Here is a 52,617-nt window from a genome sequence, read left to right on the forward strand (position 1 = left end):
TAAGTCACTGACCAGGGCCCCACAGCCAAGAGGCACTGACCTGGAACCCGGCTTTCAAACATTGCACCATTCTGGTAGGTCAAGGTCAAGTGGCAAAAGATCTTAACACTCAAGCCTAAGAGGCGAGATTTTGTCAGCTATGGGGGAGCCATTAAGTGTTCTGGAACATATGTGGGTCATCATCATATGTTCTTGGGGGGAAATATTTAGAGTATATTAGAGGCAAGAGAGGAGAGGCACCAGACCAATCAAAAGCCACTACCATAAGCCAGATCTGGGCAGGACAGGGGGAGGAGAGAAGGAGAGAATGTATCCATAAGACATTTTAGAGGCAGGATAGACTTTGTCACCAAGGGATAGAATCAAGATGGCTAAAAATCTGGGTCTGGGTGCCGAAGAGAGCAATAATATTAATAGAAAAGGGGTTTGGGAGAGGAAGTGGAGAGGAAATGAATTCATATTTGACCCTGCTGTCTCTTTTACCCCACCCCTCTCAACACGGGTGACAGCCAGCACTCTGGATTAAGAGCCCAGCAGTGCCCTAGTACTTGCCAAGTATCAGTTAACGCATTCGAACACCATGAGGATGCTTGAAGGTTCACTATTGACCCCATTTCACAGACGAGGAAACTGAGGTGTGGTCCGCTCATGTTGCTTGCCCACGTTGCACTCGGTACACAGTGGGTGGCCCAGCAGTGTGGCTGACCCGTTTCCCCTGGTACAAGGCCCCGTGCTCTCACTGGCAGCTCTCGCTCACGCCTGGGAGCCCTGACACGGGGAGATAGGCGCTATCACTTGGTGACAGAGCCTATCAGCCACCCTGCTCCGGGCTGGCAGGGCCTGGTATGCCTTTGTTCTATAGGAGATGGCTGACCTCACCTCCGTCCTTAAAGGGGCATTACACGCCAAGGCAAGTTGACCTGCTAAGCCAGTTACTTCCAACGATACCAAAATAAGCACTTCTATGGCACTTTCCTGGGCCAGGCATTTTTCCTAAATATTAACAGGTTACTAAGATAACTTTTAATTTACTGACATTAACCTGGTATGAGTTCACTTGGTCTGCTGAAGAATGGTGCTAAAACAGCTTCACAGAGAAGGGTTTCCATCTCACCCTACCAGGGAGGATTAACGACTTAGACTTGAATTCGGGGAACTGAAGAGAAGGACACAGGTCCTCAGCGTATGGCTGGTGCAGTGGTCGGCAAACTCATGAGTCAACAGAGCCAAATATCAACAGTACAACGATTGAAATTTCTTTTGGGGGCCAAATTTTTTAAACTTAAACTATATAGGTAGGTATCTTGCTATTAAATTAATTAGGGTACTCCTAAGCTGGCCTTTGCTAAACACTCAAGGGGCCAAAGAGCCACATGTGGCTCGAGAGCCGCAGTTTGCCGACCACTGGGCTGGTGACTCTCCCCAAACGTAACCCATCTGTGCAAACAGCCCCTGGGTCAAGTTACTTTCTCAGCGCCCCGGATGGCCCCCAATGACTGCGTGTTTTTCTCAAATGCCGACGTAACTGGTATTCTGTATGCAGGACGTAGGTACCAACAGCAGATTCCTTTTGCCAGTCCATCCACATCCCTTTATGAGACTGAAAGGTTAGTGTTTACTTTAGCAGCGATCTGCAACGCGGGGAATCAAAGGCTTACAGGAATGCAAACGTCCCTTACCTGCCTCCTCTCCTTCCATGACGCTGAAAGCACAGGGGACGCAGGCCAAGGCGCTGGGCCCCATTTCAAATGGAGGCTCCGACCCTGCGACGCTCCCGGCAGGCTCCAGGCTCCAGGCTCCAGGCTCCAACCAGCCGGTGGAAAGAGGATATAGTTCCTGGCCAAGGATTCCCTCCGCCTGGTTAGGCCACGTTTTCCAGGCCTGAGAACAGGATAGCAACTTCCTGGTCCCGTGTGTGTGTGTGTGTGTGTGTGTGTGTGTGTGTGTGTGTAGGGGTGAGTGCACCCTGAGAGCCAAGCACCCCAAAACAGTCACGGTGGCTGGCATTGATCCCGTGCTCACGATGCGTTCATCCTACTCCATCCTCCTGACACCCCGATGAGGTGAGGGCCACGACGGTCCCCGGGTTACAGATGAGGAGCCTGAGACGCGGAGAGAACAGGCCTGCACGGGGAGGCCACGCACCCGGCCTGGGCTCGCACCCTGGCGTCTCCGATGCCCAGACTCTGAGCAGCCACGCCGGGTGCTTCGGAGGAGAAGCAGCAGAAGGAAGTGTGCCTCCTCCTCCGCGGGGCGGACCGCAGGCCCCTCTGCGGGGCGGACCGCAGGCCCCTCCGCGGGGCGGACCGCAGGCCCCTCCACGGGGCGGACCGCAGGCCCCTCAGGGGACGGGGGTCGGTGGGCCGCAGCCCCCCGCTGTCTGCTCGCCTCCAGCGTGACCACAGGGCAGGCCGGTGCCGGTCGGCGGGTCTCCACCGGGGCCATGGATGCTCTTCCTCCCCGGAAGCCGGCAGGTTCTCTCCGAATCCCGGGAGCGCGGTGCCTTGTGCCAGGGCACATGGAGGGCTGTGTGCGCCGTGTCCTCGCCGCCCAGGTCCGGTCCGCCGCTGAGGCTCCTCCGGCCTCGCTGAGGAAAAGGTTCCAGCGCAGCAGCTGGCCCTGAACCACGCGTGTGTGAATGGCGGGGGCCCACTTCCAGGCGGGTGCGGTTTTGTTCCCCCACCCCCCACAGAAATGCAGGGTGGCCCCTTCGTCTCCGCGAGGTTTCGCATCCGGGGATTCCACCACCCGAAGGTCCAAAACAGCATCGTCACACGTGCAGCGGCAGATTCGCGACCGCGTGTGTATTCCGCCCGCTGCGTGTGGGCGTCGTCCCCGGGGGCGTGCGGTTTGGCGAATCTGCGGAGCTGCGTGTGCGAAGGGCCGCCTGCGGGGGCTGGAGTTATGCTGGGTTTCCTGGGGGGGAAGCACCCTTAGCCCTCGTGTTGGTGGAGGATCACCTGTGCCTGCTCGCTTTCGGCCTTTCCTCCGGACTGTCTGTTACTTGCACCTCCCGGTGGTTTCACCCTGAGGTGCTCTCTGCACATCATTCTCCCAGCCGGTGTGTGGACGGCGACACCCTTTTTGGAAATGCACCTCCTTGGTTTTCTTTTAGTTCACAAAGTCCAGGAAGTCATTTTTGGGTTTCGCTCCTGCTTCCCCAAGTTTTGCTTGTTTTGGCTTTCGTTTTATGTAGTAAATCAACGCTTGGGTTTTAAAAATAATGAGATCATACACTGCTATGCTATCAAAATAGATCATTGTACCACGTTACAGCTGAACATGAATCCCTACTCTTGTCCAGTTGAAGTTTATAATGTGTGTGTCCCTTATGCATTGTGAGCACGTGATGAATGTCAGAGATCATCAGACCCTTAGCTTCAGAGGCCATCAGACCCTTAGCGTGTTGTCAGAGAATCTTGGGCTGAAAGCTCTTGACCTGTCCATGTGCTTGAGCATGTGTGTGAGTGTGCGTGCCAATGTGTATGTGCATGGATGCATGAGAGTGTTTTGCCTGTTCATGTGTGCGTGTGCGTATGTGTGTGCAATGCAGGTGCCACTTGAGTGTCTGTGTACCCACCTATGAAGACACAACAAAACATGTATTTATTGTTATTAAAGACTCTGTTAGAAGATGCTTCAGGGTAATTCTAACCCATGTATAACTAGAGGGGGGGGGGGAGCACATCTTTTTTTGTCAAGGCAATAAATGGTTCTTGAGTTTGTGCCTCCAAAATGGAATTTTTTTTTTCCACCGAGGAGTGTGAGTGATGACTGCCGCTTACCGAGAACCCGCCTGGCCCATAGTGAGCTCGGCTGGCAAGTGAGTTATTTCTTCAGTCAGCCAACAAGTATTTGTTGAGCAGTTACTTTGTGCCGGTCATGGGCGGGGAGCCAGGGAGAAATTGGTGAGGACCCTGCCCTCTGGAGCTGCCTACTGACACTGAACAACAACAACAAAAAGTAAGTGAATTTGGCTCACTCTGTAGTGCCTAGAGCATTAGGGGGTGAGAAATGCTGTGGAGAAAACAGAGAACAGAGTGCAGGGTGGGAATGGCCATTGTAATCAGGCGGTAGGGAGGTCTCACTGAGCAAGTGGCATTGGAGCAAAGATCTGAGGGAGGAGAGGAAGGCAGCCTTGCAGATGTCGGGTGGAAAAGGATTCCAGGTAGAGGGACCTGCAGGTGCAAAGGCCCTGCGAGGGGACCCGTCGTGCCTGATCACGTGAGACTTCGAATCCCCTCTCCCTGCCATTTTCCATCTCAAAACTGACAAGCACAAGTGCCGCCCGCCCAAGCGCTGCAGAAAGCATCTCTCCCCGTGACCCAGCCGCCTGCCTCTTTAACCTTGAATGCCTTTTTGGGTCTCAAGTGTCACCAGGTGTCGAATGAGCTGCCCTTACTTCAGAAGAACGGCATGGGGTGGGGGTGAGGGGGGTGCTCACCTATTGACTGCCAAAAGTGGTCATGCGGTTATTTTTAAACAAGGGGAGGAAGTATTTATTGTTCGGGCGGGGAGAGTGGGAAGCCTGTGGGATCCTTCTAGGGAACCAGCGCGGAGTCCTTTCCACCATGGTGAGTAGCCAGGGCTCCCGGGGGTGAGCAAAGCTGGGTGGGTGAGAAGGGGACACCACCTATACGCAAAGGACTGAGGGGGCAGGAGGGGGTGGGGCGGTGGCTTTTGAGGACCCCAGGCTCCGGTGGGGAGAGAGCTGCTGGCTGTGGGCGCACAGAGGAACCCCAATCAATGCCCTGATAAGCCACAAATAACAGCAGCTCCTGGGGACTTGCAAAAACAAAATAAGAGAGTTGGCTTTTTTACGGCTTGTCTCCTGACCTCCGGAGGAATCAATAACTCCCAGGGCTTGCAAAATGGGATTGAACGCTTCTAAGGATCAAATTGTAATTCTTTTCTCTTGTTCGGGCAGCTGGGGAAAAGATCTTTTTGTTCTCACCTTTTGAACTTGCAAAATTAAAACCTTTTTCCAGGCGCAGTTCGGGTAGTGTTCCCCCTCCCGAAGCTGGGAGCCCCCACATTAGGGCCAGCATAGGAGAGAGGTCAGGAGCACAGACCCTGGAGCCACACTGCCCAAGTTCAATGCCAGCTCTGCATTTTGCTCTGTGACTATGTGACCTTGGGCAAGTGACCCAACCTCTCTGAGCCTCGGTTGCCTCCCCTGTAAAAAGGTGACGGTGATAACAGCATCTACTCGATAGAGCAGTCCTGAGGATTAAATGAAATAATGTATGTACCAGTGTTTAAGCTGTAACTATTTAAAGTCGTCTTTGCACTGTCTGTGTGGTGCAAGGCTGGAACATTTAGAGAGGTTTCGCTGCCATTTGGATCGGGCGAAATAATGTGTGTGGAGGGGGAGCGATTGGGTTTTAACACCCTGAAAAAAAGTGTCATTTCATCTCGACATTCCTCATGGTTTAGTGAGCCCGACTCCCGCCCCCAATCAATGCTCCTGCTGTGCGTTACTGAACTTTCTGTGAAATGCCTTGGAACAAAAGCGCTGGACCCTGCAGGGGCTGATCTGAAAGCATGGCTCTATCCCCAGAGACACACCTCTCCTAGTTTTAAAATATTTTTAAATATGTTTTTATTGATCTCAGAGAGAGGAAGGGAGAAATCATCCATCAGCTGCCTCCTACACGCCCCCCTCCTCCCCCCGCCCCCCCTTACTCGGGAACCTCGCCTGCAGCCCAAGCATGTGCTCTCACTGGGAGTCAAATCACCACCTCCTGGTTCATAGGTCGACACTAACCATTGAACCACATCAAAAACCCACCGAGCAAGTTTTTAAAAGGAACCTCCCCCAAGATCCTCACTCTCTTACGATCCACCAGAACCAGGGGGCCTTTCAGAAATGTCGTGTTGTGTCTTTTTATCCCTCCAACATCATTGTTTTGAGAGGAATGTGGACACCCTACCCCCATTTCACAGATGAGCAGCTGAGGCTCACCCAGAGACAGGGCCTGAGCTAATTTTCTAATTTCTGACTCTTTTAATCGATGCCTTTTCCTCACTCTAGGCACCCAAGAAAGCCAAGAAGAGAGCAGAGGGCGCCAATTCCAACGTGTTCTCCATGTTCGAACAGACCCAGATCCAGGAGTTTAAGGAGGTGGGTGCAGCCGGGGAATCATTAGCCTGGAGGCAGATTCCCACCCTGTGGGAGCACCTTCCCCTCATTCCGTGTTCCTCATGGGAACCTTGCTCAGATGTCTTTAGCTTCCAAACAACCCCAGATTTTTAATAACTTTTGCTAATCATCAAAGTAAAGCTTTTGTTGTTGAAAATGTAGGAAAATTTTCATAACACATAAATGACCTATAATTCTACAACCCAGAGGTAGATTATCAGTTAACATTTGGGTATACAGCCTTCTAGTCATCTTTGTTTTACATCTTTGTAAAACATATATATATATATACACACATATAAAACATATATACACACACACACACACACACACACACATATATTGGTTAAACAATATATATTGGTTAAATACAGTCTTCTGCATCTGCCAATGAGTGTCTGCTAATTTTCTTTGAGCAATTCAGTATCAACATTTTCTATCATTTATTTAAACCACTTCCTACAATGGAATGTTACATGTGTTTAGAATGTTTTATTTTTTCATAAGTAACACATTTCTGCTTGTATCTTTGGTTATTTCCTTGGAGTAAAATCCTAAAAGCAGGATTGCTAGGTCAAAGGAATTAAATACATACATACATACATACATACATACCAGCCCTGGCCTAGTGGTTCAATTGGTTAGAGCGTCCTGTACACCAAAAGTTTGCTTGTTCAATCCCCCATCGGGGCACACGTGGGAGGCAACCAACCAGAAGTTTCTCTCTCGCATTGATGTTTCATTGGTCTAAACTGTCCCCCGGAAACGAGATGCTAATTCCTACTCCCGTTGGCCCCAAGAGGAAAAAGTGCTTTTTTCTCTCACATCTCTGTCAACATTGGCCAATAGTCTAAAATCTTTTTGCCAATCTGAGAGATGAAAACCAGTATCCCTTAGATTTCAAATTTTACAGTCCTCGATTGCTGAATACCAGCGATATCTGAAACCCTATCACATTCCACAGACTGTGCCTTAGGAAGCAAACTAAGTACCCATCAGGCAACATGAAGCCACCGCCTGAAGGCTTTGAAGGACAGACAATTAATTGTTTTTCCAGCAGTTGTGATTGGCTCACACTGAGTCACCCACGCTCCCAACCCTGGCCCTTCAGAGGAAAACATGCTAAGCTTTGCTAAAGAGGCGTGTGTGTGTGTGTGTGTGTGTGTGTGTGTGTGTGTGTTTTGTTTGTTTTTGTTTTTTGTTTTTTATTAGTAACGATTTTTTAAAAATATTTTTTTATTGATTTTTAACAGAGAGAAAGGGAGAGGGATAGAGAGTTAAAAACATTGATCAGCTGCCTCCTGCACACCCCCTACTGGGGATGTGCCTGCAACCAAGGTACATGCCCTTGACCGGAATCGAACCCAGGACCTTTCAGTCCGCAGACTGATGCTCTATCCACTGAGCCAAACCGGTTTCGGCAGGCCAGTGTGTTTTATCCCAAAGGGGAGACCACCGGGATGTCCAAATGGCATGTGCACACCCGGACCTTTTGTCCCCACTAACATTCCATCACAGGAATGCTGTGTCCTACAGGTCACCAGGGAGCGAGGAATTCCTGGGATGAAATGTCACATCTGAACTTAAAATAGTCACCTTCCAAGAAGAAAAAGCCATCACCCCTCTCCTTCACCCCATCCCAACCTCTGAGAGGAGATCAGCTGCTGGAGGTGGGGACAGGGGGCATGGTTCCAGCTGCTGCAAAGAACTAAAAAAAAAACAAAAAACAGAGTGATGACATGTCATTTATAAAACCCTTGGCCATTTACACAGCTCTTGGAGTCGCCCTGCTAGCTAGCTGAGAAGGACTACCCGCTCTCTTTTACAGATAAGTGGGCTGGCGAGTCGGGGGGCAGACACGAGAACCTAGTGTTTGACTTTTCTTTTCCAATAACAGTTCTACAGAAATATAACTCACCTACCACACATTGGCATTTTAAAAGTAAGTGTACAGTTCAGGGGCAATTTAGTACAGTCACGGAGTTTTGCAACCATTATCCCTATCTAATTTCAGGACATTTCAGCACTCTCGAAAGCAAGCTCATACCTGTTAGCAGTCACTCCACACGTCCCTCTTCCCCAGCCCCTAGTGGCCGCTGGTCTATTTTCTGTCTCTATGGACTTGCCTACTCAGGACATTTCATAGAAATCGAATCACACAATATGTGGCCTTTTGTGCCTGGCTTCTTTCACTTGGCATCATGCTTCAAGGCTCACCTATACTGTAGCACCTGCCATTATTGCCTTCCTTTTTTATGGCTGAATGGTGTTCCGTTGTCTATCAGGGATGGGGAACCCTTTTTTTTTTTTTTTTTTTTTTTGCCAAGGGCCATTGGGATATTTATATCATCATTCACTGGCCATATAAAATTATCAACTTAAAATTAGAAATTAGCCTGCTATATTTGGTCCAAAATTTAGTTAACTCACCCGTAATGCCTTGACAGGGCCAGGCCAAAGGATTTTGAGGGCCTTATATGTCCCGCAGGCCCGATGTTCCTCACCCCTGGCATAGATAGACGACATTTATTTACCCATCCATCCATGGATGGACATGTGGGCTGTTTTCAGTGTGGGGCTATATACTGGACATGCTGCTATGGACATTCATGTTCAGGTTTCTGTGTGGGCAGATGTTCTAATTCTCTTGACTGGACACCTGCCGGATAAGTTTCTGGATCATATGGTAACTCTGTGCCTAACATTTTGAGGAACTGCCAGATTGCTTTAAATCTTTGACTCTGGACTTAGTGTCCTTCAATGTTCCTTGAAAATTCCAGAGTCCCACTTCCCCTACCCCCTGGCCCAGCCTCTTGGGCTCCTGCCCCCCGAATTTTCCTGGGCTGACCAGCCAACCACCTCCTTCCACAGGCCTTCACCATCATGGACCAGAACAGGGATGGCTTCATCGACAAGAATGACCTGAGGGACACCTTTGCTGCTCTTGGTACGTTGCCCCTCTAGGCCTGCAGGAGGGTCCATCCCACATCCAGGAGGGCCAGAAGGTGGGGGCCATTGGTTGGAGCGTCATCTTATATACTAAAAGGTTTGATACCCCAAAACAACCAATCCATGTTTCTCTCTCACATCAATGTTTCTCTCCCCCCGCCTCCCCGCTCTAAAATCACTAAGCAAATCCTTGGGTGAGGATTAAAAAGAATAAAAATAAATTAAGACGGGGTATCTTTTTCTAATTTGTGCAAAGGTCCTATATGGGCCTGTGGCAAGAACTAGCATGGGGAGGGGTGTCAGAATCTCCAAGGCTGCCTGGGTCAGAGCAGTACCCAGAACAAGTACCCTCCAGGGACTTTGACCTGTCTCTCCCACCTCTGGCTGAGAAGGGCCAGTTTATAAGATGACCATTTCCCATTGGAGTAAAATATTAAAATATCTGTATAAAATGTTCCAGGTTCTAAAACACTGTTTTAAATATAACTAACCACTCCTACATAAGAGTTTTGCCTGGCTATTATAAATAACACTATCAGGAACATCTTCTCACGTGAATCTCTGGCGGGCCCACTCTGATTATTCTTAGACTGGATTCCCTGAAGTGGAATTACAGGGCAAATGCCAGTGTGCTGTGCGTTGGGAGGCCCTGAGTCTGTGTTTCCCTTCCTAGGGCGTGTGAACGTGCAAAATGAGGAAATCGATGACATGATCAAGGAAGCCCCCGGTCCCATTAACTTTACGGTCTTCCTAACGATGTTTGGGGAGAAACTTAAGGGTAAGCTAGTATGCCTCTGTATGTGTGTGTGTGTGTGTCTGTCTGCCTGTCTGTATGTGTGTTCATCTTTGGCTATGAATTAAAGCACTAGGAGAATAGACAAGGATTGTCAGAAGACAGAAGCAGAGTAACATGGGGGCGGGGGAGGTGGGGAGAGGCTGGGAGAGGCAGCGCGGGGGTGAAGAATAAAAACAGCAGCTAGCCCAGCGGGCATGGTTCAGTGGTTGAGCATTGAGCCATGAGCCAAGAGTTCACCAGTTTGATTCCTGGTCAGGGCACATGTCTAGGTTTCAGGCTCAATCTTCAGTAGGGGGCATGCAGGAGGCAGCCAATTAATGCCTCTCTCTCATCCATGTTTCTATCTCTCTAAAAAAACAAACAAACAAAAAAAAAAAAAACAAAGATAGCAGCTAATGTTGCTCCAAGGCACCCACTGAGCCAGAGTTCATGCTAAACACTTTGTACGCATCACCTCACTTAACAGCACCTCGGAGTGGGTTCTGTTCCGCTCCCCTGTCTGTAGATGGGGACTGAGGCTCAGAGAAAGTAACACAATTAACAAGTGCTGGAGTCAGGATTTGAATCCCAGTCTTTCCAAATCTAGATCCACCTTTGATCTTGAGTTTTGCTAAAAAATATATAATTTTCTGGCAGGTAGCAGTAAGGTGCCTCGAAGAAGGGACACTTAATACTTTGCCAAAGGTCCTAAAAAATAATAATAACTGGATTCTTAACCCACTCTCTAAAAAATATCAAGGCTCAGTGCTCAGAGGAAGGCAAGCAAGATAGCCTTTGCCCTGGCCCCCCATCCTGGGCAGAGGGGTGCTCAGGTCCTGCCTCCTGGGGTCCAACCGGTTCCAAGCACCTCTCAACCCCGTTTCCTGTTTCAGGGGCAGACCCGGAAGAGACCATTCTCAACGCATTCAAAGTGTTTGACCCCGAAGGCAAAGGGGTGCTGAAGGCTGATTAGTGAGTGGGGTCTGTGGGGGGGGACGTGGAGGCTCCCTGCTTCCCACACACACACCGTGAGCCAACACCTGCTTTTCTCTCTCCGCAGCATTAAGGAGATGCTGACCACACAGGCGGAGAGATTTTCCAACGAGGAGGTAACAGGGCCCTTTGGATGCTCTCTGCAGCCCAGCTCCTGGCATCACCCTCCCGGGGACTCCATCTTCCTCTTTTCTAAAACACCCCTGACCCACACTGAGATAGAACCTGCCACTGCTTACTGAGCCCTTATTCCATGCCGTTCTCTCAATCGCCCCACGAGGTCAGAGCTAGTATTATTGTCATTTTATAGATGGAAAAACTGAGGCCCAGGGAAGTAAAGTCACTTGCCTAACAGGACGACACTGATGGCAAATGCAGGTGGTACCTCCCTCACAATGCAGGGAGCCCTGGGTAGAGCACAAATCTCCTGATGGAGGAAGAGCAGCGTGCAGGTACCACGGACTGTCATGCAGGCTCCACACGACACAATTCTCCTGGAAGCTGTTCTTACAGTGTATATACATATATTAGAGGCCCAGTGCATGAATTCGTGCCAGGGTGGGATCTGGCCAGCCTGGCCAGGGGGAGGGGACATGGACAGTTGGCCGGCCTGCCTGCTGGTTGGATTCCTGTGCGAGGGGATAATTTGCATATTAGCCTTTTATTATTTGGATATACACTGAGTGGCCAGATTATTATGCATTCAGAGATCATAATAATCTGGCCACTCAGTGTATATCAGAGTGTGTATTTGTTGCAACAGTTTTCCAGCAGATGGCAGTCAAATGTCTTTACATACATATTTTAATCAGAATATATAACTTTCTGGCAGATAGCAATAAGGTGCCTGGAAGAAGGGACACTTAATACTTTGCCAAAGGTCCTATATGACCCAGCAACAGTCCTATCAATATTATTAATGTTCCCTAAGGAGTCTATTTAAAACTAGAGGCCTGAGGCACGAAATTCGTGCAAGGGGCTTGGCCTTCACAGCCGCAGCGGCTTGCCTCGGCCCTCACAGCCCCAACCCTTGCAGCCCCGGCTTTGCCTAGAAGGTCACCCAGAATGTCATCCGGAAGGTTGATCAGCCGAATGGTCTAATTAGCATAGTGTTCTTTTATTATTATAGATAGTCCCTTCTCAGTCCTGATTCCATCAAATTCCACATTTTACTAAAAATTCTATTTAGATTTTCCTCTCCAAAACTTAAGCAGATAAAAGAGCCTGCCTTCACCTTTGGACCTGCTCTTTAACCTCCTGTGCCTCAATATTCTCATCTAAAAAGTGAAGACAATAATAGAACCTACCTTATAGTGCACTGTGAGGATTAAACAAGCTAGTGTGAGTAAAGTGCTGACATGTGATAAGGGTAATGTTATCACATGTTAGCTGTTAGTAGCCAGTATGGTTTTTTAAGATAACTAGCCAATATTTTTTAAGTGTGGAAACTGCATGTTTGTTTGTTTTTTTTAATCTAGATTACTAGACTCAGATTCCCTCAGAGTCTGATCTCTTTAACCACGTGGCCATAAACAGCTGGCCCTGAGCAGTTGCTACTTTTGTAGGTGGCCCGTGTGTCCCCATTTAGCCATAGTCCCCACCAGGCCCACGTTCCTCTCTTACATAACCTGTCCAGCTCCTTTGCACACTTGAGGGTGTGATACTTGTTTTACTGTCTCAGGTTGGGTTCTGGGGGACATCCCTGCAGAGTGGCCCTTGGGGTCAGCACCTGGGAAGGAATTGGGCAAGGAAGCAGAAGGGTTGGAGGGAGATGTTGACCCAAGATTCAGGCCCAAGTGGTCGATACTCCCTGTGGCTAGAATAGCCCTTCCGAGAAGTCCCGAGCTGGGCCCACGCTGACCAGTAGGCTATGGGCCACCTCAGGAAGGGCGTGACTTTGGGTCCTGCAGCTCTGCAGCAGCTGGGTGACAAGGCCTTCCTGGAGGGGGTCTAGTGATGCATCTCCACGTCTACTACCCCCCTGACACGAACCCTCACCATCCCATCCCATCCCATGATCCTCACTGCCTCTCCACGCAGGCCCGTCTCTGCACACAGCCCTCCTTCCTTCTTTCCCTCCCATCATCCTCTGCATCTCTTGCTGGTTCATTGCAGATTGACCAGATGTTTGCTGCCTTCCCCCCTGATGTGACTGGCAACCTGGACTATAAGAACCTGGTGCACATCATCACCCATGGAGAAGAAAAGGACTGAGGGAGGGGCTCAGTGCCCCACCTGGGCTTGTCTTTGTGGGGAGGGGGCGTCCCCGCTCTCCTATCACTTGCCCCAGGAAAGCTGCCATCCCTGCCCCTGGCCTGTTAGCTGTGGCTGCTCCATGTATCCACCTCCACCTTCTTTGCAGCCTGGGTGGCTTATCGACACCACATGACCACACATCCTCAGATGGAGATCCATGCAGAGGCCACTCCCAAATAAACAGGAGGTCGTGTATCTGCTCACGGTGTTTCTCTGACAGTAGTGCCTGGAGAAGGGATGGCCCTTCGCGAGTTCCCGCAAAGGCAGTGCATAAGCTAGTGATGGCCCTGCTGTCATTAGTACTGAATCTTAGTTGCTTTCTATTTAAAATAGACCTTTGCGGCCACTCAGCACCATTTCTATCAGGGGCCACATTTCACTGGAATGTTCACTAGAGCTCAAGCAGTTGTAGAGCTCAAGCTTCCCTGACACCCTCTCCCCCAAGACACCAAAGGAGTGCTTCTCCAACAAATGTGCTTACGCAGGCCCCGTGATGATTTAAGAGGAAGAGGCTGCACGTGCACGCGAAGAATATGTTCATTTGGGGGGGAAAAAAGAAAAAAAAATCACATCTGTTCATTGTAAGAGATCAATTTCTAATTTGAGATAAAGTAGAACTTGTCTACTTGTCTCTAGGAAGTTGGAGAATTGGTACTGATTTCCAACTCTGCCTGAGGTCCAGGAACGAGGCCTAGGCATGAATCGACTCTGGATTTTGAGTGATCAGTCATGGTTGAAGCACTCAAGTCTGTTTTGGCTGTGAGAATACCAACTTAGGAAACAAATGGGTTCACGTGACTGAGCGGTCCCAGGGCCTCAGGCATCGAGGAGCTCACACTGCGCCGTCAGTACCGGAGGAGGCCTCTCCACTGCGCTGCTTTCTTTCCTGTTGCTCTGCTCTCCAAGGTAGCAACGTGGCTCCTGTCCATCCCCTCAGCAATCTTAGAGGAGAGAGGGCACATCTCCCAGCTCCACACCCATCCCAGATGAGGCCTTTGGGCTCTCTAACAAACCCTGATACAGGTGGAGTGCTCTGACTGGCAGAGCTGGGTCACATGATTCACCTTCATCTCATCCTGGGGCTAAAACCAGCCCCTTTCCCAAACACATGGCTCTTCCCCAGAGGAAAACCCAGCTGCCTTTTAGGAAGAAGAGTGAACATCAGACCCTCGTACGTTTTCAAGAGAACCCTAAGAGCTCAGGACACAGCCCAAGCGATGATGGGATGGGAACCAAGAGCTGAAGTGGGGGTGGGAGTGGCAGCTGGAGCCACCTAGAAGGAATGACGGGGTCCAGGCAGTCAGAAGAGCCAGAACTGGAGAGTCTTCAAGGCTCAAGAATAACCATGAGCCCCTGCAAGAGCCCAGGGGCAGCCCCATCAGCACGAATGATGACCTCAGCCTGGGCTGCGGGGAAATGGGGCCCCTTTCAAAGTCAATAGCAAGCTGGGCAGGCAAAGACCCAGGGTGCCCACCATGTTCCACTCACTGCGCTGACCCACATGCCTCATGCCCAGAACCTACTTCCCGGGGCTCTGCAGAAACACAGCCAGCTCCGGGGAAGGCCTGGGAGGAGCCCCAGCTCAGAACATTCAAGTGCAGCGTGTGTTTCAGGGCAAGACGGCCTGGATACAGCTCTGCAGTGATACGTTCATCCACCACACACACACACACACACACACACACACACACACACACGCAGAGGTTCTGTGGCTCCCAGTTCTTGTCTGTGAGTGGCTGCTGCACCCCCATGTGATTCTGCGACATGAAGTTAAATATTTTGACTTCCCCCTGGCCCCTACGCTTTACTCATCCCTGCTTCACCGAGTCAACATGACAAGAGGGGACCTGTGCTGGCCACCATCTCAGGTTCTCCGGGGCCATGGTGGCCTCACACAGCTCTTGGATCCTGTGCGGGCTTTAGACCTCAACCCCTCCTGCTCCTCTACCCTGTTCCGGGGTGGCTCCCAGCACCTTTGTCTCCTAGCAGTGAATGTGAAGAGGCAGTGGGGTTACAGAACAAAACATTTATTCCCTCGGGTTATGGTACACACGTGGCCCCACTCGTGTCAGATGCTGACTACCTTCTCCTCGGGCCTCAGGTTGTCCCCCTTTTCAGGGATGCTGTATGAGACCCCCGCGCAGTGTTGTTGCTGATCACCATCTGCCGAAGGCTGCTGTGGTCCAGGGGCTGGTCCACTGTGCCAGAAGGGAGACTCGGGTGAAGAGTTTGAAAGTCGAACCCAGCACAGCCCCCTCCCCGGGACAGTGCCTCTCTGCCCCATTCGTGGGTGCCCAAGGCAAGAATGTCCAAGCCTGGTTTGGGTTCCTCCACAATGCTGACGTTGGAGTATGACCATTCTCGGGGTTCAGGGAGGAAGAGGATAGGCAGAGAGAGATGTACTGCTCAGGGATGCCCGGACAATAACTGTTGTTTTCTTCCGGGTGAGTTTGGTTTAATCTCAAGGAGACAGGGCCACCCCATGTGCCATTGTTCAGGAGGTAGACTGCACAAGGATGCCAGGTGGAGATGAATGAATGAATGATGAATGAATGAATGAATGAATGGGCTGAAATCCAGCCCCTACTAGATTGCCAAAAGGGGCACCTTTTTCTAATTAATGTGCCCAGAGGGGGGGGGGGTGTCACTTTTAATCCACACATGTGAGCCACAGAGGTGAGTGAGTTAAGAGAAGCCAATGTCTATCAACATTCCCTTGAACAGAGAAGAAGACATCTGACCTTGCTATCTATGCCCACAAACCACCTCTTTCAGGAATTCAAAGGGCCGAGGGAAGCCGGCCTAAGGCGGCTGACACCAGACCCAGCTTTCACTCCTGCTAAGTTTCGGTTGCCTCGGCTAAATCGAACAGAAGGCGTGCCCACATGTGCCATGTGTGTTGGCAGGCCTTTCCAGCCGTCCCTGGCACCCCCGCACGCTTGAAATGCTGCTCAGAGAGGCGGGGCAGCATCTTCAAAACGTACTTTGTTCCCTGATTACTAAAGTGACACAGGTCACTGTAAAAAACAACAACAACAAAAAAAAAACTTTAAAAATACAGAATTGTTTAACTCAGAAATGTAAAGTTCTCTGCAAACTACCACCTAGAAATATCCACCATAAGTCGCCTCTACATCCTCTTTGTTCTCAACTTCCCTTCCTCCTCCTCCCAGCCTTGCTTCTTCTCCTCCTCTTTCTCCTCCTCTTTCTCCTCCTCCTCCTCCTCCTCCTCCTTTCTCTTCTTCTTCTTCTCTCTCTCCATATATATCAGGGTTATGAAGGCCTGTCTTGTGCATTGTACAATTGTTGGATTTTAGCATCATCCCTGGCCCCTAATGCCAATAGTATTCCCTCCTCCAAGTTGTGATAACCAAAAATATCTCTGGACATTGCCAAAAGTCCCTGGAGGAGCAAATCACCCCCCGTTGAGAACCACTGAGTATACAGATATATAATATACCATCACATTCTTTTTAGTGGCTGCGTGGTATCCCATTGTATGTGGTGTGAGTGGTAACTTCTTTAACCAATCTCTGATGAGTGGGCATTTCAAGTCACTTTCAGTTTGGGGTTGCAGTGAACATCCTACCACCTTCCTCTTGAACCCCTGAATATGTTTTCCCTGGAAGACCAATTCCCACAGGTGAAATTACAGGCTTCAGGGGTGCACCCACTTCTCAGGCTTCCCATACATGCTGCCACACTGCCCTCCCCAAACCAAGTGGGGCTATTTTATCCCCAGATTCAGGGAGAAGGGCTGGTTCCTCGCCCTCCCTCCGCCACGAGGGCGTGTCATGAACTCTGAAAGGAAGGAAGATCAATGGAAGGCTTCTGGATGGGACGGGACCAAGGGAGGTCATGGGTGGAGTGAGACTCAAGAGCATAGCATGAGGGTGAGAGGAGATCTTGTGAGCCCCTAACCTGCCAATTTGGAGATTTTGGATATTTTAAGATTCATTTTACTTTATTTTATGAAATGTATATTTATTGATTTCAGAGAGGGAGAGAAAAAAAAAAAACATCAATGATGAGAGAGAATCATTGGTTGGCTGCTTCCTACACATTCCCTACTGGGGGGTTGAGCCTGAAACCCAGGCATGTGCCCTTGACTGGAATTGCACCTGGGACCATTCAGTCCACAGGGCAACACTCTATCCACTGAGCCAAACCAGCAAGGGCTTAAGATTCGTTTTAAATAGTCATAAAACAGTTGTGATTTAAAAATATACCCAGGATAACTAACCGTCTGGATCTGCGGCCAGGCCATTGGGCCACAGGGAGAAGCATCCCTAAGGGAACCATGTCAAGTGGCCACAGCCAAGAAGGTACCCGATGAAAGTGATGGACTCGTAAAAAGGGGGAAACTGAGGCTCAACACTCCAGACCCTCATGACCGCGGGCTTCCTAGGAGCCTTGAGCCAGTGACCTGGGCAGGTCTGGGTAGAAAGAGAACTCACCATCATCCAACCTGTCGCTGAAGGCGTCAGTCCTGAGCACTGGGGGGATGACCTTGGTGGGCTCTGCACTCTTGAGGAGGGCAGAGCTGCCCCAGAAAGGGTTGTTGAAGGAGATCTCGGTCTCTGCCTCTACCATTTCCAGGTACCGCCTGTAGGACTCTAACAGCAGCAGGTCGTTGGTCTTCTTTTCAATAATGGCTGGGGGCAAACAAGGCGATCAAGATCACCGCCAAGAGGGGAACCTCCGGGTGGTGCCCTCCCCCTCCCCCTGCTAGAGAGGAAGGGAAGGAACGGGAAGTGGGGGCTGCCATGCGCTCTTACATGGACAATGCCTTTCTCTTGGGTTACACCGTGCATTCTTAAGGGGGCAGTATCACCCAAAAAGGTAAAATTTGGTTCTTGAGAGGCAAAAAGTAAACTGACTATAAGGAAGGGGTGGGGAATGTCTGGCCCTTAGGCAAAATCATTTGGTCTGGCCTGGCCAAAGCATCAGGGTGAGATAATTAAACGTGGGACCACATATAGCAGGCTCATGTATAAGGTGACAATTTGTATGGCCCGAGAATGATGTTATAAATATCCAAATGGCCTTTGGCAGAAAAAAAGGTTTCCCATCCCTGCTCTAGCGTATAAAGCACACACATACATACAGGACATAAACAGCTATACAGTGTATCAACAGTATTAAATTTTTATGAGGATGGGGCGATTAGGGAAGGAATATTAAAAGGCTCCTTAGAAGGTGATAATAAAAAGAAGGTGAGAAACGTTGGATTACAGTAAAAATTGGAAGGCTGGGGCTGCTCTGCTTTAAACTGCTGACTTTTCCTCAGTGCTCTCTCTGTCTCAGACCTCAGGCCTTGCTCATGCTGTTCCTTCTGCCTACAATGCTCTCACCACACCTTCCCTGAATAACCCCTAATGGAGTTTTAAGACCCAGGCCAGGCCTTGCCACCTGCAGGAATGTTCCCAGGACCTGCCTGGCTTGGGGGACTGCCCTTTCCCCTGTGTTGCAAAGCCCCATGCAGTCTCGGAGTCAGTCATTTATTCTACAGATGATTACTGGATGCCTCCTATGCCAGGCACTGTGGTAGATGTGGATGCACAGAAGGAAAAATCAAGTATCAACAAACTGGCAGTCCTGCCCTGAGAAAGATCACTTCTTTCTTTCTTTTGATGAAAAAGCTAAAGCACAGAGAGGTTCGGAAAGTTGCCCAAAGTCACACAGCTTGTAAGAGTACAATCAGGATTTGAACTCAGGCAGGTGAGCACTAGTACCCACATGCTTTACCACCAGACTCACTACCACAAAAAAAAAAAAAAAAAAAAAAAAACAAGTCCTCATGCCTGGTGACAGAAAGCTCTGGAAATGGTTCCGAAGAAGTTAACGGGCCCCAGCTTGACTCACCAAAGTACTGTGGAAGGTTGGTGTCGGTGACTTTCCCCGTCTCCCCTAACTGCACCAGGATCTTGGTGGAATCACAATTTATTTTCTTAAAAAGACTCTCCACTGAGCTCTTGAGTTTCTCCAAGGTCTTTTGGATCTCGTGGTAGCTGTCCTCATACATATCCGCCTCCTTTCTGGTCTTCTTCAGTTTCTCCTGGTGGCAGACCCCGAGTCCCACCCCAGGTCAGCCAGGCTGCCCCCATGGGGTCAGCCCACCCTAAAGACTTTCAGTGGGGATGAGGGTTCAGGACCCTCTGGGGCCAGGGTCTCCAAACTGCGGGTTTTCAAACCTCGAAGGGGGTGCAAGATCAATTAATGAGTCTCAGTCAGCATTTAAAAATGAAATAGAACAGGAAAGGAAGAGGAAAATACTAGTATGCATTGCAGGTAATAGGATAAGTATTATTTAATGTACGTTTTATTGTATGCTAGTACATAATGTATGTATTGTATACATAACATATGCATATCTACATGTGTACTGGGTAGTTAGTCAGTTTGTTTGTTTTTTAATAATCCCCACCCAAGAGCATTTTACCATTGATTTTTAGAGAGAGAGATGCAGAGCAGCGCTAACAACCCCAACCTCAAGAAAGCACCTGGACGTTGGGTGACCCGAAGCCGAGGACATGGGACTGCAAGTCTGTGCCCAGCGTGGGAAGGATGTCCTTGGACTTGGATCCTGCCTGGAAGTCTAATTCCTCACACTGGGGAAGGCCTCTCTGAAAGGCAGCAGCGCAATGGGCATCATGTGCTCTGCTTCCCCCCAGTGGCCCACTAGAGAATGGCATCGCCATAGCTGTCTACCAGGTGCTTATGCCAAGAACATAAATTAGCCACAGAGAAGGGAAATGACTTCGGAACACAGTTCCTGGGTCAGAAACCATTGGATTAAAATGGGGCTTTAAAGCCAACTCTCTGAATTCACATCTCGGGCAGATGTTTAGTATCCATTCTCCCTTTATTCCTGGATAACAAAACCTTGGTTGTATTTAGGGTGGCCATGCGCCCAGCTAAAAATTGTATTTCCAACTCTCCTCGGCAATAGGAATGGCCAGTGAGGTGTAAACACAGAAGTCATTGGCTGAGACTTCCGGGAAAGAACTTTCAAGCTGGCTGACTCAACCAGCAAGGATATATATATATATATATATATATATATATATATATATATATTCAACCTCACAACAAAAGGCATCCTTGGGAGTGTAAGCCACACACTACAAAAAAGAGGAGCTGGGTCCCTCGTGACATCATGACTTCCAGTCTTATTTCTTAGCAAAGTAAATAAGCTTCCATCTTGATTCGGCCCCAGTTATTTTGGGTCTCTGTTATTGGCAGCTAAATACAATGCAAAGCTCATATAGTAGTCCAGCTCCGTGATGTTGGTCAATTGACTTTGCCTCTCTAAACCTCAGTTTCCTCATCTGTAAAATGGAGCACCTATCTCATAGGGCTGCTGTGAGAATTAAATGAGAGTGCAAGCAAAGCACTCAGCCTAATATCTGGTATGTAGTACTTGCTCAAGATATGTTCGTAATAACTATTATTGATTGAGAATAGGCTACAGCCAGGACAAGGGAGAGAGAAAAGACTGAGGCAGAGATCTGCCTGCAATTTGCCAACCTGGGATCAATTTATAGTTGCAAGGGCCTGGGCTAGGCTCCCTGAGGTGGGGGAGTCTTTAAATGGACAGAGTGGCCCTAGGGACAAAATTCTGCAGCAATACCTGTAGCAGAGGCTGCCTGTGACAAAGGGTCAGATATGCTGAGATGTGACTCAGGCCAGTAGAGAGCCACAGGGCAGGTTTCTTAGTCCTCCTGAGAACCAACTGACAGACTGCCTGACAGACAGACAGACAATGGAATTTCCTGTGTCTCTTCCTTCCCATCCAGGTCTTACCTCCAGCTGTGTCACGACAGAGAGGTCAGAATCATCAGACGTTTTCTGCTGGGATTGCAATTGGATGATGTCATTCTGCTCGAGAAAAAAAACCAGACAGTGAGAAAAAGTGGGTGCTCCCCTCCCCGCCACACCTGGAAATGAGCCTGTGCCTCGAGGAGTTTGTGAGGATTTCCAAGGAGCCCGATCCCCTGAGGCCCTCTTATGCCCCTGGAGGTTCCCTAATTTTAAAAAAGTGAGGGTCCGGCCAGTGTTGCTCAATGGTTGAGTCAACCCATGAACCAAGAGGTTGCTAGTTCAATTCCCGGTCAGAGCACATGCCAGGGTTTCAGGCTCATCCCCAGTAGAGGTTATGCAGGAGGCAGCCGATTGATATTTCTCATCAATGTTTCTCTCTATCCCCCCCTTCTCTCTAAAATATATAAAAGATATATATTTTAAAAAGAATACTACACTAGTCAGAAACAACAACAAAAATACATGGCGGGAATAGGAGGATGGAGAGCTCTTTTTTCTTTCTTTTTTTTCTGGATAAGTGTCTAGGACAGAGTAGTCAATAGAATTTTCTGTGGTGGCTGAAATGCCCTGTCAGCATCAGCCAGTACTGCAGCCACTAGCCACACGTGGGCACGTGAAATGTGCTAGTGCCACTGAGGAACTAATTTTTACATTAAACTTAATTTAATTTAAACTTAAATTGCCACGTGTAGCGATTGGCTCCTGTAATGGACAGGCGGCTCCATAGCAGGGCTTCTCAAGCTCCAGCACGAACCAGAATCACCGGGAAACTTTATGTCCTCTTGAATTACATCTTCCCACAGGCAGGTAGATTATATTACCCATCTTTAAAGGAAAAGGAGAAACCCAGAAAGAAATCTACCAAAAGATGAACCCATGCTATGCCCGGGTGATGGGATGCTTCTTGATGTGGGGTTTCTCTTTATACTTTTAAGTCTTTTCCAAATGTCGTGCATAACCTGAGGAGGTGGCATTCCTCTTCTGCCGAGAACTCTCCCACGGCTCTTGTTTCTCAACGTGACTGCAAAAAACTCTCCTGGAAATATACTCTGCCCGGCACCCATAGCATCTCTCCCCTCTTGAACTTCAGCCCCCACCCCATCTCTCTCTCCATTCCAGGCACCATAGCCTGCTTGCACTCTCCTGCCTCAGGACCTTTGCACGGTATTTACTCTCCCTGGAACAGGCATCCCCCCAAAGATATGCACAGCTTATTCCCTCACCTCCAAGTCTGATTAAGCTTAACTTCGCGCCGAAACCGGTTTGGCTCAGTGGATAGAGCGTCAGTCTGCGGACTGAAAGGACCCAGGTTTGATTCCGGTCAAGGGCATGTACCTTGGTTGGGGGCACATCCCCAGTAGGGGGTCTGCAAGAGGCAGCTGATCGATGATTCTCTCTCATCAATGTTTCTAACTCTCTATCCCTCTCTCTTTCTCTCTGTAAAAAAATCAATAAAATATATTTTAAAAAATTGTTGTTAAAAAAAAAAAAGCTTAACTTCTCAATGGCCATGCCCTCACCTGACTCCAGAATCCCTCTCTTAACATGCTCCACTGCATCTTTTTATCCAAATTTCTCACTCTCTAATATATCAGGTATGTGTTTGTTGGGCTTGTTGTTTATTGTCTGTTTCTCCCTGGTAGAAAAGAAGCTCCAGGAGGGAAAAGCTTTTCGTTACCTTGCTCACAGCCACATTACCAGTGCCCAGAACAGTGTCTGGCACATAGTAGGTGTTCAACAAATAACTTGTTGGATGAACAAATAACCCAAATTTTATGCATAATGTGTGATAATAACTATTACACATTATAAAGCTTTTAAAGTTTTTAAAGCGTCACCAAAAAAGATCAGAAGAAAACAGTTCAAAATGATTGTCTTTAGGCAATGGAATAATGGGTGGTTTTTAAAATTCTTTCTATCCTTGGGTAGTTTACAAATGTTCTATAATGAGCATATCTTTCTCTTCTAAGATTTTTAATGTATTAAGCCTTCCCATTGGAAAGCAGAGTTTTCAGGATTTATTCAACAAGCATTTGCAGCTCTATTTAAGCCCCCAAAGGAACTTTTGTAACTTCAAAAAGGAGCTCAGAAACTAATGTTCTGGTCCAAACATCATTCTACAGATGGAAAATCTGAAGCCGAGAGAAGGCAAGGACCTTCATCAGACACATTCCGTCCTAATGCCAGAGACAAGCTGTGTCGCTAAGAGTAAGTACCATCATGGTGAATGGGGAAGATCTACGTCAATTCTGTTGGGGAGCCATTTCCTGGCCAGGTCAGTTTCCTCAAATCCCTCTCTATGGCTTGTCTCTGTCACCCTACTGGGACTAGTAAGGTGCTCTTTCCTGGAAAATAAGGATTCCGGTCCTGCCAGCCCCCAGACCATCCTTTCATGTTTCTTCAGTTCTCTTTGTATTCAAAGACGGTCCTTGCAATACTGCACATGGCCACCAGAGGGGAGTGGTGAAGCACCTACATGGGAGAACGCAAACTCAAACCCAGCTGGTCTGGCTGAAAGAGGGCAGGCTTGGGGATTATAGAGGCTGGGGACTAAGCTTCCCACGCGAAAGTGGGCAGGAGTTGTCAAATATGGTTTTCCAAGAGAAATCAGAAAACCAGAGTTTCATTTCTAAATGCTAGCAGCTAATACATTTTTTAATATGGGGTGGGGAGCAATCTTGTGACTTGGATATTATTAGTTGTGATCAATAATAATAATAGTAAACAAACAATCATCAACATATGAAACTAAAGTTTGGTTGAATTAAAGACTATTATATCCAAGTCACAAGATTGCTCTGCAAGCTATATTCTTCCTAATCCTCATTACAATTAATTCATCGCTGGTAAATTAAAAGTTTCACCTGTATCTTCTAGCTATGATCTATTTACAACAAGCCCCACACTCAGGAAACAGTGACATCACAAAAGGAAGTGTCTCCTCTTGTCATATAAACAGAACGCCGAGACCTCAGAGGGAAGAATAAATTCCCCGAGATGACATTTGTGCAGGGCAGGGACTAATGAGCAGTATTTCATCAGAAGGGGATGGGCAGAAGGAAGCAGCACAAGGAAAGCTTCCAGGGAAGGAGATGCTTGGCACAGCTGCGTCTGGCAGCTGCAGAGGGAGCCTTGGGGGTCGTGATGGGAGTGGAGTCTGCAGGGGCCGGTTGAAGCTGCATTTTGAAAAGCCTGGAGTGTCACCCTGAGTTTAGACTCTATTCTTTGTAGCCATCCCAAAGGCTGTCTAGCTATGCTCTGGGGAATCAGTAGCCCAGGGAGCCTATTTAGTTTGGGAAATGATAGATTCAAGGAAGGCAAACAGGTTCTTCACCACAGGACTTGTCAGAGCATTTACTATGTATGCTCATCGACATCGAGTGTCTCCAAGATGGATTGACCATCTCCTCTCAATTCTGTTGAAGCTGTTGACTGACAGAGGGCAGCAAGCTTTTGGAGCAAAGAGCCAGATAGATTTCTCAAAATTTATAGGCCACGTATGGTCTGACTTATATATTACTCTTATTTTGTATACCCCTTTAAAAATATAAAAACCATTCTTAGCTCATGAGCTATGTAAAAATAGACCACCGCCCATATTTGGCCATGGCTCTAGTTCACTGAGCCCTGGATTATAAAACATGCCATGGATAATAGGTGTCACTTGGAGTGAGGGGACATGACCACATTAAGTGTGCGTATTGATTGAAAGGCAAATACCAATTCCAGGAAGGTTGAAAGGCGGGCAGGACATTGGGGGAAAGGCAGTGTTTTCCACATTGATTTGACCTTGAGGCCCTTTTTGTTGCAGAGCATCTCAAAGAGTGTTCCCAGGAGCCCCCAACGGGGAAGGCTGCTGTGGGAGCAGGCCGGTTTCAGGCCTAGGAAAGAAGAGTGGCCCTGCCCAGCTGACATGGCTCAGTGACTGAGTGTTTGAGTGTCAACCTACGAATCAGGAGGTCACGGTTCAATTCCCGGTCAGGGCACATGTCCAGGTTGTGGGCTTGATCCCCAGTGTGAGGCATGCAGGAGGCACCTGATCAATGATTCCCTCTCATTATTGATGTTCCTCTCTCTCTCTCTCTCTCTCTCTCTCTCTCTCTCTCTCTCTCTCTCTCCCCCCCCCCCCCGACGCCCTTCATCTATGAAATCAATAAAAATAAAAAAAATTTTTTTAAAGAGTGGCTCTGACCTGGATTTTCTCAGTCTTCTTCTGCATCGTCTCCATGTCATTGTTGAGCTCTGTGACATACGTGAACCGGGCAAAGTTCCTTTCCTCCTTAGCCAGAAATTCCTCAATGAGCTGATTCATGTTCCCATTCTCAGTCAGCTTCAGCAGCCGGAGGTGAGCCACCTCATAGCTCTCAATACTCTCACCCTTGCTCTTCCTCCGGGTCTTCTTTGGCTTGAGAGCCGCTAGAAAGGAAAAGCCAGCAATGCGAGTGTGGAAAGGACAGTGCTCAGTGCGGTGCCCAGCAGAGATGTGTTCTGTGCTTATTATCATTGTGCCTTGGGGAAGATGCTAGGCTTTCCCAGGAGATGGGGCAGGAACTTCACTCCTTACTTGCTTCACAAATATCTTAACTGCACACCTACTATGTGCCAGACACTGAGGGGGGGCCCTGTGAGTACAAAATCCTTGCCCCATGGAGCTGTGGTGGGGGAATCAGACAAAAAGAAGGGATCCAAGTAAAAAGAAAAAGAAATCCAATAACTGCCATTGTGGCCTGTGATTGGAGGTGCTGAGATGGGGGGCTGGATGGTAGGGAACTCCTCTCAGAGGATGAGATGTCTGAGCAGAATGAAATTCAAGGAAGCCCTGGGGACAGGTGCCTGAGACAGGCTCAGAACTTGGCAGATTCATGAAATCAGAACCAAGAAAGTTCTCTAAACCTTGCTCTCTCCAGCTGGATACCTGCAATAGCTCCGACTCTCCTGAACTCAGTCTTATCTCTCTGATTTGGTCCCCATGTGGCAATTAGAAGCATCTTTCTAGGCACATCTGGTCACATGACCTCATTTACATGTCGTGGCTCTCCACTGTTGTTGGGCTGAAGCTACAGCTTCTCAGCCTGGTTTACCATCTGCCCTCAGGAGAGTGTACCTTCTTCCTTCTTGGCCTGCTCTTCGAACTCCGTTCGGTCATTCAGCTTGATAAGCAGGAAGGATTTGAGCTTGGTCTCGTGGGCATAGACACGCTCCAGCTCTCGGATCTCTAGGTTGTACTGAGAGATGTCCTTCTGCTGTCGATCCTTCATGGCAGCCATTCGAGCCGTGGCTTCCTGTCTGGGTGAAGGGGGCACAGAGCCTGAGTGTCCAGAGGACCCTCCCCTCTCCCTGCCAGCCCAGAGGGACTTTCTGCCAATGACCATCACTTCCCTTAATCAGAGAGTGGAGGAACAGCTCTCTTTACCTGAATGGCAGGAGCTACCAGGTCTAGACCACTCCCAGGCAATTCTTCTTTCATCACCACCAGAACACACATCACTGTCATCACCTCCACCATCAGCATTATCACCACCACCATCATCACCACTTGTCAATTACTATGTCCCAGCCACTCTTTAATACATATATATTATTTAATCCTCACTACCACCCAAAGAGGTCCTACAACAATATAGTAGTGTCGGAGCCAGGAATTGAACCAGATCTCCCTGATTCCAAAACATGTGCTCTTCACTGCCGAACTATATGTCTTTTGGCCCTCTGATAGTAACGCCAGGAGACTAAGAGAGAACCCTAGGACTAGAGGCAGGGGCACCTGAAGGAGATAATATAGCATAGAGCTTTGACTCCCAGCCCTGCCATTTATCTGGATCTCAGGTATTTTGGCATCTGTAAGCATCCACTTTCTGGTCTATAAAAAGGGGGTATAACTTCTATGGCCTTTGTGAGGGTTGACATATTACGCAAAGCACCTAGCATCAGGCTTGGCACAGAGTCAGCCCTTAGAGTTATTATGATGATTTAAGGTTCCTCAGCACGTAAGCACCGGAGGCAGGGGGGGGCCCAGAGTGGGAAATCAGATGCTCAGCGGGGGTCTAAGAGACATTCCCCCCCCCCCCCGGAGGGTATGTCCCTCAGCCCACCTCTGCTCGTAGGCCTGAGCGGACTGCTCAATGGCCTCGTTCATGGTTTTCTTCTGCAGCAACAGGCGCCGATGGAGCTGCTGGTAGACGTTGTCATACGCTGCCTTCTCAAACCGTAGGTTCTCAATCTCCTTCCGGAGCTTCGCATTGGTGGTCAGCATCTTGTTAAAGTTCGTGGTGACCTGTGGGGAGGGGTGTGCTTCAAAACAGCTCATTCCTAGGGCGTGAGATAAGCTTCCAAAAAGCAGCCGAGGGTCAGAAGGTCTTCCCCCAACCTCCCACCCAGGCCCAAAGGACAGTGGCTTGCAGCACCGCGAGGGAGGCTGAAGTTGGCCACCACCAGGCTCAGTGGCCTCTGACGTGTTACTTCTCTTGGGTTTCAAATTCCTCACCTATTTTTTATACCTAACTTCTGGTTTTCAGTAATGACAGGGGAGAGGGGAATAAGCTAAATGATACCATGAGGAGCAATCAGTCAAATCCAGAAAGTAGAACTTTCTACAGGACAATTGACCTGGTCTCTTCAGTAAGTTGATGACAGGAAAGAAGTTGGGATGGGGCCGTTTTAATGCAGAGCTTCTCACACTCAGCACTGTTGACATTTGGGGCTGGAAGATGCACTGTGGTGGGGGCTGTCCCGTGCTTTGCAAAGCTGCAGAGAACCCTTTACGTACAAGATTCAAACGTGTCTCTAATGTGTGGATCTGTTTTCGAAGTTTCCAGGGGTTATGGGCCTCCTGTACTTTTGTGAAGATCTGTTTTTGGTTTACAATTTTTTTTTCAATCTGAGAAATCTGAAAAGATAAAAAAAAAAAAAAAAGAAAACCCAGCTGTGTTAACAGCTGTATGGGTACAAATCCGACAGTTCAGTAACTTGAGTGTGCTAACAAAAATTGCAATGTTCTTTCTTTTCCTATAAATAGAATTTTAATTTCTCAGGTACTTGCTCAATTCAACTTAATCCTAGCCAGCTTAGGGTAAAATGAGGCAATTTAGAGGGGGTTTTTTTGCTTGTTTGTTTTTTGTTTTGTTTTTAATCCTAGCCTGAGGATTGTTTTCCATTGACTTTTAGAGAGAGTGGAAGTGAGAGGGAAAAACAGAGAGAAATATCAATGGGGGGGGGAGGGGGAGAGAAACAAAAAACATCGATTGGTTGCCTCCTGCATGAGCCCCGACCAGGGTGCTGGATGGGGAGGAGCCTGCAATCAAGGTAAGTGCCCTTGACCAGAATCAAACCTGGGACCCTTCAGTATGCAGGCCAACACTCTATCCACTGAGCCAAAGCAGCCAGGGCAATTTAGAGTTTTTGCTGTAAATTTCATTCACCCGTGGGCATAAATTCCACCTTATTCTAACCCAGTGGATGGCAAATTCATTGGTCAACAGAGCCAAATATCAACAGTACAACGATTGAAATTTCTTTTGAGAGCCGAAAACCGACTTCTGCGCATGGGCCACGAAGTTTCAATCACACTGTACGTGCACGCCCACATGTGGCATTTTGTGGAAGAGCCACACTCTAGGGGCCAAAGAGCCACATATGGCTTGCGAGCCGCAGTTTGCCGACCACTGCCCTAACCCATGGTTCCCAACAGAAAGTTTCCAGCAGGTATTTCCCCCACAAAGGGCCTTTTGTAACCTTGTGGAGTGTTTGGGGGCTCTTGCAATGATGGGACTCTAGTGGCACTTAGTCCTGCAACATCTGAGACAACCACAGACATCCAAGAATTGTGCCCCATCCTTGGTGACTGTCCAGTGCCCCTCTGGAAGTTATGCAGCTGTAAAATACTCTATTATTTTCTGTACCTAGAATCAAGTTGTCTCCTACATATAAACACAATTTATTTTAAAAATAATTGATAAGTAATATCCTTCTAGTCCGCATTCCTCTTGAGTATTATATGTTACCTGCAACCAAAAGCATCCTTAGTTGTCCCACCATGGATGTTACCCACCACTTTATATAACCCCTGAACTCCCCGCTCTATTAATCTATTTCTCCACTGTGTTCTCCAGTGTCTCCTCACTGTATTTTGAGTACATTTTCAAATTCTTAACTGCATCAGTCAGGAGATGTTTGGTTATGCGATAACAAACACCCTCCAACTCAGTGATTTAAAACAAGAAAGGTTTCTTCCTCATTCGTGCTTCATGTCTATCAGTGATTGATGTTTGCAACTGATATTAGTCAGATTTTGGATTTTCCTTGGGCTTTACCTCTAGCCAATCCCTAGAGGTAAAGTAAAAATTTGGAGATTTGAAGCACAGTGGGGAGGCACTGGAGATCATGGTGGAGAAATGGATCCATAGAGCTGGGATCCATAGTGGTGGAGACAGTGGCCAGTCACATTTAGGAAAGTGAAGACCGGAGGGGTGTTATATCTGCCCTAAGGCATCATAGGTACTTCTCATACCCTTTCCCCTTGCTCTGGGTTCTGTTTGGCCCTTTAAGAGTAAGACCATACCTTCTCATCCAGTTCAGCCAAGAGCATTTTCATCGATTTAATCAAGGAGTCGTAGTCCTCTTTGGTTTCCATCAGGAAGCGCAGCTCCAAATAGTTTTTCTCATTCAGATTCAAGTTCTTGGAGGACTTGATGAGATTCAAGCGCAGGGTGATCTCATCCTGCTCTTCTTGCAGGGTCTTGATTTCCTTGCTGTTTGGAAAGCAGTGCATGATTAACCCCAAGTTCACCTTGATCAGGCACTCCAGAGTCCTTCGCTGTGAAAGGAGACTCGGTGAGGTACAGCCCACTGAAGCAGCGGAAGGGACCCGCCCAAGTCTTCGGTCCAGGTCTGAAACTCAGATCACCTGCGACCCAGTCTACTGCTCCGCCCACTACTCTGCCTTCCTCCTAGGGGCATCCCCCTCTCCCACCCCCCCACCCCCCCAGGGAACAATTTGGAACTGTGCCTGTCAAAACCCATTACCCAGACTTGGCGGGGACCCCACGTTCCCTTTTGCCCCCAGCTCAGTGGCATCTGTCTGATTCCGCAGACTTTCTTTCCAGACTTTACAACCAATTATTTCTAATATTGAGAGGCAAACCCATCAGACAATTTTTGAATTTTGAATCAACACAGTAACCCTAATTTCCACTAGTTTCTCTACTTGGGGTGCTAACCATTTGTTAAATTGGCTGACCTGCTTCTCCTCCTTTCTCTCCCTCTGTCTACTGGAGAAGAGAGAGGGTGGGGGAGATGGGCGAACGGGGGCTTCAGAAAGAGAAAGGCTCAGGTGACTGCACAACTGAAAACAGAAAAACGGCACCGAGGCAAAGTTTCTGGTGAACACTGGGCACCCCACACCCGCTGCCCAGTGCGGCTTGCAGGCCAGCTGCCTCAACATCCTCAGGGAGCTTGGAGAAATGCAGAGGCTCAGGTCCCAGCCCAGGACCTACTGAATCAGAATCTGCTCTGTAACAAGATCCTCAAGTGACTCGTATGCCCACTGAAGTGTTGGCAGTGCCACATTAGAACAGCGTCTGCAAAGCTTTTTCTATAAAGGGCACAAGAATAAATATTTTAGGTTTTTCCGGCCAGACGGTCTCTGTTGCAACTACTCAACAAAGTAACCATAGGCAATGCATGAACAAATAAATGTAGCTGTGGCTGTTTTATTTACAAAAACAGGCAGCCAGCCAGACCGTCCTTTGCCGACACTGTCCTAAGACAGCACCACGCAAGAGAACATTTTGCAATGATGGCAATGGTCTCTGGCTGCGCTGTCAGATAGCATCCACTAGGCACGTGTGGCTTTGAGCACTTGCAATGTGCCTAGTGCAACGGAAGAACTGAATTTTCCATTGTATTTCATTAATTGCAGGGTTTTTTTAAATTTTTTTATTGACTTCAGAGAGGAAGGGAGAGGCGGAGAGAGAGAGAAACATAGTGTTCAGAGAGAATCATTGATTCTCTGCACGCCCCCACTGGGGATCAAGCCCTTACAAGCCGGGCATGTGCCAGACTGGTAATTAAACCATGACCTCCTGGTTTATGGGCCAATGCTCAACCACTGAGCCATATAAGCCAGGCTATTGCAAATGTAAATAGTCACATGTGGCTAGGGACTACTAGCATGCACACCCAGTTCTAGGGCATCTAGTCTTCCAAACCTGGCAGGTGGGACTTCTTCCCCCATTTAAGCCCAGGCACAGATGTGCACACTGGGGACTGCATGGCCCAGAGGAGCACCATCTGCTTGAAAAAAAAATATTGACTTGTTGATTTATTACACTTTTCTGGGAGACACTTTATCTTGTTCTAACAAACCTCTACATGATGACGTTTCCAACAGATGGCAGTACCTTGTCTCAAGAAAGGGTGCCTTTTTCTAACTGACATGCAGATCCCATGTGGCTGTGAGTCAAATCCATGGGAAATCTAAAGAGCCCCTTTTCCCTCTCTCCCAACCCCCACGCATCACCTAACAACAAGCTCTTCTTTATAACAATGGGCAGCTCCGCCTGTACAAACATTAGGGATGGAGCATTCTCTTGGAGGGAATCTAAAAGTACCTGTTTAATGTTTGCTTATGTAACTCGGGAAACACCTTCCTACTGCCCAAAGAAACTATACATATCATAACCCTAGGGCAACCCGATTTCAAACATTCTCTCTCTTTTTAAATATATTTTTATTGATTTCGGAGAGGGAGGGGGGAGAGAGGGGAGAGAGGGGGGGGAGAGGGAGAGAGAGAGAGAGAGAGAGAGAGAGAGAGAGAGAGAGAGAGAGGAGAGAGAAGAAGGAGGAGGAGGAGGAGGAGGAGGAGGAGGAGGAGGAGGAGGAGGAGGGAGAGAAAGAATATGAAAGAAAACCACTGATTGGCTACCTCCTGCATGCCCTGACTGGGAACCAAATCAACACCTCCTGGTTCATAGGTCGATGCTCAACCACTGAGCCATGCCAACTGGGCCAATCATTCTACCTTGCAGATCCTCTGGGGCAGCGGTTGCCAACCGGAGGTCCGAGAGGTCGGAAAGGTTGGCGACCGCTGCTCTGGGTGTTGACAGCCTGGTGACTTCTTCTCCGGGCATTCCCCACCTCCAGGGCTAGGACCATGGGAATGATACCCACAGCCATCTTGTGTCCTAGGCCTCAGCCCCACCTCCAGCCACCCTGATTGTTCCAGGAATAGACATCTGACCCAAGCTGTCCCAATCAGATTCTCTTTCTCCTGGGAATTTGGGATTGGAATGGATTCACAACAATCTCTCTGTGTGACCTTTGGAAGTTCAAGAGTTAGAGGCAGCCTGGCTAGTGTGGCTCAGTGGTTGAGCATCAACCTATGAACCAGAGGGTCACGGTTCAATTCCCAGTCAGTACACATGCCCAGGTTGTGGGCACAATCCCCAGTAGGGGGCGTACAGTGATCAATGATTATCTCTCATCTTTAGTGCTTCTGTCTCTCCCTCTCCCTTCCTCTCTGAAATCAATAAAAATATATTAAAAAAAAAAAGAAAGAAAGAAAGAAAGAGTTGGAGGCAGCCATATCCCACCAGCCATGGCTGAGATTCAGAGAGAGCACCCATGTATGGAAAGAAACAAGACCCAGGAATGGTTTCTCATTTGGGTCCTTCCTTAAGACATGGGTGGCCTGCTCCCCTTGGAGTCCCTGAGGCACCCTGGAGTGTGAGAATAAATCCCCCTGCCCACTGAGGCTATCCCAAGTGGTCCTCAGATTGGGTTCAGAAGTAGGGCCCTGGCCAAGGCCCCATGAGAGGGCAAGCCTCATGAAACCAAAACCAAAGCCAAAATTTTCTCCACATTCGCTTAGTACAAAACCCCAACCATCACTCACTGCTGATTCAAGATCTTCTTCTGGGAGCTGAAGTTAAAGGACTTCCGACTTGCCACCATCTTCCGGAACTGCTGCCTCAGCTTCCGAAGCTCGACCTCAGCCAGCTGCTCTTTTCCCTTCTCCAAATGTTCCTGGGGAGCTTCGGAGTCTTTTCTCCTCTTCTTTGATTGGATGAAACAGAGGGCAACAAGTCAGGTAACCAGAGATGCACACATTTCAGCTCAAGGGCAGAGGACCGGGGCCCCTGAGGCAAGGCTGGAGGTGAAAGGTCATCCTTAAGTGATGTAAACTGCTTATCTGTTACATAGGAAACATCCCCACCCGCAGGGTGTCAGAGTAGAGAGGAGGCTAGCACCTAGCCCAGGCCCATTATTGCATACTGGAGAGGCAGCCTTGCTGGATGGCCTGGGGTGAGTCACTGCACATCTAGTCTCTCATCCACAAAGGGGCTCCCATAAATTTGTTGTCAGGATTCAAGGAGGTGAGATGTGTACCCTGGACGGCACAGCACCTAACCCACAGCGAGCTGTCTACGCGAGAGCTATCATTACCCACCATCGGCATCTTGAAGCAATTGTGCTTTCCCTCTGCTCAGCAAGCGAATGCTCCTTCCTCTCTCTGCAGTTCCCTGTCCACAGAGGCAAGAGGGAGAGAACCTGTGAGCCACCCCTGTTGGTGGTGCAGGACCCAGAGGCGCCTTCTCCCCTTCCCCCCTCCTCCCACAGCTTGGCACATGAGGAGGGCACAGCAGATGGCTGCCCGGGTGTGAAAAGAGGCTGCTTCTTCTTTCTTTTCTTTTTTTTTTTTTAAGCAATGTTTGCCTGAAACCTGTTCCTCTCACGATTTATTATTAGGAGCTGGGCAGATGGTTCCAGCAGGTTGGTTACCCTCCTGCCCTCTGTGTTCCCAAAGAGGAGGGGCAAATGGCATCAGGGCAGTGAGTCCTCTGGTGGGGTTTGAGCAAGATGCGCCCAGCTTCAGCTGTGGGAGACCCCCTGGTCTGTAAGTATTCAGAGGAGAGGGTGGCAGTGTTAACCCTACTAGTCCCCCAGGGCTGTGAGATCCCCCCAACTCCCAGACCTCAGGGGCTAGATTCCTAGGATAGAAACTACTAGCTCTGCCACCCACTGAGGGGTCCCCTGCAGTGTAAAGTGGTGGTTGTGTCAATCATCAGAGCTCAGCACTTATTAACCTTAGACAAGTTACTTCAGTTCAATGGAACTGTTTCCTCATCCGGAAAATAGAAATTCTAGAAGCCTCCTCACAGGTTGTTCAAGGTGTTGGGCACTGAGCCTGGCACATGGTAAGTGCTCAATAAATGGTGGCTGGTATGAGATGGATTGTTTCTTATGGTAAAAGCCCATGGTCTAGAAAGGTTTGGGGAGTGTCCAGAATTTCTCTGTCTCCTAGATACACACCACCTTCCACTCTTGGTCATTTTTTTGTCCCTGTGGGGATGATCCCTCTGCACCATCTCCTGTTTGTCAGGGATTGGTCTAAGAATGGACATGTGACCCAGATGTGGCCAATTAGACAAAAGGAGAAATCTATTTCTATTCCTTTGGAACAGAAAGAGCTTGTCCATGTTCTTCTCTCCTTTGCTTTAGGAAATTATTGTGAAGGCATGATGGTTGGTGCTGCAGCAACAACCATCCTGTGACCATGAGGAGAAATATCACTGTCACAATAAGGAGACCAAAATGGAAAGACGGGAGAAAATTTAGGTCCGATTGACCATTTGCCACTGTCCCATTCTTAGAACTGCCTACCTCTAGGCTTCCTGTTAACTAGTAAGTATCACTAGTGTTTAAGGCATTCTTATTTTGTTCATTGCAGCCTAGAGCATTCCTTTCTTACATAACCCACTGCCTTGGGAATGATTTTCAAGCAGCTGAGTGATGGGACAATAGAGGCTAATAATATTGGAGTCTCTGGCTTTTCCCTGAGATGTTCTAAAGGGTTTCTAGAGGGTTTGAGGACTAACTGAATTTTAGTAAATAATAGGTGGAGAAAAGTATCTAATTTTGGAAATTGCCACAGGCAGGGAGGTAGGGTAAAGACAATGGTTCCATAGCTGCTTTATTTCTGGGAGATCCTTCAAGGTGGGGGTGGAGGCTGCAGCAGGATTCACCTGACTGATAAGGTCTGAGCAAAAGACACTCACTTTGGGATCTCTTTCAACTCTGCAATGTCACACAGCTCCGATCTCATATCATCCAGAAGCTTTTATAGATTCGTGGGTGCTTCTGTTCCTAAGTGGACCTGCAATGCACTTTTCTAAAAGCATGACTCAAGTCAACCTGGCATTCACTGAAAATGAGATGTTACCCCGCTGAGCCTCAGTCTCCTCGTTTGTAGAATGGGGATACCCACATCCACCCTCAGCAGAAAATAATGTATATAACACTCTTAGCTCAGTGGCTAGCACGTAGCAAGTGTTTGATGAATGTAGCTTGTTTGTGAATCAGCATCTTTCCAGTATCAGTTCTTGCCCTTGAAATGGTATGTTTTGTGTTTCTACCCAGGAGCTGGAGATAACACACACACACACACACACACACACACAGAACTAGGCTCCCCAAGGACACTGGCTTCTCTCCAGTTCCCAGATGCCCACACAGGCCTTTCCTGTGCCCTCTGGGCTGGGCCCACTCCTGCAAACAAATCTATCCGCATTCTCACAGAGAGGCCTTCAGAGAGTCCCGTGCCTAGCCTGGCCCCGCCACACCCCCTTCTCATTCAGTGGTCTCAAACTCAAGGCCTGCAGGGCACATGCAAACTGCCTTCAGTTCTGCTTAGTAGACAGTGTTTTAAAATGAGAATGCGGGTCATGCACTCGCTCTCTCGGCTGCAGGCTCCATTCCTCCCTACTGCCTAACTCCTCCTTCCCACCCCCACCCCAGCCCCCAATTCCACATTTCAGCAGGAATTTGAGTTTGCAATTCCTGGGAAGAAACCTCAAAGCTGCCCACTTCTGGGGAGCAGTGTGTGTGATAGAAGGTGCTGAGAAATCCAAAGGTCCAGGTCAGGGAGAATCAGGCAAGGGGGCCTCAGTCTGCCAACTACAGAGTCTCTGATGTTGAGCACATGATAAACCCTCAGCAAATACTGAATGAATGAATGAATGAATGAATGAATGAATGAAGTCTGCTCCTAGGTAGCAGCATCTTTACTGTCTAATATTTAATTAGCTGAGGCAGGGGAGGCCTGCTCCTCCTCTGTCTCTACATTTTAACCACCTGCCTTTACTAGTGAGAGAAAAGTCTGGATCATGAACGGCTCTGCAGGCCCCTGGGAGGGAGAAGCCGCTACGTGGATTATAAATGCCAGTTCTGAGAGAGGAGGCTGGAGAAACAGAGCCAGGGCTGCCGAACCTGGTGGAATGTTAACCATAAGCTTGGGACGCCGGCCAAGCAGGGATGCAGGAACACCCACAGATTAAAATCAAAGTTGGGGGATGGTTATGGGGTGAAAGGGAAGCTTGTTGGACTTTCTTGGGAGTTCTCTCACACACTGTCATTTATGTGTAAGTGAAGGGGGCCTAATATTCCCAAGGGTAGGGCAACCCAAAGTCTGGGTGGGCTGGGGACAGCCACGTCGTTGCCTTTGCCCAGTAGGGGGCGCTGCGGAGCAGCGGGTGCAGCCACGCGGGCCAGGAACTTACTTGGGAGCCTGCAGAGGCGCTGTAGCTGCGGGTCCTGCGCGCGCAGCCCCAGGTCCCGGCGTCTCAGGCTCCTGGAACAGGCGCCATTGTGACCCGCACAGACGGGCATTCTTCTGGAACGCACTGGAAGGTCGCAGGGCCCACAGGTGGGAAGCTTTCGGGGGAGGCGGGGACGACATACGCCTCAGCGACCCCTTACCAGACTGGCAGGGTGCTCAGGACTCAGTCCGTGCTCTGCTCTCCTTCCTGCATCGGCCACTGCAAGGCTCATTCACTGGCTTCTCCACTCACTCTCTCCTCACCCGTCCCCGCTGCCTCTCACACCCAGGCACACTCACCTGCTTTACCTGCACCAACTCGAGAGAGAATGTCAGAGAACTTCTCCAGTGCAGGGGGGGTCTGCCCATCCGTTTTCTTCAGGTCGGTGAGTATGACACGGGGAACCCCAGTCTGACCCAAGGCGCCTGTGACTCCTGGCCTGAGCACTTCTCACTGGCCTAACCCAGATGGTTGGTTTAAAAGATAAACATTTTTTTATATACAGATACCCCTGAAATACAAGCCGACCACGACCTCTGGGGCTAAACTCAAGAAGGAGCCACACTTGAAGGGAAATGATTGGGGGGGGGGGGGGGATGCAGGGGAAGGGGAAGGGGGAAGTACTAGTTTTCTATGGCAATTTTGATTTCATGTGATTTCTGTCCTATCTCCTAGCCCCTTGAGTTCAGTCATACTAAGATCACCATTCTCTTATCCCTAAACTCTTGGAACGAATGTGTCTTAGGACTCACCATCTTTGTTGGTTTCAGGAATGTAATATGGTGCACAAGAAAGCATGTTGCCCTAGATGTTGATGGCAGTCCTATTGTAACCATAAGGATGTTCGTGGGACAGTATATTACCTATGAGCAACATGCCCAAATCAAATGTGCTAACATTTCTGCAAGGGAATTTATGCATATTAATGCCAAGTAGAATAAATAAAGGTTAGAAGTTGCTCCATGTCATGCCTTGATGACTCTCATGGAGTTGTCAACAAAAGAGGGGAAAAAGGAGAATCTTTATTAAGGTTTGCAAACCCAGGGAAATACAGCCTCAAGAGGAAATCAAAAGCATGTTCTCCCCACACAAGGAAGAACCCATTTTTTATAGTGAAAGTTCCCACTCTGTGCCCTAGCCGGGTTGCTCAGTGGATAGAGCATCAACCTGCTGACTGAAGGGTCCTGGGTTCCATTCCAATCAAGGGCACATGCTTGGGTTGTGGGCTCAGTCCCCAGTGTGAGGCCTGCAGGAGGCAGCCAATCAATGATTCTCTCTCATCATTGATGTTTCTATCTCTCTCTCTCTCCTCTCTGAAATAAATAAAAATATATATTATTTTAAAAGTTCCCACTCTTGCCCCAACCGGTTTGACTCAATGGATGGAGCGTCGGCCTGCGGACTGAAGGGTCCCAGGCTCGATTCTGGTCAGGGGTATGTACCTTGGCTGCAGGCACATCCCCAGTAGGGGGTGTGCAAGAGGCAGCCAATCAATGTTTCTCTCTCATCGATGTTTCTAGCTCTCTATACTTCTCCCTTCTTCTCTGTAAAAAATCAATAAAATACATATTTTTTAAACTAAAAAAGTTCCCACTCTGTTTCCTGATTGGCCCATTTTATGCACGTGAGAAATCCAAATTTGTACAGTCTGATTGGTCCAAATAGCACTGTCTTGATTGGTCAGAGCAGTTCCGAATGGAGGGAGCAGGTCTCAGCCCATTGGTGGAAAGAGGATTCCAGGGGTTCCCTTATGAGCTGGCAGGAACACACAGTCTCTGGCTTTCCCCTGAAATGTGAGCAGGGGCTGGCAGACTCAGGTTGTGAATTTGTGCCCGGTTACTCTCAAGGAGCCTTTCCTTTCACAAGGTTCACAAGTGTTTTTGGAACAAGTGTAACCATCCTAATTTTACAGATGAGGACGCTGAGGCTTGGAGAAACAGACTGACTTTTGCAGTAAGTGGCGGAGCCAGTATTTGAACCCATAGCTATCTAGCTGTCTCTAGAGCTCCATGCTTTACCATAACCCCGAGTGAAGCCACAGCTCCAAACATGAACAGTTAGTTCTTCTGGAAGCTGATATCTCCCATCTGTCTGATGTGCCGCTCCATACATAGCCCAGTGACTCACACATTTCAAGTGTCAACAACTGACAGATGATTAAGTTCAATTAGGTTCAGGGCTTGTTAAAAATAGGCTTTCCTCAGAAGAATTTACTCTCTCTACCTTTCTGGGCACCCACTTCAGCATCCCCCATGCAGAGAAGCGCAAGGCTTTTAAAATTAGAACATGCCAGAATCAATTCTGCTAAGGGGATCTTTAGCTCCATCAGCAGGGCTTGGAGCAGAGTGAGATGCCAGCTTGCCAAAATGATGAGCCAGCGGTGAGAAATGTTGGCGATAGCACAGTCTACAGAATGGAGGAGCAAATTAGAATCGAGCTGCAGAGGGGCTGGGCAAAGGCATTTGGCCACAGACCAGCAAGTTGATTGTCCAAGGGACTCTGTGGCTACAAGAATCAGAAACTCACTTGATATTCAAAATGATGTGTGTGGGGTTTTTTGCCTCTCAGCATCTGTCCGCCGCCCCCCCCCCCCCCCCCCTCCTTCCTAGAAGATCCCAGTTTAATTCAGGTAACCATCCCTCTCCCGCTCAGCATGACTGGCCAGGAGAAGTTTCACATGCACAATAGATCTCGATCAGTCTTAGCCAACCACAGCCATCCCTTGCCAATAATCGGATTTAGAACCTAAGTTTAAGCCCATCTGTGACAGCATTCTCCTGGAGACTGCAGCTGGTCCAGGAACAGGCACATAACTGACAGCTTAATCAGGTCAAAAGGAAGGACTTCCAGTCCCGGGTTAGAGGGAGGATGCTTTCTCTAGCTCTATGGGTGGGAACAAGAAAGGATGTGGCCCCTGTTGTTGCTAGCAGCCGTCTTGTAGTCAGAGGAAAGCCAGTCTCTAGCTCTATGGGTGGGAACAAGAAAGGATGTGGCCCCTGTTGTTGCTAGCAGCCGTCTTGTAGTCAGAGGAAAGCCAGTCTCTAGCTCTATGGGTGGGAACAAGAAAGGATGTGGCCCCTGTTGTTGCTAGCAGCCGTCTTGTAGTCAGAGGAAAGCCAGTCTCTAGCTCTATGGGTGGGAACAAGAAAGGATGTGGCCCCTGTTGTTGCTAGCAGCCGTCTTGTAGTCAGAGGAAAGCCAGTCTCTAGCTCTATGGGTGGGAACAAGAAAGGATGTGGCCCCTGTTGTTGCTAGCAGCCGTCTTGTAGTCAGAGGAAAGCCAGTCTCTAGCTCTATGGGTGGGAACAAGAAAGGATGTGGCCCCTGTTGTTGCTAGCAGCCGTCTTGTAGTCAGAGGAAAGCCAGTGTGAGATCATAGCCTACACACTACGGAGGGAAGAGTCCAGAGAGAATTGCAGAACGATGTAGCTGGAACTCTGATCCTACCATGCCTGAAGTCCACCTTGGCTCTGTACTTGTTAACGGAACCAATAAGTGTTCTTAATGTTTAAGACCATCTGGATTGCTATTTCTATTACTTGCAGCCAAAAACAGGTTAAATTCTATGAATCCATTATTGCATGTAAGCGGGAGGCAGATCCCCCGGAGGAACAAGAACCAAGGACTAGAAAGCTGTCAGAAGGCAGCTCCTCTCTCCAGCGCTCGCTCGCTCGCTCTCTGGAACAGCCTGCTCTTTCAACCTGGCCTCTTATTTTTCAAAGACTATTTTCTCTGCTCTCCCCTCTTCCAATCAGCTTGCTTCTCATGAGTTCCCATCTGAGCCTAGTTTTTAAAAATCAGTGTCCTAATCTCAACTCCCCAGGAAAGAGAATCCAATTCACCCAGTCTGATGTCCACTACTGGCCGTATCACCGGGGCCAGGAGTCATGATCTGTGAAGATAATTCTCAAAATATGGGACACAAGCAGGGAGGGCTTAGTAATATAATGAAGAGAACACTGGACAAGGTGTTCAGATATCCAGGTTCTAGTCCTGGCTCTGCCACTAGTTTGCTGTGTGCTTAGAAAAGTCAGCTGACCTCTCTGAGCCTTTATTTCTTCAGACTGACAGACCCAAATTAAGAACTTTAAAACCTGAAAAGATTGTGAAATACTTCACCCCACCTATGGCATTCAAGATAAGAATAGTATTGATCCATAGATAAGGGTCAGGCAGTCTAACTGGATTCTGACTTCTTCCGTAATGCCTTTTTTTTTTTTTTTAATCCTCACCCAAGAACATTTCTCCATTGATTTTCAGAGATAATGGAAGGGAGGGGAAGAGACAGAGAGAAACATCAATGTGATGAGAGACACATCAATTGCTTGCCTCCCACATGCGCCCCCAACAAGGGTCAAGGATCAAGCCTGCAACCAAGGTACATGCCCTTGACTGGAATCTGGTGAGTGGCCTAATCTCCATGTTGGCATATCATGTCACTCAGTCCTCCCTCCAGCTTTGGCTGATTGGACAAGAAGAGAGTACAGCATCCAGTTTGGGCCAATCAGAGTTTCTTTCTCAGGAAATGGAGTTTGGACAAAAAATTTCCTGAGAAACAAAAGACTGACTAATAGGCGTTGGGCACTGGCAGCCACTTTCCCCTGTATAAACCCTGCTCAGAGGTTGGTCACACACTAAGCCCTTCCCTCACATCTTCCTTGCAGGGAAAATCCTGGTTTGTGTTCCAGAATAGAATGAAGAGTACTGAATCTTATAGAAAGTGAGCCTGTCTGAGTCCTCAGGTGACCAATGAGATGCGGGGAAGTCCGCTGGGGAATTCTGGGACAGAGATGCTGGCTGACTGTCCGGTGCACAGAGCCCATGAGCTGAGAGGTACCTGGGCCCAGTGGTGGGGATTTGAGTTCCTTGCTTCGGCATGGCGTCTCTGGTGGTAGCTGCATACCTCCTGTCCAGATGGCCCTCACCCCAGCTCCTGCCCTCCCTGTGCTTCTGTCACACCCGTTCCTTCCCCTGCCCCTCCTCCCTCTCCTGTGGCGATGGCTTCCCTCTGTTGCTGACCTCTTGGGGCCTCAAACTCCCCTCTGATCCCAGAACCCTGCCCACCCGCTGTGAGAGGTCCTTTCTCTAAAGTCCCCTGGGCTGTATTCCGTTTTCTTCTTGGTTGTCACAAGAAGATATCCTCTCGATTGTCACAGCTCCTCCCCACCTTCCCCAGTGACAAGCGGTGACAAGCGAGTGACCTTCCTGGTTTCAATGTTGTAGACACTCTGCCCTCCGGATGGGCTGGGAACCAGCCTGGGAGTGAAGCCAGAATTAATTTCAATTTGGCATCAGGAGCAGGGCCAAATGCTTCCGTCTTTTTTGAAAAAGTAAATAAATGGACCCTCCCCACTCCCCATCTGTGCTATCTTTCTCTCCTGGTCCTGGTCCCCCCTCCGTCATCTTCCCCTCAGCCAGGTTATGAACAGGGAAAGAATGCTGAGCTAGGCAGGGAGGGAGAGAGGGGCAGAGAAGGTTCTGGATGCTCCTAAGACCCTTGTAATTGCCTAAGTGGTAAGAGTACTAGCAGCATCTTTTTTTTTTCTCTCTAATTTTAAAATCATTTCAATTACCGTGACACTCAGCATTATTTCATATTGGTTTCAGGGGTACAGCACAGTGGTTAGACAATCATCTACTCTACAAAGTGTTCCTGCTGATATTCCCAGTCCCCTCCTGCACCATACGGAATTATCACTGGGAGCATCTTTAGTTCTATAATTGGTCTTTGATCCTGGCTCCTGATACAAAGTTCCTAAATCCTTTACAATTTCCTGGAGTGTATTTTGTCCAAATGAGGTGACTCTTGGAGGCAAGCCACCAGATTAAAAGCTTGGCATTTTCAGCACCACCCCCCATTTTCCAGAGAGGGGCTGGACGTGGAGTTAATGGTGGGTCATGCCCGAGGCAAGTCTCTAGAACAAGTAAGAAGTCCGATGCCTTGGAACTTCAGATTCTTTCAGGAACTGCCAATTGGCCCACAGTGGGAATATTTAGGTATCAGAAGCATTCGTGCAAGAGAAAAGAGAGTACAGTGGTTAAGAGCAGGAAGCTGGAGCCACACGGATCAGGTCTGAATCTAGGGTGGTCACCAGGCTGGTTTCTCAGACGGAAGCATTTCCTGGGACATGAGACTTCCAGTGCTACCACTGGGACAGTCACTCACCCTGTATTCCAATATTACCACTCGCCATATGTAACTCTAGAGCAAGTTATGTGATTGCTCTGTGCCACAATTTCCCCATCTGTAAAATGGGGGTAATAACAGTATGTACTTCAAAAAGCTATGTCGCCCTAGCCAGTTTGTTCAGTAGATAGAGGGTTGTCCTACTATCTGAAGGGTCCCCTCAATTCTAGCCACGGCACAGCCTGGGTTGCAGGCTTGATCCCCAGTATGGGGCATGCAGGAGGCAACCTATTAATGATTCTCTCTCATTATTAATATTTCTAGTCCTCTCTCTCCCTTCCTCTCTGAAATCGATACAAATATTTTTTTTAAAGTTATGTCAATATTTAAGGTGTTTCTAAACTGCCCAAATGTTTGCCATTAATATGATTATTAAAACTTGGTTTTCCAGATTTACTTCCCTTGAAAGATTGGAAGATCTGGCAACAAAGGATTCTTATTTACCTATTTATTTAGCAAATTTTCATATATAGTTCTTTTTACTATATTTCAGGCACTGTGAACATTCATTCATTCAGGACATCTCCATGAGGTGAGTCCTATTATTGTCCAATTTTACAGATTAAAAACAACAATAACAACTGAGGTCCTAGCTGGTTTGGCTCAATGAATAGAGCGTCGACTTGTGGATTGAAGGGTCGCAGGTTTGATTCCCATCGCGAACACATACCCCAGTTGCAGGCTCGGTCCCCAGTTGGGGGCATGCCGGAGGCAGCCAATCAATGATTCTCTCTCATCATTGATGTTTATATCTCTCTCTCTCTCCCTCACCCTTCTCTCTGAAATCAATGAGGCTTGGGAGGGGAAGTGATTTGTCCAATGTCACATAATGTGTAAGAGGCCCAGTCAGGACCCAAATCCAGCCCAGCTGGATCTATCTGGTGACAACCAGCCAGTACTGGGTCTTAACTGCTCCCTTGAGAAGGGCATGAACTCCCAGTTCACCCCAGCCCCCCTACCCTGAGTTCCTATTTTCATTCCTTCCAGGCCTCTTTGAGCTCCCTGTTTTCCACCCCCACATCCCAGGGGGTCTCAACCACACTGGCAGCTTTTCTAAATTATCCCAGTGAGCAAGCCTGAGGTCACTAAGTCCAACTTTCCTTTCTTGGGTCCCAGGCTTTCTCAAAAATCATCCTCTCCTCGGAGAGATTTAGATTAATCCCCTTATCCAGGGGCTCAGGGGCTCAGGATCAGAGAGAGTCGGGTCACCTGCTTCAGCCTGGCCAGACTGGATTACCTGCCGTGACCCCAAAATTCACTCATGCACACCTGCTCCTGAGGCATTTGCTGATTAATAACAGCAGGGAGTTTGGAAATGGTGTGTTTCTCACCTTCTGGGAAAATCTCCGGCTCGAACATAGCAGCCATCCTGCCCTGAATTTGCATCATTTGAAAGTTCCACCGTATTCCACATAATTTTAATGTCCCAGAAAAAAGCTGATCAAGTCAATGGCCATTCAAGAGTGGCCAGGATGTTCTGAAATTATCCTTCTCAGGGCCACGTGATAAACATCTGCCCAGTTTTCCTGCCTCCTCGTGGTAAGAGCATCCCAGTTTCCCTTGTCTACTCCCAGTTCCAGTCTGTGAGGTTTGGGGGGCTGCCCCATGTTGTCTGGATGCAGGCAGCCTGGCCAATGGGAACTGCATTCCTTTACCTACAGCCCGGCTTCTGTCTCAAGACTACAGTTCTCGCCAAATTCAAGGACAGCCTCTCCCCTCGCTCCTTCAGGACTGGGGCTCCCTGCTCCTGCCAGTTCCAGAAGCACCACCATCTCCTACTGGTTCCCTTTCCCCCTACCCACAGCTGTTACAAGCCCCTGCATCAATCTCATCAGTCCCCCCATGCCTCCTATGGGACCCTAACGGATTGACGCACCTGGAGATGGGTGCTCCGGCAGCCCCTTCGAGAGCTGAGCAGCCCTCTCACCCCCAAATCTGTTTTCTTAGCCCCCTTCACCTCTTTCTACTGGGCTCAAGACTCATCTGCTTTTCTTCCATTGCAAATGCCGCTGTCACCCTCTCTCTTTTAGGGGTGCCTTCTTAGCTTCTGAGTGGGGTTCCACCTCCCGGCCAGCCTACTCCTCCCTGTTCTGAAGGACTCTCTCTGTGCACCAGGCCCCGTGCTCGGGATTGCACAGGCACGAGCTCCTTTGCCACATATCCCTGCGGGGAAGTCCACATGGGGAAGTTGCAGCTTAAGCAATCTCCCAAAGTTTAGTCACGGAAAAATCTTTTTCCAGATTTGGCAAATTGGTGGTAGGCAGGAGGGCATGCTGGTTCCAGGCTTGGGCTGTGGACTCAGACACACTTGAGCTCAAACCCATTTCTGTTGTGTGACTTAGGTAACTGACATAACCTCTCTGGGCCCCCGTTTCCTTATCCAGGCTGCCAAGTCCCACAGGACACATTCATGTTGGTGCACCAGGAGGTGCCATTCACACAGACTACTGAGTGAGCACTACCCCTGAGTCCTACAAGAAGTAGGTCATTATTGTCAGGCTTCACTCAATAATCACTCCAATAGCATTCCCCCATTTTATAGAAGAGAAAACCTGAGATTCAGAGAGGTTAAATAATATACCCCAGATCATCCTAATAAAATAGTAATATGCAAATTGACCATCACTCCAACACAAGATGGCTGCCACAATATGGCCAGCAGAAGAGGGCAGTTGGAAGGGAACAGGCCTTCAGTGGAGGGCAGTTAGGGGTGACCAGGCCAGCAAAGGAGGTAAGTTGGGAGCGACTGGATCTGCAGGGAAGGGCAGTTGTGTGTGTGTGTGGGGGGGGGGGGGGCGGGGGGGGGACTCAGGCCTGCAGGGAGAGCAGTTGGGGGCAATCAGGCTGGCAGGGGAGCAGTTAGGCATCAATCAGGCTGGCAGGGAAGTAGTTAGGAAGTGATCAGGCTAGCAGGAAGAAGTGGTTAGGGGCAATCAGGAAGGCAGGCAGGTGAGAAGTTGAGAGCCAGCAATCCTGGATTGTGAGAGGGATGTCTGACTGCCCATTTAGGCCCGATCCTGGTACCCGATCCTGGCCTAAACGGGCAGTCGGACATCCCTCAAGGGGTCTCATATTGGAGAGGGTGCAGGCTGAGCTGAGGAATACCCCGCCCCCCCTCCCTCCCCATCCTCCCCTTCCCTCCTGCACGAATTTCATGTATCAGGTCTCCAGTACATTCAATAAATGGCTGAGTCAGGATTTGAATCGAGTCTCTTTTCATCCAGAGCTTGTGTGCTCTCTAACTTTGTGTGCTGTCTCCTCAGAGACCTCCAGTTTGGAAAACTGCTACACCACTCCTTACCCTCAGGGCACATCTCCAAAGTTTCCCCTTAAGTGCAAATGGTTATTTCCCCTCCCTCCTTTCTCACCCCTGCAGAGCTCCATGCAGAACCCCCATTTTGCTCTTATCAGTCTCTGGCCACCTGGAAGGCCTTTCCAAACTCTACCTCTGATGTCTCCATCTCAAGACCTAGCCAATACTTAGTTCTCCATGGCTGCTCTGTGGCAGACACTACTAATCAATCCCGGTACTTTTTTCCCACAAATCCAGGATGTGGCACTCCAGCAGGCAGCCTTTACCAAATGATACGGACTATCTATCAGGAAAGAAAACCACATGCGCTATTCCTTCCTGAGACTGTAATCTCCCTGAGAGCAGAAGTGGAGTCTTATTCAGCTCTGCCTACTGCCTGCCCCAAATTACTAGTATGTCTTCATATATTAATGCCTCAGGAAATGTGTGGGTGGACAAATTTGGCTTTCCTTCTTACTGGCATGCGTTTGGGTAAGTCCCGTCATCTTTCAAATGTCAAACAGAAATGGAAGGTCAGAAACACAAACAGACTTGCCCAAGATCACAAAACTGGTAAGAAAGGGAACAAAATGATGTAAACAGAGACAATAGGATCTTCTTCACTATATGCCAGTGGAGATGTGGATTATATAATATTCTTATCACACTGCTTGGCACATAATGCCAGACTCCTGTTCCCTGGCCCCAGCCTTGCATAAAATTGTCCTCTGGGGCTCTCTGGCCAGAGTCCTTCCTTGATATGAGTACACAGAAGGTTCCAGAAATCACAGGGCATTGGCTCATAGCCATGTGAGAGTGCTCCCTCTGGAATACTGGAGCAGAGGAACCCTATGCTGGACTCGAGTGTTATGTCATCATACTCTTGAGACATCAGTTTGCTCAATTAAGAAGCAGAGGTTGGAATGCTGATCCCAAAAGGCCCCTCTGACATTCCAAGCTGCCTTTTCCCGCTCCCTCCCTGCAGCCCAAAGCAAGCTGGTGGGTGGCATGTTATGTAAGGAGCTTCCAACCTGCTGTGCAACCCTAGGCTGCCACACAGCTGCAGGGAAAGCAGGGAGCCCAGTGGCTGGGCCTGGCTCTGAAACAGATGACAACTTCCAGGGGGACCTGGCTGGCCAGCGAAGGCATAACCACGATGGGCTACCCTGGTGTGGATGTGTTCTTCTTCTTCATATTCTCCTTCCTCCTTCCCTCCTCTTCCCTCCCCCCCCCCACCTTCCCTTCCCTTCCCTTGCCCAAGCTGCTTAAACTCTCTGTGCCTCAGTTTCCTCTAATAATATCAGTAACAACCCTCACAGTACAGCCTCACAGTCCCTGGTCTCACAAAACCTACAGCCTAGGAGAGGAGATCAGCATTAAATAAATAATTATACAGGGGCCTGATCACCCCTATTCGATCACCCCAATTAACTGATTTCCTATTAGTGGGCTAAACACTATGAAAGATCATGAGTTCATCTAAAGGGGGTTTCTGATATCTTCTTGCCAAAAGGTCAGGGGAGTCAGGGAATGGTTCCCAGAGGGCAGTGGGAGTTTGCAATGGTGTCTTATTGGTTTGTCTCTCACTAGCTTGTAAGCTGAAAGAGGTCTGGGAGCATCTATATTTTATTTATTCATGTTTTCCTACTTTGGGAAGCGCTCGATAACTATATTTAGATCAATGGAGGAATGAAAGATGTTCCACTGGGGATCAAAAGGATGAATGGGAGTAAACCACATAAAGTCAGGGGGTGGAAATGTTTCCCAGGTAGAGGGAACAGCAAATGCAAAGGCCCTGTGGCTGGAACAAGGTCGGAGAGTTTGAGAAAATGAAGCAAAGATGGTATGTCCAGATCAAGGGTCACAGGAAGAGTGGGGCTGGCCGCATAAGGTCTTGGGAGCCACACGGTAAATTTTCTCCACCGAGCGCCCGGCCAGGGCTGCAATGGGGATCAAGCTGGCGTTGTCAAATTCCAGCTTCCCCACTTTCCACAGCACAAGTCAATTAACCTCTAAGAGCCCTGGTTCCTTGTTTGCAAAGGAGAAATAATAATAGCTTATTGCATGGGTTTGGAGAAGGATTATGAAATATAAAGCACTAAGCACAGTGCCTTGCACACAGAATTCAGGAGACATAGCTGTGGTTATAATAATGTCAATAGGATTGGCCCGGGTCTCCTCGTTGTCTTTCACTGTCCCCTAAAGCTGTCTTCCCCTTAAGGAGGGTCCCCATCTCCAAACTGCTCCCTAGCCCCAGCGGCATAGCTGTTCTGCTCTCCCTGCTCTTCCAGACTCTCGCTTCCTCATGCCTTCTGGGACTATTCTCCTTGAAGTTCCACAGTCAAGATTTGGAAGAGATGATTCCCTTGGAACAGGGCAGGATCCTGCATCCACATTGCTAAGCAACCAGTCCCCATCCAGTTATCAACTGCAACCTGGGATGAGCTCAGCATTCTGAGAGGGCTTCCTGGGTGCCCCCAGGATTACAGGCTGCAGCCAGGGCTGTGGCAGGAAAGAGCCAAGGTGGACAGTTCACTGAGAGTTGGTGGACGGCAATAGAAAGCCCATGGGAGCAAGAACAAATCCAAGTGCATTCAGACCCCAGCTCTACAGTTTACCAGCTGTGCCGCCTCCAAGTCTGTGAATCTCTGAGCCTCGGCTTACTCATCTCCACATTAGGATGCAGGCTAACAACAGACCCATCATGGGAATTACATGTTCATGAAAATGCCCTGCACATAGTAGGTGCCTAAAGAGTCTTGAAATATGGACATATACTCAGAGATGAGTCTACTAATCTCGTCACCCATTAATGTTAATAAAGTTCAAACTCTTAGCCTGCCCTGCATTGTCCCCTAACCTAATCCCCCAATTTTCTCCTGTAAACTACCTACTAGTCCAGGGTTTCTCATCCTCAGCACTGCTGAGTTTTTTTTCAAACAGCTTTCATTGGTATATATTTTCCATATCATACAATTCACCCATTAAAGTGTACAATTCAATGCTGTTTAGTTTATTAACATGTGTCCTGCTAAAAATTGAGTTTCTTTTATGTTAAAAGAGGGAAACTTTAGAAGGAACATTGGGAGAAACACAACAGTCTTGGCCACAGCTCTCCTGGACCCAATTCCTCCTCTGTAAATTGGAGGTAACACCATTTCTGCCTCATGAGGTCCTTGTGAAGATTAAGTTGATGGGTATAAAAAGCTTAGCAAATTGGGAATAAATGCTAGTGATTGTTATACCAATTAGTTAAACATTCTGGTAACAAATGAGCAGGAAGAAAAGGAAGTCTGTTTTCTGTGCCAGGTAGGGTGTGCTCAGGTTCAGTCGGGTTCACTGATTGGGTACATGACAGGGAGCTGCCCAGAAAGAACATCGGGACCTGCTTTACACCCAGTAATCAGGCAGATGTAAATAAGTGTCTCCTTTTGCTTCTGGGAAGCGAGCCAAAATGCTCGGGAATAATCTGTGCTCCTGAGAGGCCAAAGGTGGCCCTGGAATTAACTTGCACAATTAATTTGCTGCTCCAACGTGGCTCCAGGAGCCTGGATGAAGTAAGGCTGGCCTCCCCTGAAACAGGACAGGGTCTAATGATGGTAACTGGGGGTGGGGTAAGTGGGCATTGCCAACTGGGAAGACCCCGGGCAGGATTGGAATCCCAGGCCTTTTCAGTTCAATGTGTGGGCTCTGACCTGGACAGGAAATCCCTTCTCAGGAGCAGAGTGAGTTTTTCTTGGAGGAGGGCAGTTTTTATTCTTTTCTGATTTCAAAATTAGCAGATTGTCTTGGATCTCCACCTACTAGCAAGTATCTAACAGGACCCAAAAGCACCCTGGAATTCCACTGGGGGCTTCTCATGATGTAGTAGGCAGCAGGGGCTTGTTAAAAAATGCAGGTGGAAAAGACCAGCCCCAAGAATTCAGAATCTGTAGGTCAGGTTGGAAACAGAAATCTTTCTGCTCCCGATACCATCAGAAGAAAAACACATACAGTATATGGGATTCATTTTGTGCTGGATTTATGCAAGTCCAGGAAGTCAATGGCAGTTTATTACCGGAGGTCTGACCCAGTTGTGGAAGGCTTCCTGGAAGAAGGGACATTTGAGCTGAGATGAAAGGATGTGACCCAGGCAAATAGTAGGAAGGGTATTCCCAGCAGCTAGGAGTAGGGCAGCCTTGCTGGCTGGGCCCCGCCATGGGAGGATGCATGACGGGAGCTAAGGCTGGAGGTGGCATGGGCTAGACAGAGCAGGTTTGGCGGGCTACGGTGAGAATTTTCGTCCTCAGCCAGTGAGAAGCAACTGGGTGCTGTGATCAGATCTGGAAAGACCATGTTGGCTGCAGTGTGAAAGATTGAAGTGCGAGAGTCACTGATAGGAAACCCCTTAGAAAGGATGGCAGTGTCCGCAACAAATTCCCAGGGACTTTTACCTAGCTATCTCAGAATATCCCAGAGTGTCCCAGGAAGAGGCCTTTCCTTGAGACTCAAATATTCAAACATCACCCCTCTCACCTCCCTCCCAGTCACTCTCTGACCCCTTTCCCTGCTTTGCCTTGATTTTATTTTCATTACCATTAATTTTTTCTGCTGGTATATAATCATTTGTTTGTTGTTTACATCTCTGCAGAAGAAGAAGGGCTGGTGAACATTGAGCATTACCTCTATCACAGTGGCCCTCAAATGGCTGAAATTTGGGGGGGGGGGGGGGAGACATTCTAAAAGATGGATCCCAAATGCCTCACTGTGGCACACAGAGGTCTTTTCAATCCTGACTGTATTAGTCATGGTTTGACCAGAGAACCACTATGAACATCACAGAAAAAAGGATTGATTACAAGGATTAGACTGCACATTATTGCAGGAGCTGGTAGTCTATTCAATGGTCTTGTCTCTGCATTCCTTAGATCAGCTATCGGGGAAGAGGGCTGGCACGAATGAGCACAAAGAACCTGGGAGGATGAACTTGGAGCCACAGTGACAACTGAGAGAACCAAGTGGAACCTGTGTCCATAGTGCCTGAGGCCCTGCATCAACCTTCAGAGCACAAAAAGTATGACTTCAGTTTCACTTCCACCTTCCAAATCTCACATAAATGTCTCTTGTGGACAATGCTAGCCCAGAACCATACAGGGAAGCTAATTCTGTGAAAGGAGTTCTAGCTTAGTTGGATACCATACAAGCCACTTCATGGGCCCGTGGAACATTCTATCCTCATTCCCCAAAACTCTCCAACTCATACCTTCCACTCCAGGCAATGCCAAATAGTTGCATTTTCTCAACTACACTAGACATGTCCTCACTTTATCCATGCTGTTCCCTCTCTCTGGAATGTTCTTTCCTGTCACTGTCTTGTGCTCAACTCTTACTCAGCCTTTGAGATCTGGTCAAATGTCACATCCTCTTGGAAGTCTTCCCTGAAGTCTCCATGCAGAGATGGGAGCATTGGAGAGCCATAAATACAGTGGAAGGTTATGCAATATGCCATGCGATCCTTCTCTCTAAGCCTTGAAATCTTCAGCAAAGTTGCTAAGTGCACGAAATGCTGAGTGTGGCTGGATTTCTTCTAAAAAATAGAAATGAGGCCAGACTTCTCATCTGAGTTTGACTCAGGCTAGAAGCAAGATAGCTCACATAGCCTGAGACAGGGAGACCCATGAGGAAGAGAGAAGCAAGAGGAAATAAGAGACAGGAACAGGCAGAAATTGTGGGGGAGAGTTAAGGTGACACCAGATTTGGAGTTTGAGTCTATGTCATGTTTAACCAGAGCTCAGAAACAAGGTGTGATAGATTATCATTTTCATCTCTTCACTCCCTTCTCCCTTATGACCTTAAAGTACATGAGAGTGAAGCAACTGTATTTCCCTGGCCTGTTTATGTTGAACTTGGACTTGGCCATACAATTTTTTTTTGGCCAATAGAATGTGGGCAGAAGTGATATGCTAGTTCTGAGCCAAGGAGTTAAGAAACTTGCCCTTTGTACTTCTGTTATTTACCTCTCTGATCCAAAGAGGATGAAAGACATGTAGAATGATCATATAAAACATACCTGAACTGAACTGCAGCCAGGAGCCAAGACCAGGTGATTCCAGCAGAGCTACATAGCAAGAAAAGAAAGTGTTTGTTGTTGTTTAATAACTGGATTGAAATATAATTCATGCCATAAAATTCACCCATTTAAATAGTATAAATGTAATGGTCTTTTTAGCATATTCACAGTTGTGCAACCATTAACACAATCAATTTTAGAAATTTTCATCATCCGATAAGAATATTAGCTGGATAGAGGTCTCATCAGAGACTCAAATGGGGAAGGACCTGCTTCTAAGCTCAGTGGAGGTTCAGATTCAATTCTTTATGGGCTGTAGGTCACCCTCAGTTTCTTGCCATGTGGACCTCTCTATATGGCAGCTTACTTCATCAAAGCCAACAAAGGAGAGTGATCATAGGAGAGTCTGCAAGCAAGGCAGTTGTTATAATCTTATGCGAGGAAATCACAGATGTGAAATGCTATCACCTTTGCTGTATTCTATTAGCTAAAAAGCAAATTACAGGTAACACTCAAGAAGAGAAGATTACATAAGAGTGTGAATGCCTCTAGAACCA

The 52,617-nt window shown here is 48.3% G+C and overlaps 2 protein-coding genes across 2 annotated transcripts; one reads left to right on the forward strand and one right to left on the reverse strand.

Moving 5' to 3' along the window:
• Window positions 1-4,290: 4,290 nt before the first annotated feature.
• MYL2 (myosin light chain 2) lies at window positions 4,291-13,315 on the forward strand. Its single transcript, XM_084867340.1, has 7 exons — window positions 4,291-4,574; window positions 6,035-6,124; window positions 9,014-9,089; window positions 9,765-9,869; window positions 10,760-10,838; window positions 10,927-10,975; window positions 12,975-13,315. Exons 1-7 carry the CDS (start codon window positions 4,467-4,469, stop codon window positions 13,071-13,073), a joined length of 606 nt encoding a protein of 201 aa, XP_084723466.1. The 5' UTR covers window positions 4,291-4,466; the 3' UTR covers window positions 13,074-13,315.
• Window positions 13,316-15,129: 1,814 nt separating this feature from the next.
• CCDC63 (coiled-coil domain containing 63) lies at window positions 15,130-52,110 on the reverse strand. Its single transcript, XM_084868049.1, has 12 exons — window positions 52,061-52,110; window positions 33,385-33,457; window positions 32,830-32,990; window positions 29,497-29,686; window positions 27,706-27,825; window positions 27,032-27,213; window positions 26,044-26,225; window positions 25,132-25,355; window positions 20,922-20,996; window positions 18,981-19,173; window positions 17,573-17,770; window positions 15,130-15,313 (listed from the first exon to the last, which is right to left on the reverse strand). The coding sequence occupies exons 2-12, from the start codon at window positions 33,391-33,393 to the stop codon at window positions 15,213-15,215; spliced, it is 1,635 nt and encodes a 544-aa protein (XP_084724175.1). The 5' UTR covers window positions 33,394-33,457; window positions 52,061-52,110; the 3' UTR covers window positions 15,130-15,212.
• Window positions 52,111-52,617: the final 507 nt, after the last annotated feature.

This window comes from Pipistrellus hanaki (genome assembly GCF_964339955.1).
Source record: "Pipistrellus hanaki genome assembly, chromosome: 19".
Classification (NCBI taxonomy): domain Eukaryota; kingdom Metazoa; phylum Chordata; class Mammalia; order Chiroptera; family Vespertilionidae; genus Pipistrellus; species Pipistrellus hanaki.

What these genes read in the sequence shown, in the direction of transcription:
- CCDC63 (XM_084868049.1), bottom strand. An exon ending in GCAGGCCAAGAAGGAAGAAG is followed by an intron (nt 25,356 to 26,043) that starts GTACACTCTCCT and finishes TTTCCTTTCTAG; the next exon opens with CGGCTCTCAAGCCAAAGAAG. An exon ending in CTGTCGTGACACAGCTGGAG is followed by an intron (nt 19,174 to 20,921) that starts GTAAGACCTGGA and finishes GTCTGCCACCAG; the next exon opens with GAGAAACTGAAGAAGACCAG.
- MYL2 (XM_084867340.1), top strand. Translation starts at nt 4,467, where the DNA reads ATGCGGTTATTTTTAAACAAGGGGAGGAAGTATTTATTGTTCGGGCGG. An exon ending in GTTTGGGGAGAAACTTAAGG is followed by an intron (nt 9,870 to 10,759) that starts GTAAGCTAGTAT and finishes TTCCTGTTTCAG; the next exon opens with GGGCAGACCCGGAAGAGACC. An exon ending in AGAGATTTTCCAACGAGGAG is followed by an intron (nt 10,976 to 12,974) that starts GTAACAGGGCCC and finishes GGTTCATTGCAG; the next exon opens with ATTGACCAGATGTTTGCTGC.